At 36.2% G+C, this 72,089-nt stretch overlaps 1 long non-coding RNA gene across 1 annotated transcript; it reads right to left on the bottom strand.

Moving 5' to 3' along the window:
* Positions 1-28,082: 28,082 nt before the first annotated feature.
* LOC113625979 (uncharacterized) lies at positions 28,083-58,022 on the bottom strand. Its single transcript, XR_003434977.1, has 3 exons — positions 57,667-58,022; positions 41,490-41,654; positions 28,083-28,189 (listed from the first exon to the last, which is right to left on the bottom strand). It is a non-coding gene; the product is annotated as an uncharacterized LOC113625979 (long non-coding RNA).
* Positions 58,023-72,089: the final 14,067 nt, after the last annotated feature.

Consider the following 72,089-nt stretch of genomic DNA (forward strand, 5'->3'; position numbering starts at 1 on the left):
ATAAAGACGCAGATGTAGAGAATGGACTTGAGGACACGGGGAGGGGAAAGGGTAAGCTGGGACGAAGTGAGAGAGTGGCATGGACATATATACACTACCAAATGTAAAATAGATAGCTAGTGGGAAGCAGCTGCATAGCACAGGGAGATCAACTCAGTGCTTTGTGACCACCTAGAGGGGTGGGAGGGAAACACAAGAGGGAGGGGATATGGGGATATATGTATACGTGTAGCTGATTCACTTTGTTGTACAGCGGAAACTAGCACAACACTGTAAAGCAATTATACTCCAATAAAGATGTTAAAAAAATAAAAACAGAATAGTACAGGGAGATCAACTCGATGCTTTGTGACAACTTAGAGGGGTGGGATAGGGAGACTGAGAGGGAAACACAAGAGGGAAGGGATATGGGGATATATGTATACATATAGCTGATTCACTTTGTGGTACAGCAGAAACTAACACATTGCAATTATACTCTAATAAAGATGTTAAAAAAAAAAAACAGAATAGGATGCCAGATACCACCATTATCATTTAATACTGACCTGTAATTTCTGTTCAAGGCAGTAAAATAGCAAACCAAAGATAATGCTAAAAAAAGCCAAATGACCATTTTGATGATAAGATTATACATATAGAAGAGCTAAGAAAATTATTTGAAAATCTCTTAGAATTAAGAAAAAGCGTTTTGTAAGGAAACCAGTTATTAGATAACTATTTTAAATAAAATATTTTTTCTATGCCACTTATAGTTAGTTAGAAGTGTTGTTTTCACTTAAAAAAGTTTCATTTGTGCCAAGAAGTTACAACTCTTGTAAACAGCATTGTTACAAGTGTTTATAAACAATTCTCTGATAATATTACAAAAGAGCTACCACATCCATTCTCTAAAATAACACTCATCTCAAAGTTACAATCTCTAATAAGATAATAAAAAAAAAGATTTCTTCCACAACATCCCTGTCCTATATTAGCTGTGAGAACAATCTAAGCAGCCCAGAAACTGATCTTACTGAATATAGGAATTTAATACATGATAAATAAACATCACAAACCAAAAGATTATCCCAAATGGACTTTTGTTTGATTTATCCAGGAGCAGAGAGACTCTTTTTTCACTATACTTGAACAATAGACTGTGAGGCTCTTCAGTGCAATAGCCTCCTTGCCACTATTAGGAAAAATCCCGTCTATGAAAAAAACAAGTACAGAAGAGGTTCTCAGAAGTAAATGAGACAAATCAGGTCCTGGTGACATCACTGGAGCCTTAAACAGCGCCTGAGTCAGACCTACTCTAAAATGTACTGATAAATTCCTTTTCTATTTAAAACAGATTGAGTTCTCTTTACTGTCACCTGATATACCTACCAAGAAAAGTATATACCCTTAAGGAGTATGCAAAGTAAACAAATGCATACTTCAATAACTCCAACAATACAGATAGGTCAGAGACTCGCTCACCACCAATCTTTCATTTAAACAACACAGAGCTACTTTGCCTAAATAATTGCCCCAATATCTAGGCTATTTCTGCTACTTAATCACAAGGCAATAGAGTTTAAATACAGATGCACTAAGAAGACCACGATTAGTTATGACACTGACGTATACTATTACACTTTATATTTAAGCTTTATGTTTTTATAACTGCAACTTTATCAGAATGAGTAAATTTGCAAATATATGTATCCATGTTTTAGTTTGGATATCTATCTGCAGTTCAGTAAAGTACTGTATCATAGTGTGTTTCATAAGTAAAGAGAGGTTGGTATATCTTTCATTTTATTTAATGTTTTCTACTGGATTATGCTATGACTTAAATATAACTCAATGATTTGATGCCTCAGAGTCTTTAGCTACTGGGAAGCAAGTATGTATTTGAGTATATATATGTATATTGTATTTCATACATATATCAAAGCTGAAGGAAGTTTGTTTCATATACCAAAAATATATCATTAATAATATAATCAAATATATTACCTATCTTAATATTTAAATGAATTTAGTGACTAACAATTTTTTTAAATTACACATTTAGTGAAAAATGTGATCCAACCTGATTCTCACAAAAGGCAAATTGTGTATGGATATACAGTATGTTTTAATACAGAAGTTATTTGTCAAAATTTAAAGAGAAAGCCACACTTTAATATTTGTTCCATTTGGAAAAGTGCTTTTGTCACATTCATTTACCCAAATCTAGCAAGAAAATATATCTTCATCTGTAGGAATACTGATAAAAGACATCAGAAATGGCAGAAAATATATCCCCTTTCTACTAGACCAATTATGAACGTTACCATTCATGGGTCAGGAAGATGTTATCCATAAATCACCTTCACTATTAAGTGAGTAACACGTACTCAAATTGCCTAATTCAGTTTCTCCACCTGTAACTGTATAAGTGACTGCTTTATTTATTTACAAGCTTATTTTTCCTGACAATATCAGTTATGGTCCTTTTTATTAAATGTATAATATGTATTCAGAAACATGAAGAAATTTCATTCTTTTTTTGAGTGTAGCATTTACGGATGTCAAAAGGCTCAAAATTCAAACACGGACCCATAAATTACACCAAAACATTGAGGAAATGTTTCCTTCTCTCCTCTCTCCTTTTTAGGAATCTCAACAATCAATCTAGTTCACTGAGCCAAACATTCTCCTCATATAAAAACACTTATAAAATAGAAAATTAAAATTGCTTATTTGGTTATCACATAGAGAAAGGTGAGCTTTTTTCAGAAGGCAGTCTCGAACTGTGTCTCAGACAAGTGCTTTCTGAATTCCATAATAAAAACACTAAAAAAAAAGAAATCACTGTGACCTGAAATAAACTTTCCAATTTATATTACTGACATAACTCTCATAATATTCAGTTACAAAGAAAATTTCAATCCAATGAGCCAACATAGTAATTTAGCTGTTAAAAAATAAATAATTAAATGATTTAACCTTTTGAATCATACTGCTTATTATACACCTGGCAACCAGAGAGCCTGTAAGTCAATATTTTCATTGTCTTTCAGCCAAAAATATCAAAAAGATTCTGCTGCTTCAGGAAGTTTTTAGAGCAGGAAAGGAGAGCAACAGCAAGTTATAAAATACATTCAACATATTATTTTATCACTTCAAAGTACCCATATCCATATAATCTCTACCTGTACTACATTACTTAGGTATAAAGTTAAAAGAAATGAGGGATAGGGCTGATATATTTTTGAAAGCTTTTCAACAACGAGCTCTGAAACAAAAGGGGTTTCCTGATAAACCTATACCTTTCAACTTAGTTTTTGGGGTTGAAGCCTTGCTAATATTATGTTTTATTGGGGTTTTGGGGTTGAAGCCTTGCTAATATTATGCTTTTTGGGTATTATGAAAAAGAATCCTTCTGTTCCTAAGCCTATATTTTTTCTATCAACGTCCAAAATTCTATGTGCCATTTATTATTCAAGTTAGAAGAAAACAAAAATAGTTTTTAAATTTTTCACTTCTCTGGTATTTTCCTGATGTATTCTGTAAAACACCTAGGTCATCTCAACTTAATCTTAATTCCACAATAAGATGCTCATTTTACAAAGTATCAATAATTCGTAATCTTTTGTATATTTCCTTTTGTATATTTCCTTATATTTCCACAATAAGATGCTTATTTTACAAAGTATCAATAATTCGTAATCTTTTGTATATTTCCTTATGCGTATGTATAAGGAATATCCAGGCTGTGCTCCTTTAACATCCTCTGCCCCTTGCCACCACAGGGCCTTTGATATTCTCTCTGCCTAGAATGTATGTCCCTTACCTCTTCCTCTAACTTATGTTCCCCTTCAGATCTCACCTCAAACCTCACTTCTAAAGGTGAGCCTTCCTTTCCTGATCTCCATGACTAGGTCACATTCCTCTATTTAAACTCTCCAAATCCTGATTATCTCTCCTCCCTATGATGCTTTTTTTTTTTGGCTAAGCTGACTATAAAATCCCTGAGGAGAGACACTGTACATACTTTTGTTCACCATGGTATTTCCAGAGGTTAGTAGAGTACCTAGCATATACCTAGCATACAGCAGAAGCTTATTAAATATATGTTGAATAAACTATGAAATGAAGCACAAGTATTTGAAAATGGTCATTAATCTGAATGGCTCTTGATTTCATGGTAATATTGAAGTGATCTAAAGTCAAGAGAAGAACGTTATACATTTCTTCCCCTAAATATGTGTAAGGGTTTTTCTGGATCCAGACTCAAACAATGAGTTCCAAAAGTTGTGTGTGGGTGTATAAGAACAGTGACAACCTCTACATGCTATTGCATTTCTGAATGAGTAGAAACCAATCATTTTTAAAATATTAAAAATATATGTGCAAAGATATGAATGTTTGTTCATTCTACCACAATTGGTCATCTATGTAAGTATATCGATCACCATTTTTTTTGAAACATTTGCACTGAAATACTTTATTTTTCATCCAAGGAGAATTTAGTGTTCTACATAGATAAATTTCCAGATAATTGAAAAGTATTTTTAAATAATTGAACTTTTAAAATTTGAGTATTTTTAGCTATTGAGTAGTGAGTGTCTCAGAAGTAACTGATATATAACTCTTCTGACACAGTAAATAGTTCTAGGGAGGTATTACAATTTTTGTGTATGTTGTTTATAAAGTTTTGCCTTCTTCCTATATGTCATGATGACTTGCTATAGTCACTGTGCTCCTAATCAGTTCTTCTGATTTGCTGTGGGATAGGATATCAAAGCAAAAAGTTCATAGACAAATGCCAAAAGTAAGAGCAGTAAGTTCTAAGGGTCTCCCATCATGAAAAAAAACAAAAAACAAAAACAACACATGAAATTTAGTAGCTACAAAATATTTGCTGCTTATCAGAAAAGAGATGAAGTTCTAGCTGTTGGGACACAAGTCTCCATGAATCTATCTCATTTCCACACAACTAGACAATTAACAGTCAATTTATTCCAGGACTATCTTTTCAAGAAGACTGGTGTAAGCAGATGGCCCTGGAAAGATGAAAACAGTGACTTCCTGAGCAAAATTATTTATTTTCCCAGACAGCAAACATAGAGATCTCTCCCTCCCCTACAAGCATTCAAGAGTAATAAAGAAAAAAAATTCCCATTTCCTCCTTTCTGCAGTAAAATTGCTACACTCCACGTTAATGAAGATAATCTCTCCTTCTCTGAAGGTAAAGATGGGAAGGTTTGCCAACAGGCCTCATATAAGATCAGAGTTTACATGTCAGGGTTTCTGTCCTGACATCTGGGGGATAATGCACCCCCACTGTGTGTACAGGCAAGACCTGGCCTCATTCAAGTTGCTCTCTGGGGATAGGGAATCAGGGATGAGAGCCAAGATGTTAATATTGCTGTAAGTATTAACTGCCTAAATCCATTTATTTACTATCTCCTTTAGAGGCTGAATCTATGGAAGAGTAGCAAGTCAACCTAACAACTGTCACCACACTACTACTCAGAAACTTCTTGATCAACTTGACACTAGTTCCACCATTTACTAGTCCTATGATGTTGGACAAGCTATTTTCTCTCTTTATCTCAAGTGATCTCATTTGCAAAATTTCTATAACAATAACTTCCTCAAAAGACTGTTGTAGGAACTTAGCTAAATGGCAGAGTAGAAAGACCCTGAGGAAACGTACTCTCAGGGGCACACCAAAATTACAACTATTTATAGAACAATTATCAATGAAAAAGACCAGACCAGTAGGAGGGGTGGAGTCTTGATATAGTCAAGTCTCATGCCCCTGGTCATGGACCCATAAACTGGAGAATAATTACAATGAAAGAAGTTCTCCCCAAGAAGTTAAGGATCTGAGCCCGACATTAGGCTCCACAGCCTGGAATTCCTGCACTGGGAAGATGAGCCCCCAGAACATTTGGCTTTGAAGGCCAGTGGATGGCTGGGGGAAACAGAGACTCCACTCTTAAAGGGCACACACAAAATCTCACATGCTCCAGGACCCACGGAAAAAGCATTGAAAGGAGCCTGGCTTAGACCTACCAGCTAATCTTGGAGAGCCTCATAGAGAGGCTGGAGGCAACTGCAGCTCACCTTGGGGACACAGACACTGGTGGCAGCCATTGTGGGTAGCTCATTCTACCATGTGGACACTGGTACTGGCAAACGCCATTGTATAATCCTCCCTCTAGCTTATTAGCTTCAGGACCCAACCCCATTCCCGCCCAACAGTCTGTAAGCACCAGTACTGGGATGCCTCAGGCCAAGCAACTAACTGGGCAGTGAAAGCCCCACCAACCAGCAGACAGGCAGCCAGCCTTAAGACTCACTGAGCCCACAGCCAACCCTGGTCACAGCCCTGCCCACAAGAGGGCCCAGGACCTGGCACCACTCATCAGTGTACAAGCACTAGACCAAGGACCCCCAGGACCCCACAGGTAGAGACCCCAGGGACAAGTTATACCAATCAGTGGGCAAGCACCAGCCCCAGAATCCCTGGAACCACTCACCACTGAGCCTGCTCTAGCCTCGGAACCAGCCTTACCCACGAGTTGGAGGACACCAGCCCCAGGACAACCACAGCCCTGCTGCCTGCAGACCCAGCCCACCCACCAGCAGGCCAGATCCTGACCTGGGACTAGTTGGACCCAGCCCCACCCACCAGTGAGCCTGATCTAGCTCTGAGGCCACCTGGGGCTCCATAGCCAGCTGCCTCATGACCCAGCCCTGCCAACCAGCAGTTGGTAGGCTCTGCACAAGCACAGCCTGGCAACCAACTGGACCAGGGCCAGCCATGCATATCGTATCACCCACAGTAGTCAGCTCACCACAACAGAAGGACCCACACAGGCCACATAGGGGGCACCCATAGAGCATATAGCTCTGGTGACCAGAGGGAAGTATGCTGCTGGGACGCATAGGACATCCCCTACAAAAGGTCACTTTTCCAAAGTCAGGAAATATAACCAACCTACCAGATATGCAGAAGTAAAAAACAGCATGTTAGGCAAAATGAGGCACAGAGGAACATGTTCCAAACAAAGAAAGGAGATAAAACCCCAGAAGAAGAACTAAGTGAAGTGAAAATAGCAAATCTAACCAAGAAAGAGCTCAAGGTAGCCATCATAAAATTGGTCAAAGAACTCGGAAGAAGAATGGAGGCACAGTGCAAGACGCTAGAAGTTTTTAACAAAAAGTTAGAAAATATAAAGAACCAAACAGAGATGAAGAATATAGTAACTGAAATGAAAAATACAAGAAGGCATCAACAGTAGACTAAATGATACAGAGGGACATATCAGCGAGCTAGAAGACAGAGTGGTGGAAATCACTGATGTTAAGCAGAAAAAAGAATGAAAAGAAATGAGGGCAGTTTAAGAGACCTCTGGGACAACATCAAGTATACTAATATTCTCATATAGGGGTCCCAGAAGGAGAAGAGGTAGAAAAGGGGGCAGAGAATATATTGGAAGACATAATAGCTGAAACCTTCCCTAATGTGGTAAAGGAAATAGGCATCTAAGTCCAGGAAGCACAGAGTCTCAAACAGGATCAACCTGAAGAAGACCACACCAAGACTCACTGTAATTAAAATGGCAAAAATTAAAGATAAAGAGAGAATATTAAAAGTAGCCATGGAAAAGCAACAAGTTACATACAAGGGAACTCCCGTAAGGCTATAAGCTGACTTTTCAGCAGAAATTCTGCAGACCAGAAGGGAGTGGCATCATATATTTAAAGTGATAAAAGGGGAAATTCTACAAACAAAAATACTCTACCCAGTAAGGCTCTCATTCACATTTATTGGAGAGATCAAAAGTTTCACAGACAAGCAAAAGCTAAAAGAGTTCAGCACCACCAAACCAGCTTTACAAGAAATGCTAAAAAAGGGCACAACTAGAAACATGAAAAATACAAAATGAAAAAGCTCATCAGTAAAGGCAAATATACAGTAAAGGTAGTAAATCAACCACGTTCAAAGCAAGTAGGAAGTTTAAAAGACAAAAGTTGTAAAACCATCTATATCCACAACAAGCAGATATAGGATACACAAAAAATATAGATGTAAAATATGATTCAGAAACAGTAATCATGAGGGGAGGAGAGTACAAATGATGGAGTGTTACAATGTGTTTGAAGTTAATAGATCAGCAACTTAAAACAATCGGTAGATAGACAGATTCCTATATATAAACCTCTTGGCAGCCACAAACCAAAAATCTATAGTAGATACACACACAAAAAAGAAAAAGAATCCAAATATAACACTAAAGATGGTCATCATATCATAAGAAAATAGAGCAAAAGAAAGGAACAAAAAAGAACTATAAAAACAACCCAAAAACAATGAACAAAATGATAATAATAACATACACATCAATAATTTTTAAATGCAAATGGACTAAATGCTCTAACCAAAAGACACAGAGTAGCTGGATGAATACAAAAACAAGACCCATATATATTCTGCTCACAAGAGACACACTTCAGATCTAAAGATACATGCAGACTGAAAGGCAGCGAATAGAAAAAGGTATTCCATGCAAATGGAAATCAAAAGAAAGCCAGGAGAGCAATACTTTTATTACACAAAATAGACTTTAAAACAAAGACTGTTACAAGAGACAAAGAAGAACACTACATAATGATCAAGGGATCAATCCAAGAAGAAAATATAACAATTGTAAATATATATGCACCAAATATAGGAGACATAAAGGGAGCAAATATTAACAGACATAAAGGGAGAAATTGACAGTAACACAATAATAGCAGGGGACTTTAACAACCCACTTACATCAACAGACAGATCATTCAGACAGAAAATCAATAAGGAAACATTGGCCTTAAATGGCACATTAGACCAAATGGATTTAATTGACATTTATAGAGCGTTCCATTCGAAAGCTGCAGAATACACATTTTTTCAAGTGCACATGTAACATTTTCCAGGATAGATCACATGCTAGGCTAGTAAAACAAGTCTCTGTAAATTTAAGAAAACTGAAATCATATCAAGCATCTTTTCCAACCACAACCCTGTAAGACTAGAAATCAACTACAAGAAAAAAACTGCAAAAAACACAAACACATGGAGGCTAAACAATATGCTACTAAACAATCACTGGATCATTGAAGAAATCAAAGGGAAATAAAAAATACCTGGAGACAAACGAAAACAAAAAACCAATAATCCAAAATCCATGGGATGCAGCAAAAGCAGCTCTAAGAAGGAAGTTTATAGTGACACAAGCTTACCTAGGAAACAAGAAAAATCACAAATAGATAACTTAAACTTACACCTAAAGTAAGTAGAAAAAGAACAGAAAACAAAACCCAAAGTTAGTCGAAAGAAAAAAAAATCATAAAGATCAGAGCAGAAACAGAGACTTAAAAATACAAGAGAAAAGATCAATGAAACTAAGAACCAGCTCTTTGAAAAGTTAAAATTGACAAAACTTTGGCCAGACTCATATCAAGAAAAAAAGAGAGAGAACCCAAATCAATAAAATCAGAAATGAAAAAGGAGAAGTTACAATTGACATCACAGAAATACAAAGGATCATAAGAGGTTACTAAGAGCAACTATATGCCAATAAAATGGACAATTTATCTTTAATTTTTGCCATTTTAATTACAGTGTGTCTTGGTTTGGTCTTCCTCGGGTTAATTCTGTATGGGACCTTATGTGGACTGTTTGGATCCTTCTGTTGTAGCAGACTGACTACTGTGGGTGATCTGGTATGTATGGCTGACCCCCAGCACAGTTGGGTTGTCAGGCCATGCCTTGTGCAGAGGCTGCCAGCCACTGGTTGGCAGGGCCAGGTCATGAGGCAGCTGGCTGTGGAACCCCAGGTGGCCCCGGGGCTAGTGCTGGCTCACTGGTGGGCAGGGTCCAGGAGATCCCAAGACTGGTGCCCACCCACTGGTGGGAGAAACTCAGTCCTGGGGCTAGTTCCAGCCCAATGGCAGGCAGAGCTGGGCCATGGGATCTGGCTGCAGGGTCCAGGGGTCTCAGAGCTGGTGTCAGAACTGCTGGTGGGTGGGGCTGATTCCTGCCACAGCTGGCTACAGGGTCTGGGGATGTCTTAAAGGTTGTGTTGGCCGTCTGGTGGGCAGGGCCAGGGACCAGCTATTCCCAGAACTGGTATTGGCCTACTGGGGCGTGGGCTGGGCCTTGCCACAGCAAACTGTGGGACTGTGGTTGTCCTGGAGCCAGTGCCCACCCACTGATGGTAAGGCTAGTCCCAAGGCTAGAGCAGGTCACTGATGAGTGGGGCCCGGTCCTGGGCCATCTCGTGGGCAGGGCTGTGTCCAGGGGTGGCTGTAGGCTTAATGCGTCTCAAGGCAGCCTGTCTGCTGGTTGGTGGGGCTGTGTCCCTGTCCAGTTAGGTGCCTGGCCTGAAGCATCCCAGCACGGTGCCTATAGGCTGTTAGGCGGCAGTGGGGCTGGGTCCTGAGGCTAATAAGCTAGAGGGAGGATTATACAATGGTGACTGCCAGCACCAGTGTCGACGCAGTACAATGAGCTCCCCAAAATGGCTGCTGCCAGTGTCTATGTCTCCAAGGTAAGATGCAGTTGCCTCCGGCCAAATGCCATCACATTGGGGATTAGGTTTCAAAGTACGAATTTTGGGGAGACACGTTCAGTCTCTAGAAAATACTAAGATTTTATTTGCCTATTTGTCTACTTGGCTCTTGCTTTCTCATAAGCACATATATTCTTGTATTTTAAATGTTTCTCAGTTTCAATTTCTAATACAAGTGTCAGTAGATACAGCCCACATAAATAAAAGTTCTTTAGGGTCTTCAATCATTTTAAGAGTGTAAAGAGGTCCTGAGGCCAAAAAGTTTGAGAAGCAGTGACCTACAACCTAAATGATAAATTAAGAGAGAAAATGATCAAACAAAACGTGTTGCTACATCTATAGAACTACTTTTTAAAATATCACATAAGTGAAAATACAGCTGACCCTTGAACACCACAGGTTTGAACTGCAAGGGTCCACTTATACACAGACTTTTTTCAATAGTAAATACTACAGTATTACATGATCCGAGGTTGGCTGAATCCACAAATGCCAGCTGTGGATACAGAGGAACTATGTATACAGAGACCCAAGTAGAAGTTATACACAGATTTTCAACTGTAGGGAGGGTCAGCACCGCAACCCCTGGGTTGTTGAAGGGTCAAGTGTAGTAAAAAATTAATTTTACAAGTTGTATTGATAAATCCTAAATGTCTAAATGTACCAATAAAATATAATAAAAATAAAACACAAAGCAAAATTCACTCATATTAAATATTCCCACTCTCCCAGGATGATATGGACTGAATTGTGCACCCCCCAAATTCATATGGTGAAGCCCTAACCCCCTCCCCTGGTGTGACTATATTTACATAGGGCCTTTAAAGAGGCAACTAAGGTTAAATGAGGTCATTAAGGGTAAGGGTGGGGCCCTGATCCAATAGGACTCGTGTCCTTATAAGAAGAAGAGATACCAGGGATGCAGGTGCATAAAGAAAGACCATATAAATAAAGAGCAAGAAGGTAAACAATGTAAGCCAGGAATAGAGTTCTCAGAAGAAACTAAACATGCCAACACCTTAATCTTGGACTTCAGCCTCCAGAATTGTGAGAAAACAAGTTTCTGCTGTTTAAGCCACCAAGCCTATAGTATTTTGTTACAGCAGCCCTAGGAAACTAATACACAGGACTAAACTTTGTCATCTTATTCTAATGACCTTCTGTAACTTTTAACTATTTTAGTGAGAATCACAATGGCAGAAAAAAGACATTGTGTAAGTTGCCACAACATAGTCTTAATTCTTTTATTCTCTTTGCTCCTTTGAAAACTTAAAACTTAATATAAGGGTAGTTTTCCTGAAATAAAATAAATTTTATCTCAGACACAGAGCTTGAATGTCATCTCAAATGTGATCCTGAGAAATCTATGTTTTTCCTCTCCCTAATTGTAAAGCAAGTTGATCACTGCAAAAATGAACAAACTATCAAACATGAAGAAAACATTTACTTTTTAACAAAAAGTGGGGCATTGTGTTTGTAGTATACCCTTATTTGGCTTATTAGGCAAAGAATATCTTCTAAGAATATTATAAAGGGAAAGCTAGCCCACAATTACTACTATTATTATCATCATAATTATCATCATTTAGGAGCCCTCATAATATTTTTCTCTTAAAAACTTACATGAAAGTAACCAAATTCATCACTAGCCAGCCTATCAGATTTAAGGAAAAAAATAATTCCTAGAATTGCTAAGTCTTCCAATTCCCCAGGACCCCAGCCTCCAGATTCCTAAATTCAGAGCACTAAATTTAAAATATTACTTTACAGTGTTATGGGAAAAGTAACCATTTCATAAAATAGTTTTCCTAATTCAGTGTTTTAAGTTTATACTCACAGCCTGCATTTGTGGTGACCGTGAACATTAATGAACAAAGGCATCTCAGTAAATTAAAAAAAGAAGAAGTGCAAAGATAAATGTGCACAGTCAATATCTTCCCATCATTTACACCCAGGATATTACAACTAATGTAATTAATCTACCCTTACAAAAGTTTTTGCTGCCACTGAAAAAAATAGACAGTCTCAGATATAATTCAATACTAAATTTGCATACTTCAAGACTATAGACATGATTTTCCTTTTATTTAAACCAGTTAGATGGATCAAATATATGTCTCTAAGATTTTACTATCTTAAATTTGGAATTTAGTATCATATGTTATAAGGTATAATCTTATTTGAACTCTACTATATAAATGGAAGGAAATCTTGAAATACGTTGTATTTATGATGTAAAAGCATCATCAGTAATAACCACGTCTATTACATACTATGTTTCTACTGAAGTCTTTCAGTATACTATTAAATTCAAATAATCTGAATAAAAATTTATCAACTTATGTCTAAGTTACAATTCAATTGTATCCTAGCTTTCACAGAGGTTCAGAATAGTTATATTTTAAATATACATTTAAGGAATTTCCCTCTCCTCCAAAATAATATTTTTGCATAAACTGTTCACAAATATGAATCCACATGGGCAGGCTTTTGGTTAAAAGTATCTTAATATATCATCATTACTCAAAATATTTTGCTCACACCCTAGTAGGTAAATATAGATGTGTCCTATACAGGATGACTTTGCATGTCCTCCAGGTAGGCCCAGAGGGCAGTGTCGGCAATAATGACCCATCTGTTCACTACTGGCAACCAGAAAACTTCTAATGAAGACAGATGTGGGTCACCCTGTACAAGCAGGCTGCAGGGTGTTAATGAATCCACCTAATGGTCACTACCTGCCACTCTTAACTGATTGATGACCTAAAATGTTTATTTTGAAAAGCAGAGATGAGTATTTCACGTACTCATCAGTCTTACCAGGACACTGCTCTCACTTTCTCTTACAAACTCATTCTTTACTACTTGTCTTTATCAATTCTTAGGAAAATTACAATTATTTATTAGACTCAGTCTTTTAAAATAACCTTGCTGCTAGCACTTTTGAGAAATTAATTCCTCCTAAATTTCTCTACTGACTGACTCACAGATATCAGCTCTATATGGTGATACAGCAACACTATATATATGAAACACAAAAGGTGATATTTTCTTTTATCATAAAATTCTTTAGGTACATTTATATATGTTATCATTGATATCAATCTGTCTAAAATGTTATTTTAAGATATATTTTCAATACCTGCTTTGAAATAAAATTATGATTTCACTCTAGATTCCAAAAAGAATGTTCACTTATAGAGACAAATTCATGAAATATTTATATGCCCATAAAAAATGTATACAGATGGTCATTTTACTTTCCGAAAGATACTATGGGTAAGACTCAAGAAACGTAATTTATGTAGCTGTTTTTCAGAATAAATCTGTATTACATTGTACCTAAAATCTTAAAGAAAATCTAATGCAGCCATAAATTGGTTCTTAGAAAAATTGGTACATATAAAAGGTGAATATATACAATCAAAAAGTGAAAACATACAACTTTTAAAAATACACATTTTATGTATAAATAAAACTATAAGAAATATTATTTAAAGTAATTGTTTAAATTAAGTTTGAAGGAGTATCTATAGTTTACAAACTATATTGCTATAAATTTCATTTTCTGTATAGAGATTTAAAACAACCTGCCAGGGCTTCCCTGGTGGCGCAGTGGTTGAGAGTCCGCCTGCCGATGCAGGGGACACGGGTTCGTGACCCGGTCCGGAAGATCCTACGTGCCGCGGAGCGGCTAGGCCCGTGAGCCACGGCTGCTGAGCCTGCGCTCCGCAACGGGTGAGGCCACAGCAGTAAGAGGCCCACATACCGAAAAAAAAAAAAAAAAGAGAATAACAAGATTTAGCAAATAAAAAAACCTCTAAGTTCACAACAAAAATAATGTATTTCACTTCATTTTTTATTGTATTGTATTTTATCTTATTTTTTATTATTATTATTATTTTTTTGCGGTATGCGGGCCTCTCACTGTTGTGGTCTCTCCCGTTGCGGAGCACAGGCTCTGGACGCGCAGGCTCAGCGGCCATGGCCCACGGGCCCAGCCACTCCGCGGCATGCGGGATCCTCCCGGACACGGGCACGAACCCGCGTCCCCTGCATCGGCAGGCGGACTCTCAACCACTGCGCCACCAGGGAGGCCTCTCACTTCATTTTTTAAAGAACCTAATTAAATACAGGTCTATATCACTATCCAAACTCTCACTACCTGAATGCAAATATTTAAACAACGACTTGCCAAGCATCTTACCCAAAATTCAATACTTAAATAGAAACTTGTTATAATGAATCTGAAGATGCATGCCGGCAAAAAATGTGCCCTGCACAAATCTGGGCAGAACGTACAGAGTGGTCTGCAGTCTTGTCTCAGCTGTTATCCTGATGAGATCACTACTCTTTTTTTTTTTTTTTTTTTTAGAGTACTGTGTATTACTGCACTCATCATCTTCCCACTCCCCTCCACCCCTCCCCTGCTCCCCAGGCTTAGCACTTCATTGGTCCCAGATTTTGCTTCTGCCAGGTGGCTGAGGATAAAATCAAACCAGACAATTTAGAGACTTTTAGTATCTATAACAGCTATTTCACTGTTTATTTACATTACAGAATATGTTTTTTTCAAATTAAAAAGTAATATCTGACATAGAACAGTATTATTGTCTATTACATAAGAACATACTAATGAGCTCAATAAATGTTGTTTTTTTCTTAATTAGGGAACTGATGTTTTAAATACTCTGCTGACATCCTTGTGTGATTGTTATACAGCTGTTTAAGAGTGTTTTGGAAAATTGATGTAGGATTTTTGCATGGGCTGGTTGTATTATTTTTTGTCACTTGAAATAACAGAACACAGCTTCCTGCTACCCAAATATTTGCTATCCAACATGTTTTCAGGAATGGATTAGATTTGAACAAGGGAGTTCTGGAAAATAAACAACTATTAGAATAAACAACCTGAAAAACTTTTCCACATCATCATGTTTAAGAATGACTATTACAGTTTATGTGGAATCTGGATATTTCCAGCTTGCATTAAAAGTCCTCCATTATTTCCATCTTCAGCTTTCTCTCAGTACTCACTAAAACAACCTCACTTAGAGTAGTCACATTAGTCTGCCAGCTACACACACATTATGTCTTCTACTCAAAATGTCCTCATTCACTACTCTCCATCAATCTGTTCTCTAATATTTCCTTTAAAAGCTAGCTTAATATAATTTTATTCCTTCATTCAATAATTCTTTTAATCTGCCATGTGTTAGGGATTTAAATTCAGTAACACATAATCCCTCAAGAATGGCATGGTTTGGCAGACAATTATAGTATGATAAATGCCATGATTGAGGTATGCATAAATAACTAAGAGTTGAATCTCACAGAAGGAATGGGAGTCAGCCATATGAAGAGAAAGGGAGCAACCCAGGAGAAAGAACAGTTTATGCAGAGGGAGAGGGTAGGGGATGAGAGTGAAGAATGGTAAATTCAAGAATCTAAAGGTAGTTTGATACAACTAAAGTCCAGGATGCATATAGAAAAACTGTGATGTGTGCAGTTGGAGAAGTAGTTAAGGGTCAGATTATAACATCTTTGCATGTCATGATAAGAAATATTAAGACCCATATCACTCAGTATATCCCTGTATTTCACATACACTCTATTTTTAACCTTCACAGATTTATATCATTCATTCATTCATTCAGCAAATGTTAGAGGGAATACCATGTATTTTCTCTAATTGTTTCCTCTACGTGATTTGTGTCTCCAATTAGGAAGCAAATAAAACCCAGGCTTTTTTTTCCCCAACTTCTGAAGTCCTAAGGCAACTAGTGTAATGCTAAGCACATAATACTCACTTCAATAAATGCTTCTTGAATTAAAATATTAATAACCTAATTATCATCAGGTTATTTAAAATCGTTAACCTAGCTTTTATCTTGGCAATAATCCTAAATTAGCAAAAGGTAAATAACACATGCAGATAATTATAATGTCTCTCCTTTAAGAAAAAAAAAAAATCAGTAAAAGCTTAGCTCTCTGCCTTTCATTTTAGGCACACTCCCTGAAAGAGCAAACAGTCTATATTCACAGGATCCTGTTCTTTACCATCCATCCGTTCTTCAATCCACCACCACCTTGCTATCTTCAACCAGTCCAGTCCACCAGAAGCGATTTGCTAAAGTAACCACTGATCTCAAAATTCAGCAAAGTTCAGTGGACCATTTTCAGTTCTTACCATTATTAACCTACCCAAAATATATAACACAGGTGGCAACTACTTTCTTAAAATACAATCAACCTCTGGCTCCTGTGAGGTCACTCTTCCCTATTCTGTTCCTACCATTTTTAATCCTCCTTGTTCCTTTCTTAGATTCCCCCTTCCTCCATTTACCCATTAAATGCTGTCAATCTCCCTGGTTCAATCCTCACCCTTTGTGGGTTATAACCCAATGACTAATTCCTAAATCTCCAGTCCAGATTTTTCTCAACTTTCTGACTACCTTCAAAACATTTCTACCTATATAACAAATAAATGTGTAAATTAATGTGATTCCCACACTCGTGCATACACGTGTGCACGCATGCACACACATACACAGAGTGTGGTATGCTTTCTGTATTTTCTCTAACTCTCTACAACACCATTCACACAGTATTGTAAGTGAGAAATCTATAAGTCATCCTCAACTTCCTTGCCACTCATCCTCCCATATCAAATTAATCACTAGATAAAATCAATGCTAACATCCAGGTATATATTACCCCCTCATTTCACTGTCTTAATACAGCCATTCACTATGTGAATCACTATGCATCACCTCATGACTTCTCCCTCCCTCCCCTTCCCCATATCCCATCCATTTGACTCACAGCTTACTGTCCTATTTTTCTGAAATTACAAAACTATTCATGAATCATCTGTTTAAAATATTTACTAGCTCATCATCACCTATAGATAAAAATAAAAACTGCTTTTCTCAAAACTTCAAGGCTTTGCACATCCTCTTTGCCTATAATTTCTACTCCATTAGACAAATACCTACTCATCCCTCAAAACACAACTCAAACATATTTTGGGATTCTTTTCTGACTTGTGTCATCCCCCAAGCAGAATCAATGGCTTTCTCTTCTGAAGTCTCACTGTACCTAATTTGGATATCACTGTATAATTCTTTATATATTTGTATCTTCCGTCAATGTATGAATTCCTTGATTCAGAAAAGTTTGTACTATTCCTCATCTTTCTATTCACAGCACGGAGTAGGTGTTCAATCAATACTCATTAAATAAGTAATAGGGGACTTCCCTGGTGGCACAGTGGTTAAGAATCCACCTGCCAATGCAGGGGACACGGGTTCGATCCCTGGTCCAGAAAGATCCCACAGGCCACGGAGCAGCTAAGCCTGTGTGCCACAACTACTAAAGCCTGCATGCCCTAGAGCCCGCACACCACAACTACAGAAGCCTGCACACTCTAGGGCCCACGTGCTGCAACTACTGAAGCCCGCGCACCTAGAGCCCATGCTCCACAACAAGAGAAGCCACAGCAAATGAGAAGCCCATGCACTGCAACGAACAGTAGCCCCTGCTCGCCACAACTAGAGAAAGCCCGTGAATAGCAACGAAGACCCAACGCAGCCAAAAAAATAAAAATTAAAAAAAAGTAATAGTAATAACTATAACTTACTGAGTGTTAACAAATGTCAAACACTGTGTTAAGCAGTGTCTCTGTGTGTGTGTATAATCACATTTCATTGAATTCTCACAATGACATTTTTGTTATATTTTTATATATATTATTATTCATATTTTAGAGATTTAGAAGGAAAACTACATAGGCTTAGAATGGCAAAGTAACTTGCCCAAGGTCACACAACTAATATGTAATGGAGCAAAAAAATTGCAGTGTGGTTCCAAAGCGTGAATTCCTTACCACTAAACTACGAATAAATCTAAGAATGCTTTGTTTATTTTATAAAGTTCTTGAAATTTTACCATGAATGAGTGTGACTTCAATATATATAAAACTCACTAATAATAGTACAAACTATTATACAATTAGGCTTGAAGATATCAGATGCTCTTCCAAAGGATACTGAATCACTGTTTAAGCATTAAATAAATGTTTCCAACTCCAACCTCACAGCTTTTTTCACACAGTTTTGTCCATTTATATTTTAATGATTCAATCTTTTCCTCCAATCCTTCTTGACATCTATCTTTTTATTTTTGAAACCCATAATTTAAAAATTGGAAAAGTTGGGGTTCCCTGGTGGCACAGTGGATGAGAGTCTGCCTGCCGATGCAGGGGACACGGGTTCGTGCCCCGGTCTGGGAAGATCCCACATGCCGCGGAGTGGCTGGGTCCGTGAGCCATGGCCACTGAGCCTGCGCGTCCGGAGCCTGTGCTCCGCAACAGGAGAGGCCACAACAGTGAGAGGCCCACATACCGCAAAAAAAAAAAAAAAAAAATTGGAAAAGTTTTTCTAGAAAATAAGAAAAGTGATCACTCAGATTTCTGGATACAGTAACCATAATTCAAACAATTAATTTGTGTTTGGGGGAGAAAAACACATTTAATTGTGTGCAAGTCTTCCTAAATCTTTGTTTATCCTCAAATTTTAGCTCATTCAAGGTCACCACTACATATTTCTAGCTGCAGTAATTTCCAAGTGTCTGTTATAATGCCCACAAATCCGGTAGTTTAATAAATGTTAAAGACTAGCAATGAAAAGAGAAAAGGTGAAATTTTCGCATCAGAAATACTGGAACAATCCACCCATAAGAGAAAATCATTAATAATAACGTAATGGCAGGCCTCAAAAAAAAATCACAAAAGGCTATATATTATTTCTGCCTCTTATGTCCTTATTATTAATTTCTGTAGCATGTTTTTGAAACTACAACTTTCTACTAAAGATCTACTTAATATCTACTTAAGAAGAGTACATTATTTTTTGGTATATTCTAATCTAGAGGAAAACCAAGTTTATATATTACAACTTTAAAATATAACTTCTGAAATTCTAACAATTTTCATAAATTTATATAGACAAATGAACAGAAACGACAGCTCTATAACTTAGTTTGCAACCAGAATTTAAATAACATTTTGAAATATATAGTTCCAAGTTATTTCAAGGTGGCAGACCTATCAAAGAACTAAAACTTCTAATTTAGGTTTGCTCAGGATAACTACAAGGCGAATTTTCATACCACATGATTTTTAACCATTTGTTTTAATGAATATGGGAAATGAATGAATAAAGATTTTCTGTCAATAAAGAACCAAAGTACTGGCGCCACCTACTGACATTTTACTCAGTTTTTCTGACTGATCAGAAGCCACTCCAGCAACTTCCTGTTTTTTATTACCAAATCAAAGAACTTCAATAGAAATAAGTTAAATGTTTTTGTATATTAAAGACATCATTAATGTTAAGGAGGATACTAACAAGAATTTTCATTGCCAAAGGCAAGACATATTCCTGTGGAAAATATTCACTTTGAATAAAAGTTAATAGTTGTGTTTCTTAACATAAGTTATCGGTAGAGTAAAATGCCAAAATGCATTCAAAAGATATATTGAAACAATACTGTGTATAAAACAGAATTAAATAGATTTCAAGGATATGATAAGTAAAAAACACAATCATTCATATTATATTCATATTATTATATATCATATTTTGTTGTACCATCAGAAAATGCTTACATCCAAAGACATTAGAGCACTTACTTGCCTAATTATTTTATTACTTTAAAACTTATCCTTCGAAGGCACTATTATGAAAGGAAAAACCTAAGCATTCTCTAAATTAAAATTTTAAAATAAAATGGCTCATTTTTCAGATCTGTAATCATTCATTCAAAAAAGATTATTAAACATTATGTACCTCACTCTATTAACTATAGGAATACAAAAGGAAAAAAAAGTAGAATTAAAGATTCTTGTCCTCTAAGAATAATGGTTTAACTGGGGACATAAGATAAAAACATTTTTTTATAAAAAAGATTCCATATACAAGAAATAATGTTATTCAGCCCTGAACCAAGATGGCAGAGTAGAAGGACATGCTCTCGCTCCCTCTTGCGAGAACACTAGAATCACAACTAGCTGCTGGACAATCATCAATAGGAAGACACTGGAACTCACCAAAAAACACACCCCACATCCAAAGACAAAGGAGAAACCACAATGAGACGGTAGGAGGGGTGCAATCACAGTAAAATCAAATCCCATAAATGCTGGGTGGGTGACTCACAGACTGCAGTACACTTATACCACAGAAGTCCACCCACTGGAGTGAAGGTTCTGAGCCCCACATCAGGCTTCCCAACCTGGGGGTCTGGCAAGAGGAGGAGGAATTCCTAGAGAATCAGACTTTGAAGGCTAGTGGGATTTGACTGCAGGACTTCGACAGGACTGGGGGAAACAGAGACTCCACACTTGGAGGGCACACACGAAGCAGTGTACTCATCGGGACCCAGGGGAAAGAGCAGTGACCCCAGAGGAGACTGAAACAGACCTACCTGCTAGTGTTGGAGGGTCTCCTGCAGAGGCAGGGGGGTGGGAGGGCTGTGGCTCACCATGGGGACAAGGACACTGGCAGCAGAAGTTCTGGGAAGTACTCCCTGGCGTGAGCCCTCCCAGAGTCTGCCATTAGCCCCACCAAAGAGCCCAGGTAGGCTCCAGTGTTGGGTTGCCTCAGGCCAAACAACCAACAGGGAGGGTACCCAGCCCCACCCATCAGCAGTCAAACAGATTAAAGTTTTACTGAGCTCTGTCCACCAGAGAAACAGTCAGCTCTACCCACCACCAGTCGCTCCCATCAGGAAACTTGCACAAGCCTCTTAGATAGCCTCATCAACCAGAGGGCAGACAGCAGAAGCAAGAAGAACTACAATCCTGCAGCCTGTGGAACAAAAACCATATTCACAGAAAGATAGACAGGATGAAAAGGCAGAGGGCTATGTACCAGATGAAGGAACAAGTTAAACGCAAGAAAAACAACTAAATGAAGTGGAGATATGCAACCTTCCAGAAAAAGAATTCAGAATAACGATAGTGAAGATGATCCAGGACCTCAGAAAAAGAATGGAGGCAAAGATCGAGAAGATGCAAGAAATGTTTAACAAAGACCTAGAAGAATTAAAGGACAAACAAACAGAGATGAACAGTACAATAACTGAAATGAAAAATACACTAGAAGCAATCAATAGCAGAATAACTAAGGCAGAAGAACGGATAAGTGACCTGGAAGACAGAATGGTGAAATTCAGTGCTGAGGAACAGAATAAAGAAAAAAGAATGAAAAGAAATGAAGACAGCCTAAGAGACCTCTGGGACAACATTAAACGCAGCAACGTTTGCATTATATGGGCCCCAGAAGGAGGAGAGAGAGAGAAAGGACCCAAGAAAATATTTTAAGAGATTATAGTCAAACAATTCCCTAACATGGGAAACGAAATAGCCACCCAAGTCCAGGAAGCGCAAAGAGTCCAATACAGGATATACCCAAGGAGAAACACGCTGACACACATAGTAATCAAATTGACAAAAATTAAAGACAAAGAAAAATTATCAAAAACAGCAAGGGAAAAATGAAAAATAACATACAAGGGAACTCCCATCAGGTTAACAGCTGATTTCTCAGCAGAAACTCTACAAGCCAGAAGGGAGTGGCAGGACATATTTAAAGTGATGAAAGGGAAGAACCTACAACCAAGGTTACTCTAACCAGCAAAGATCTCATTCAGATTTGATGGAGAAATTAAAACCTTCACAGATAAGCAAAAGCTAAGAGAATTCAGCACCACCCAACCAGCTTTACAACAAATGCTAAAGGAACTTCTCTAGGCAGGAAACACAAGAAAAGGAAAAGACGTACAAAAACAAACCCAAAACAATTGAGAAAATGGTAATAGGAACATACCTATTGATAATTACCTTAAACGTGAATGGATTAAATGCTCCAACCAAAAGACAGAGGCTTGCTGAATGGATACAAAAACAATACCCATATATATACTGTCTACAAGAGACCCACTTCAGACCTAGGGACACATACAGACTGAAAGAGAGGGGATGGAAAAAGATATCTCATGCAAATGGAACTCAAAAGAAAGCTGGAGTACCAATACTCATATCAGATAGAAGAGACTTTAAAATAAAGAATGTTACAAGACACAAGGAACGACACTATATAACAATCATGAGATCAATCCAAGAAGAAGATATAACAATTAGAAATATATATGCAAACAACATATGAGCACCTCAGTACATAAGGCACCTGCTAACAGTTATAAAAGAGGAAATCGACAGTAACTCAATAATAGTGGGGGACGTTAAAACGTCACTTACAACAATGGACAGATCATCTGAACAGAAAATTAATAAGGAAACACACGCTTTAAATGAAACAATAGACTAGATAGATTTAACTGATATTTATAGAACATTCTAACCAAAAACAGCAAATTCCACTTTCTTCTCAAGTGTGCATGGAATATTTTCCAGGATAGATCACATCTTGGGTCACAAATCAAGCCTCAGTAAATTTAAGAAAATTGAAATCATATCAAGTATTTTTTCTGACCACAACACTATGAGATTAGAAATTACAGGGGAAAAAACGTAAAAAACACAAACACATGGAGGCTAAACAATACACTACTAAATAACCAAGAGATCACTGAAGAAATCAAAGAGGAAATCAAAAAATACCTAGAGACAAATGACAATGAAAACATGACAATCTAAAACCTATGGGATACAGCAAAAGCAGTTCTAAGAGGGAAGCTTATAGCAATACAAGCGTACTTCAAGAAAGAAGAAAAATCTCAAATAAACAATCTAACCTTACACCTAAAGGAACTAGAGAAAGAAGAACAAACAAAACCCAAAGTTAGCAGAAGGAAAGAAATCATAAAGATCAGAGCAGAAATAAATAAAATAGAAACAAAGAAAATAGCAAAGATCAATAAAACTAAAAGCTGGTTCTTTGAGAAGATAAACAAAATTGATAAACCATTAGCCAGACTCATCAAGAAAAAGAGGGAGAGGACTCAAATCAATAAAATTAGAATGAAAAAAAAGAAGTTACAACAGACACCGCAGAAATACTATGCATCCTAAGAGACTACTACAAGTAACTCTATGCCAATAAAATGGACAACCTGGAAGAAATGGACAAACTCTTATAAAGGTATAACCCTCCAAGACTGAACTAGGAAGAAATAGAAAATATGAACAGACCAATCACAAGTAATGAAATTGAAACTGTGATTAAAAATCTTCCAACCAACAGAAGTCCAGGACCAGATGGCCTCACAGATGAATTCTATCAAACATTTAGAGAAGAGCTAACATCCTTCTCAAACTCTTCCAAAAAATTGCAGAGGAAGGAACACTCCCAAACTCATTCTATAAGGCCACCATCACCCTTATACCAAAACCAGACAAAGATACTACAAAAAAAGAAAATTACAGACCAATATCACTGATGAATATTGATGCAAAAATCCTCAACAAAATACTAGCAAACAGAGTCCAACAACACATTAAAAGGGTCATACACCATGATCAAGTGCAATTTATTCCAGGGATGCAAGGATTCTACAATATACGCAAATCAATCAATGTGATACACCATATTAACAAACTGAAGAACAAAAACCATATGATCATCTCAATAGATGCAGAACAAGCTTTGGACAAAACTCAACACCCACTTATGATAAAAACTCTCCAGAAAGTATGCATAGAGGGAATCTACCTCAACATAATAAAGGCCATATATGACAAACCCACAGCAAACATCATTCAAAATGGTGAAAAACTGAAAGCATTTCCTCTAAGATCTGGAACAAGACAAGGATGTCCACTCTCACCACTATCATTCAACATAGTTTTGGAAGTCCTAGCCATGCCAATCAGAGAATAAAAAGAAATAAAAGGAATACAAATTGGAAAAGGAGAAGTAAAACTGTCACTGTCTGCAGATGACATGATAACATACATAGAGAATCCTAAAGATGCCACCAGAAAACTAATAGAGCTAATTAATGAATTTGGTAAAGTTGCAGGATACAAAATTAATGCACAGAAATCTCTTGCATTCCTATACACTAATGATGAACAATCTGAACAAGAAATTAAGGAAACACTCCCATTTGCCATTGCAAGAAAAAGAATAAAATACCTAGGAATAAACCTACCAAAGGAGACAAAAGACCTGTATGAAGAAAACTATAAGACACTGAAGAAAGAAATTAAAGATGATACCAACAGATGGAGAGATATACCATGTTCTTGGATTGGAAGAATATTGTGAAAATGACTATACTACCCGAAGCAATCTACAGATGCAATGCAATCCCTATCAAATTACCAATGGCATTTTTTACAGAACTAGAACAAAAAATCTTAAAATTTGTATGGAGGCACAAAAGACCCCGAATAGCCAAAGCAGTCTTGAGGGGAAAAAACGGAGCTGGAGGAATCAAACTTCCTGACTTCAAACTATATTACAAAGCTACAGTAATCTGGCACAAAAAGAGAAATATAGATCAATGGAACAGGATAGAAAGCTCAGAGATAAACCCACGCACCTATGGTCAGCTAATCTATGACAAAGGAGGCAAGGATATACAATGGAGAAAAGACAGTCTCTTCAATAAGTGGTGCTGGGAAAACTGGACAGCTACATGTAAAAGAATGAAATTAGAACACTCCCTAACACCATAAACAAAAATAAACTCAAAATGGATTAGAGACCTAAATGTAAGACCAGACATTATAAAACTCTTAGAGGAAAACATAGGCAAAACACACTTTGACATAAATCACAGCAAAATCTTTTTTGATCCACCTCCTAGAGTACTGGAAATAAAAGCAAAAATAAACAAATGGGACCTAATGAAACTCAAAAGCATTTGCAAAGCAACAGAAACTACAAACAAGACGAAAAGACAACCCTTAGAATGGGAGAAAATATTTGCAAGCAAATCAATGGACAAAGGATTAATCTCCAAAATATATATGCAGCTCAATGTTAAAAACAGAAACAACCCAGTCCAAAAATGGGCAGAAGACCTAAATAGACATTTCTCCATAGAAGACATACAGATGGCCAAGAAGCACATGAAAAGCTGCTCAACATCATTAATTATTATAGAAATGCAAATCAAAACTACAATGAGGTATAACCTCACACCACTTAAAATGGGCATCATCAGAAAGTCTACAAACAACAAGTGCTGGAGAAAGTGTGAAGAAAAGTTAACCCTCTTGCACTGTTGGTGGGAATGTAAATTGATACAGCCACTATGGAGAACAGTATGGAAGTTAGTTAAGAAACTAAAAATAGAATTACCATATGACCCAGCAATCCCACTGCTGGGCATATACCCAGAGAGAACAGTAATTCAAAAAGACACATGCACCCCAATGTTCATTGCAGCACTATTTACAATAGTCAGATCATGGATGCAACCTAAATGCCCATCAACAGATGAATAAAGAAAATGTGGCACCTATTTACAATGGAATATTACTCAGCCATAAAAAGGAACAAAACTGGTTCATTTGTAGAGACGTGGGTGAATCTAGAGACTGTCATACAGAGTGAAGTAAGTCAGAAAGAGAAAAACAAATATTGTATATTAACGCATATATGTGGAACCTAGAAAAATGGTACAGATGAACTGGTTTGCAGGGCAGAAATTGAGACACAGATGTAGACAACAAACATATGGACACCAATGGGGGAAAGCGGCGGCAGGGGGTGGGTGATTAACTGGGAGATTGGGATTGACATGTATACACAAATACGTGTAAAATGGATAACTAATAAGAACATGCTGCATAAAAAAATAAATTAAGTTCAAAAAAAAATTTATAAACCTCTAGCCAGGCAAACTAAGAAAGAAGAGAAAGGATACAAATTACTGATATCAGAAATGAAGGAGCAGGGGCTTCCCTGGTGGTGCAGTGGTTGAGAGTCCACCTGCCGGTGCAGGGGACACGGGTTCATGCCCCGGTCTGGGAAGATTCCACATGCCGCAGAGCGGCTGGGCCCGTGAGCCATGGCCGCTGAGCCTGTGCGTCCGGAGCCTGTGCTCTGCAACAGGAGAGGCCACAGCAGTCAGAGGCCCGCGTACCACAAAAAAAAAAAAAAAAAGAAATGAAGGAGGGGACATCACTACAGTTCCCATATGCATTAAAAGAATAAAGGAATACTATGAACAATTCTATGCCCATAAATTTGATAACCTAGATGAAAAGGACCAATTCCTTAAAAGACTCAATCTCCCAAATTCTCATGAGAAGAAATAGATGATCTGAATAGGCCTATGCCTATTAAAGATATCAAGTCAATAATTCATAACCTTCCAAAACAAAAAGCACCAGACCCAGATGGATTCACTGGTGAATTCTACCACACATTTAAGGGAAAAAATTATACCAATCTCTACAATCTCTTTCAGAAGACATAAGCAGAGGGAATACTTCCTAACTCATTTTATGAGGCCAGCATTACCTTAATACTAAAACCAGACAAACACATTACAAGAAAACCATAAACCAGTACCTCTCATGATTTAAATTAACACTTTTTATCTTGTTTGAGATTTATAATTGTTATTCTATGAAAACAATTGCATTATATTACTCTGTTATTGTATCTTTTTCTAATAGATCTATAAGCAATATTTTTCCTTGCTGATTAACATTCAGGGCAAGACAGAGAAAATTCTTATTGAAATACTCACTGATTTCTCAACTGAGAGTCATTTATCCTTACTCTAAATGATCCACTTTGAAATGTTTATCCTATAATCTTCAAGTTTTTAAGTTTAAATATACTAGAGGAAAAAAATCCCAGGTTTTTGTGCCTACAAGTTCCAAATGATTAAACTGAAACATAGCTACAAAAAATATTTAATGGCATTTAGATTTTTATATTAATAAATATACACTACCTAGAACAATGAAGATAAAAATATTACTATGTACTAACCAGACTTCACCAAGAATATTATTCTTAGTTCTCAAAATCATATTTTAAGGAGAGAAAGATTCAAAAACTAATGAAGATCCCTAGATAACGTCAAAGGAAAATAAGTTATCCCGAAGCTAAATACTGAGAATAGTCAAAGATATTTAGAACATTTATCCTTACTAGAAAAGATTTAAAGGGAGATTTAAAAGAAGTCATAGGAAAAAGGAGAATAAATAGACAACAAGCAGCTAAAGTTAGGTCAGTTTAAGAAGGAAATTGTAAGAAACAGAGTAGTCCACTACTGAAACAAGAAACCTCAGGGGTATTGAGTTCTTTATCACAAGAGGTGTTCAAGCAGAGACAGCGATCAACTTGAAGGAAATTTTAAACACAGTTCCTCAGTTCCTTCCACAAAATTCAGAGTGACAACTACCTACGAGGAACAGTAGAAGAGTACTCTGTGTGATAATAAGATTCAATGACCTTAAAATCTAGGAAGTAGATGAAACAGTTACTTTTCAACTTACCTTTTTTTCCTCCTGCAATATTATTACTTCATAAAGTCGTGGGAGATTTGAACAATGATTTTGCTGTTGATCTTTCTTGATGTTAATATTTTCATAATGTAGTGCCTTTTTCCTTTAGAAAATTCAGAAAAAAATTATTCTCAATTTCAAATATATAAATGTCTATGTAAGTTAAGAGAATATTTTTATACCATTTCCTGCTTAAAAAGTATTCAATAAGATATCTGGGTGTGTTAGGCCAATATATCCTAAACTCTGTCAGATCTATTCATTTATATTGGTTAGATCTGCGTTTTCCAATTCAGAGCATTAAAATATACATATTCTAATAATGATTCCAAAAAGAAAACAAAATGTGGGATTTATGTCATGAATTTAAATAAAAAGCTACCAAAAATAGTTTCCCGTGTAGTTTATTCACCATAAAAGGTCTTTAAATTTTCAAATCACTTGGTATTTCAACTATTAACTAAAATAAGGGGAAAATAGTCAATGCTATTTATATCATAAAACAATCAGGAAAAGGGCATAAAGAAAGATCTTTGAAAATGAAAGGGAAGCTTATTTTCATTGAAATTTACACAAGTAAGAATAATAAACCAAGTAAGCAGTGAATAACAGCCCAAGCTCTGGAGTCAGATAGCCTGATATGAATCCTAACATTGCCACCTACTAGCTATGTGACCTTACACAAATCACTCACCCTCTCTAAACTTCAGATTTGATTCTTCATCTATGATTGGAAATAGTATTAACCAATTCTCAAGGTTGTAATGATTAAAGTGGATAATATACGTGAAGTATTTACTGCCATACAAAACCTATAGTAAGTATACAATAACTGTTAGCTATTATATTCAAATAGGTTACTTTTTTCTAATTCTTAAAAAGAATTTGAAAAAAAAGTCATATTAAACACTTCCAGTGAACTATACGGAACATAAGAGGTTTAAAAAAAAGGTAATATAAAAACATAAAAACAAATGTTTAAGTTACATAATTGCCTTTTTGTTTGTTTAGACATTACTATGATTTAAACATGCATATAACATCTCAGTTCACTGTCAAATGCTGACTTCATTGATTTTTTTGCACAAAATTCAACAAATGAACATATTTTCAAAACCTAAAATAGTTTTATGGATAAAAAATTTATATTTGGGATATCAAAAGGGTCACATATCATTTAGGTCTGTGTTTTCCCAAAAAGAAACCTATGAGCTCATCTTTCCATTCGAAATACCCAAGTATTTCCATTTTTATACCATATCAAATCCACAATAATTATGACTCAATCAATAAACAAAAAGTAGGAAAAAAAAGGTAGAAAATATCAACTACCAGAAGGAACCAAGACAAGGCCAAATAAAAGATAGTGAAGGCAGCAAAAACAAAGAGCAAATTACGGAAATGATGAAATATCTGATGCAGTTAGGAATGCAATCTATATGCATACATTCCTACTAGCAAAAGTGAAAATACAAACAGAAGGAAAGAAGAAACAATGGAAATAACAAAGATCAAAGAGAAAGAAACATTTAAAAAAAAGGAGAAGAGGGAAATCCCTGGTGGGTCCAGTGGTTAGGACTCCATGCTTTCACTGGTGTGGGTCTGGGTTCAATCCCTGGTGGGGGAACTAAGATCCCACAAGCCGTGCGGTGTGACCAAAAAAATAAAAAATAAAGTCAGACAGACACTTATTTAAAAAAAAAAATAGGAGGAGAATGGGAGTGGGACAGGGCTGGAGAAGTAAAAAGGACTGTCAGGAAAAAACTATCAAGCAAAATCAGAGCAATAGAATTAGACAGAGTGCTGGTCATGCCTGAGGTACTTAGTTAGACGTGTAGTGGAATGGATGGAAAACAATCATCACAGAACCACATACCCTAAAAAGGGTTAATTTTGCTTAATGTTAATTAAACCTCAATAAAACTGACAGGCAAGCAGGCAGACAGATAGGAAAGCAAACCAGCCAAACTGGAAGAAAAAGATAACAGTAAAATACTAACAAAAGCATTATGTCAAGGGGATGAGTAGAGTTAGAGCATTTGACAGACTTTATTTGGAATGACAAAGATTAAATTTAGATCCCATTAAGCTGTATATACATGTTAAACTTCTAGTGTAACTACTAAAAAAATTAAAATACATGGCATATCACCCAAATTAGGAGAGTGAAAAAATGAAAAGGACAATAGAATAGGGTATAAATTCCCAAAAACAAGGGCCATGTTTTATTCTTTTTATTCTTAGTTACTAAGTTTAGTACTAAGACATAGCAAGAATTCAAACAATGTTTGTTCAATGAATAGTAGTAGGGGAGTTTAAGTAAGAGCCTAAGCTACGTCCACTGCTGGTATACAGATGTGTCTGAATCTGTCCAGCAAATTAATTGGATAGGTAATCACTGTGGGCCTTCCTGCTAGAAAACTCATCCTATAAGAGAGAAAGGATCAGGCAGATAAACGGGAACCTGTTAAAAATTAAATCATGAAAAGCAGCAATAGATTCTGAGAACAACATATCTGTCACTCAGTTTTGCTTTCCATGGACTCATGTCTAAGACCTTACTGTAAGAGTAGGAGAAAATAAAGACAGAAAGAATTATTTTACAAGAAATGTATTTCCTAGTTAGACTTCATAAATACTACCTTCAACCTAATGTTATGGCTCTGACTTATACTGAGAATGCCTTCTAAATCCAGCATGTAGTCAAAAGAATGGACACCAGAGCCAGGAGCAAGATGCAGAGTCCTGGGTCACCTTCTTTTATATTTTCTCTGATCTTTTCTCTATCTTGTAATTAAAGACAGTATATTTTAGTACTTAGATACATGGGCTGTAGAACCGAAAAGGCCTCAGTCAACGTCAAGCTCTGCCACTTAATAGCTACATAATATTAAATACATTATTTATTCTCTCTGACCCTTTCATTTTTCACTGATAAAATAGGCATAACAATAGTAACTACACAGAGACTTGTGAAGATAAATGAATTAATACATGTAAAACAGGTAGCACAGGATCTGGCAGACAGAAAAGCAATGGTTTTCATATAGGTTACTCTAAAATATCATATTTCTTGAAGTTTTTCATACTGATTTTTCCTTTCATAACAGCATAACCTAGTCTAAATTATTAGAATATTTATAGTCAAAAACTACAGTAAAGATATACTATTTTTTTACTTACTGGGTTATATCATACTGTCCAGGACCAGGCCCTGACTTTACAGGTAACTCTAGTCTTCCCAAAGAGTTGCCAAAATGCATCCCCTTGTATTTCAAAGTTACATTGGAAAAATCCTCACCAAAAAAAAAAAAAGTGAAGACGAGAGACAATTTAAATAAATTATGAAACAATGTTTAACTTTACTTAAGTCTAAAGCAAGGGTAGCCTTAGTCAAGGAGTTTCCACTGGTAAATGCTAGACTCTTCCTTGATACATCTCAAGAGTATCACTCTGTGCCCCATCCCACTCCTGAGTCATCCAGGATTCCCAGAGAAGGGCCTCTAGTTTAGTATATCCTCAACCAATATGAACAACTTTGCTCTTGGCAGTACACTCAACAGTCTAAAATCTTAAGGGCAATGAAAATTAGCTCCTCATCATTTAAAAAGGGGAGAAAGGGCAGAATTGCATGATTTAGGGAATGGGAAAGCCTAACAAAAATGACTTAATTAAGTAGAAATTAATTTTAAGAAATTAAAATTCAAACATTACCAACAGATGCTACATAACTTCTAATCACCTGGTAAGTGCAGAAGATATTCATGTAAAGTTTTCATAGAGTAACAAATATATAACAAAAATTAAACACTACCCCCAAATCATTTCATAGTTAATGTTTGAGGTCAGGATCAGTACTTTAATACCAAAGAAGTCATTTGTGACAAAAGAAATCAGGAATAATCTTCCTTCACAGGCATACAATAAGCATGACTCACTAAAGAGTTCACTTTAGAGAAGTTAAAACACATGCTTTCATTAGAAACTAATAAAAGAATAAAGTATGAAACACGAACAGTAGCATCTCATAGGAATTCTTGTGTTGACCTAATACATTCTAAATTGAGCAATCATTTAAGAAATTTATAAAATCTTACTTTTTTATCTGATGGTAACTCTAGTCTATTTCACTTACTTTTAATTCATATTTGTAAAAATATAGCTTTAAAATAGGCATGGATTATTAAACCAATTAATATATATATTGAATAAAATCCCAGTAACATAAACTGATAGTTTAACTGCATAAAACAGTATATCAGTTGTTCTAGGTGACCATTACTATTCTTGAATAGTGGAACCAATCTCTCTCAATTACCATTATAAACAATATTAATGAAATAAATAGCAATTAAATGATTAGAAAGCATAATTCCAGTTCAGATTGGTGAATCAAACCCACATCTGCCCCCCTCCCACCAGAATCTCAGAAGAAGCGTATAAAATAGATGTAAATTATTAGTTCTAGAAACTAAGAGAAGGTATCATTCACATTCCACTTCAAGGAATTTCTGGAAAATATAGTACAGCAGAGACTAGAACTGGAAAAAGATCTCACTGCACGTGAAAAGAACCTCAGCTGAACCCTATTAACATCCCCAGAAAGACAGAAACTAGAGGTAAGGATGGACTCATGGGTAGTGAGTAGGGAGCAATTCTCAAAACTACTAATAATCTTACAGATTTATTTGCACCAGTGCCATTACACGAAGTGATGAAAGAATGCAAAAACTCATTCCATTCTTGACATGGATGGCTGGAAAAAAACTGAAAGCACTGCCACTGTCTCCTAACAAGGACAGACTTCCTGGTTAGAGAGGCACCACTCTAGAAAGCTTTGGGATGGCACAACAAAATCCAAAAATAAGCTGGTACAGCACTAAAATTCCCTACTATGTGAAAACATCTTTTACTTCCTAGAGCTTAACATTAACAACTAGCCCTCAAATATTATAAAATACAAACACAATACAACTAAACTTTCCCTTTTACACCACCTGACCTGAAAGAATTAAACAGGGGCCAACACAATCTCTGACAGAACTTTGACGTTTGCATGAAGTGAAATGGGACCTTTGTTGATTCTTTTATCATAGATGGCAATCTCAAAGAGAAATTGAATTACAGTTTTTCTAAAGGTTTCTCCTGCTTCAATTTTAGTAAATCTCCTTGTTTGTTTCTTGCTTGGGTGATGGAGGATGTTGCAGCTGAGGGTACAGAAACAGGGAGTTACTAGCTATGTCCAAATAAGATTCAGACACACTTTGGAACGTCTAGTGAATAGAGCAAATCAACCAGAAGGTGAACACAAAAACTATTCCTATAGGAAGCAGCTAATCATGGTAACCCACACCCAGTTAGAAAATCTTACTGTCAAAAGAGCGGCAATGCTAACTACTGAGTATTTTCTGTTGACTGAATTTGCCTTCTAACAGATAATCCCCCACTGGATTTATGCCTGTGTTCTGTAGAGTGCAAAAGGGCTATGATAAAAATCTAAAAGACATTTCATTAAAACACTGGTAAAAATCAATACTACTTTTAGAGCATTCTATCTAATAGAGTATAAAACAAAGAGAGAAGAGCAGTATCCCTGCCAGCTTCACCTCAGCTCATCACGCAGCTTTCGCTCTGATGGAGTATATGGGTGGAAATGCCCAGCAGAGAGCACCATCTGGCAAGAGACTGAACTGCCTGGGGGAACAGAAGCTGTCTCAGTGGAAACAGACTTATTCAGAAGCATAGTTGAGACAGCCCTTCTAGAAGCCCGTGAAGGGGAACTTTGAGGAAGGCTGGAGGTCTACCACATCAACAAGAGGAGACAACATACATATATTTGAGTTACTGACATAATTGTGACTCTCTGTAGTACCCACAATCCAATAAAGCCTGGGAAAACTTGTTACATAAATAAAAAGCATTAATCCTTATTCCCACCAGGAATATTTCCAGCACTGTAAGTGGTCTTAATGCACTTAGCTTATCGATATGCAGAGTCCTTCTAATGAACTACAACACAAAGAGCAGAGAGGTATTTCCCCTCTTCACTGATCAGCTTTAACACACTATGAAGCTATAACACTATAAAGCACCAAATCAAAGTAAGACACTGATATTATTATTATTGTTGTTACTGTTATAAATAGGTTGTCTAGTTGATATATGATCCCCAAGCCCAGACCCCTGTCAGTCCTAGGAGGAACAGAGCTATGAATAAAAATTGAAAGGGCTATCCTACCAATCTCTCTAATGCATAGGGTATACACTGCCTTAGCACTTCTGAGTGTAACACAAAAGGAAATAAGGCAGTCAGATCATCCAAAGGCTTTGGGTCTGGGGTGCAGAGACAAACACCATAACAACTAGCAGAACAGCACAGAAAAATAGCACAGACTGACATGTCCAGCAGAGCAGCAGATGGTAGTAGAGGAGTCCTGGAAGAAACCATGGCAACCACTAGAGTAGCTGAAAAGCAGCCCATTCCTTTGGGTCAATGGCAGCTCTGAAGACTGCTGTACCCCACAGAGCTTCAGGAAAGGAAAGAATGATCAGCCATGCAACTGTTTTGCTAAAATAAGTGTTCTAGACCATCTTTCAAATGAAATTACTTAATAGAGGCATGGATTTTAAAAGTACATACACAGTTTTGATGGCAGAAAGCGAAAATTTTTTCACTCGTACTTTATTTTTACTTAGAAATGAAACAACGTTTCATAATTGTGAAGATTTTAGGCTTAGTAAGTAATGAAATAAATGTAGAACTCTCTTCTTATATAATAAATATAGCCATGTTAGATATGCCAGATATTTTCTATATTTCAGGCAGGAGCATATCTAATATATTGATTTACTATAGGCTATAGATTTGTAAAAATAAAATCAGTATTTTAAAACAGAGCATTTTGACAAATCATCTTTAACATATTTTTATACCCTAAAAAAGTATGTTACAATTTTATAGTAATTCTTCTATACAGCATTTCAGGAGAAATTATATCCAAGTAGAATTATGTCTAAGAAGCTTTCCTCAGGTTAATTATTGTGATTTTGCAGGTCAACTGTTTAACAATTCTTAAGGTAATCCAGCAGAAAGACTATGCACACACACATACATAAACACACACCATTCAAGACACCAGCAAAATCCTCTTCCTGTGTATACGCTGAAATTCATTTCATTTAGACCATGTGAACTACTTAACTCACTAACCTCTACAGTTCTCAGGTAAATGTTCAATTGGAAATTTAATTTAAAAGGCTTTTAAAAATACAGATAGAAAATAAGGAACAAATTGACGTACTCAACTCTAAATCACACTCTCCTTATGTCAAGAAGTGTTGACAACAGATGTAGAGAACAAACGTATGGACACCAAGGGGGGAAAGTGGGGGCAGCTGGGGTGGTGGTGGTGGGATGAATTGGGAGATTGGGATTGACATATATACACCAATATGTATAAAATAGATAACTAATAAGAACCTGCTGTGTAAAATTCAAAAATAAAGGGATGTGATATTAAAAACAAACAAACAAGAAGTGTTGACAATACCATCTACAAGGTCATCGTCAAGCTTGGAAAATCATTAGCAAATAAAATATGACTTAATTGAAGCAAACTCAGCACGGAGGTGCATTATTTTAAGTGAATGATGTAATATAACTTGAAGAATTGCTAACTGCTACTTTCACTGTCAGTGAAATCAATGAAGAAGGGGCTATGCAACTTTCTTCTCATGTCTTTTCCATAATTAAGTGTGGAAACAGAATTTGTGAAGAATTAAAAGTCCCAAAGCGTGGCAGTTCAAAACACTAATGGACTGCATTCCACTGTGGCAGCACACAGGTAGTTCCCAGCATGTTATCATTAGCAAATACGTCAGTGTCATAATTCCAACCACAAACTTTGCTTGTGAAATCCACCTCTGAAAAGCAGACTTCTAATGGTTACCTGAGCTCTTCTTTTGAAAAAGACAGAGAAGCTAAATTTTCTAATTCAAAATGTTATACAAAATAATTTATATAGAGGATTTCTCTTTACAGATTAAATACAGCTAAAAATTACCATTTGTTGGCTAGAGTCTTATACAACTTGTAATTTCAGAGTTGCTTCTATATTTAAGCTACATAAGATACCTTCAGCAGATGTTATTTCAACAGTTCAGGGAATAATCACAATAATTACCTATCTGTTGGATTATTTTCTCAATTTTCTATTAATGTTCACATCTGGAAACTGAGCCCACATATAGTATTATCTCAAAAAGCAGCTAAAGAGATACATAGAATTACCAGAAATTTGGATAATACTTGAATTAACATTATTACAGTATCAATTTCATAATAGTCTGTGAGGCACCTGTGTTTTTATTTTCCCCTGCAGGAAAAAATAAGAAAATTAAGCCTTCAGCTACTGATCTTTGCTACCCTACCTCTAGTCTTTCTCTCAAATTCAAGATGGAGGTTTCAGAAAATATCACAATTCAAATTAAGCTTTGTTGAATCTTCTTGAATATTAACCACTACGTCTTTAATTTATACGTAAAACTATGTTTTTACAAACATGTTCTCTTAAATTTGATCTAGATTTTTATTCTAATAAATACAAATTGGATCGAATCAGTAATTACTAAAATAGGCCATCAAATTGGACCTATTAAAATTGTAGAATAAATTTTCTTATTGTTATTTCTCTCTTCTATGAATAATAATGTAGCCAGAAAGAAATCAAATTTTATATGTTAAAGTAATGTTTATTCATACATGAAAAAAGTTTTGCACATCTAGCTTGGAGGCATTATTCTGGCCTTTTAAAGGATGATACATTATTCTGAAACAAAGAAATAGCATATACAAAAAATATAATTTTAAAGCAAGAATAACATTTTGGGATTTAAGTTAAGAATAACAGAGAGCTGTTTAAGCTGAAACCAAGGATCAATGACTACTGTGAAAAAGAAATACTAGTCCAATATATAAAACCAAAGTTTTTCCCAGGATATTTTAGATCAGAAAACTTAGCACAAAGACCTTAAGTAACTTGGCCAAAGACAAATAACTATTAAGTAGTGAAGCCAAGAAATAAACACAAGCAGTCCAGTTCCATTACACTACCTTTTGTAATTGTCCTTTACCTTGGACAGAATACACTGATATTAGACCACAGGACTTCCATTAACTTCAATGTAATTTTTACAGAGTTATCTCCATTGTTCTTCTGAGCATATCTTACTCAAATACCTAAGATACTGGCACTGTCTGTGGATGAAAACTAATTATTTTTATATTAACAGGATGATAGGATAGTCAAGGCCTGAAAAACCAGGCACGGCATTGACAGGGAGAGCAAAATACTCCTGGGATAAAAGACCCTATAGCCAGAAAGAAATGGGAATTCTAAGGGTGTGAACAGGAGACATATCTATAACTTACAATATCTTTACTCTCCATTTTATCAGAGGTAAGTTGGTTATTCGTAAGTTTTATAGTATGGAGCAGTCTATCAGGTCTTCAAATACCTGTATTTGAAGATAAAATGTATTATCTCTAGTGTGTTCTATAATCAATAGAAATTTAAAAGAGGAGTTACAAACTAAAAGTAAAATACCAGCCTGTCTATTTACCTTTACCTTTGTACTTTAATTCTTTAAACAGAATGTGAGTTATTCTCTAATGAACTTTTCATTTCATCCTAAGGAACTCCAGTATTTCTTTTAGAGGGTGTACTACAGACAAAATCTATCAGTTTCTGTTTATCTGGGAATGTCTTAATTTTGTCTTCATTTTCAAAGAATAGTTTTGCTGGTTATAGAATTCTCGATTAGCAATCTTTTTTATTTCAGTACTTTGAATATATCACCTCACTGCCTTCCAGCCTCCATGGTTTCTGATAAGTCAGCTGTTAATCTTCTTGGGGATTTCTTGTCACTTTTCTTGCTGCTTTCAAGACTTCTCAATGTCTTTGGCTTCAACAGTTTGATTGTGATATATCTAGGTGTGCATCTCTCTGAATTTATCCTGTTTGCAATCCAATGAGCTTCTTGTATGTGTAGACTGTTTTTCATCAAGTTTGGGATGTTTTCAAGTTATTATTTCTTCAACTATTCTCTCTGCCCCCTTTTTCTTCTCTCCTTCTTTGACCCTCATTATGCATACGTTGGTATGCTTGATGGTGTCCCCAAAGTCTCAGATGTTATGTTTATTTTTCTTCATACTTTTCTTTTCCTGTTCATCAGGTTGCATATCAATTGACTCGTCTTCAAGTTTGCTAATTCTTTCTTTTGCCAGTTTAATCCACTAGTGAATCCCTCTAGAGAATTTTTCATTTCCATGATTGTACTTCTCAACTCCAGAATTTCTACGTAGTTGTTTTTTTATAATTTCTATCTTTATTGATACTGTTCGGTGAGACATTGTTTTTATATTCCCCTTTAATTATTTAGACATACCTTCCTTTATTTACTTGAATATATTTAAAATAGTTGATCTAAAGACTTTGTCTAATAAGTCCAACATCCTGGCTTCCTCAAGAACAGTTTCTAATGATTGCTTCTTTTCCTATGTATGGGCCATATTTCTGTTGTTGTTGTTTTTGCATGTCTCATAATTTTTTGTTGAAAACCGGACATCTTAGGTAATATAATGTGGCAACTCTAAAAATCAGAATCTCCCTCCTGACCCAAAGGTTTATTGTGGGTTTTTCTGTTTAGTGATTTCTGGACTAATTCTCTAAATTCTGTATTCTCTGTCATGTGTGTCCACTAAAGTCTCAGTCTGGCTAGCTGACTGGTCAGGTAATCGTTGGACAGAGGTTTTCTTAATGCTTTGAACGAGTAGGTCTTCAACCTTTGCAGAGGTGCACTGTGCATGTGTTGAGACACACCTTCAACACTCAAGCAGGCAGTTTACAAGTCTGTCTTAGCTTTCACTTCCCGAAGGTCACATAGAGTTAAGAGCTTTGTACCTTCTCAAGTCTGGTTTTTGAAGTGATGGGTTAGCAATTCTGAAACTACGTTCAGTGTTTTACAAGATTAAGCAAGTAAGTAAATATACTGAGTATAGTGGGAACCAGGTTTCTCACTGTGGGAGAAGGGAGATCAAACACAGAAAAGGAAATACAAGAATAAACATGTGGCACTGAACTGGAATTAGAGATATCAATATAAGCTCAAAGTTTTTAATAGACAGATAAGAAAAAGTATAGATTTCTAACTTTGTCCATTGAGATGGCCTAGAAGGAATGATACCCCAAATGTACCTAGTGTACTGATCTTGTTTTGAAAAATCATTCTCCAGTAAATGAAAGTAGAGCTCCTTGAGGAAATGATTGATTCCAATGATTCTGGCAACGGAAAAAATAAGATGAACCTGCAACATTTTATTGTGCCATAAAATAAAGAAATGCTCAAAGAATGATGGAGATATGTCAAAAAGACACAACAAGCAGACTGAAAGGGCTCCCAAGGGTCAAATATTAGATCATTTTAACCTCAAAATAAATAGTGAGAGTAGTGAATTACAACCTTTTCAGTAAAACAGGAATTCATGAACCCATACTGATATAAATACATAAATGGAAAAGAATATAAAGCTGTTCTTTATAGTAAGTAAAGTGCCAACAAAAAATATGTTAAAGAAAATATAACATTAGAAAACCACCATTTGATAAACATCACAGTAAAATTGATTCAGGCATCATCAATGGATGTTAAACTAATAGGTGAGAGTTTGATAAGGAATAGGATATCTACTCATTCTTAAAGTAACCTCTCCAAAATATTTATAAATTTTTAAAACTAGTAACTTTACAGTAGATAAAACCAAAAGACACCCCCTCAAGTTAACATCACTAACTACGGGATAAGTAAACATCCTGCGCCTTTTTATGTGATACACTGAGTAGGATGCTTCACTTATGTAGCATTCCTGCTAAAATATATAAACTCATCCTAATCATGATAAAATATACACGAATCCAAAACTGAGACATATTCTACAAAATAAACAGCCTGTACTCTTCAAAAAGTCAAGGTTACAAAAGACAAAGCAAGACTGAAGAACTGTTCCCAATGACAGGACTCTGAAGAGACACGACAACTAAACGCAACTTGTAATACCAGATGGGACTCTTGGTCATTTTCTAAAGACTATCATTGAGATAATTAGTAATATTTTTTAAATATCTACAGATCAGATAATAGGATTATATGAATGAAATTTTTCTGATTTTGATAATTACATTGTGGTTATAAAAGAGAATTCTTGTTCTTAGAAATTTTACATTAAAAGTATTTAGGAGTAAAGGCATCATGTCTTAAATGTACTCTGAAATTGCTTAATTAAAATAAGAATATAAATATAGAGGGTAAATAATAAAGCAAATGTGATAAACTGTTAACTGCAGGATCTAAGTGAAAGGTATGTGGGAATTATTTGTATTATTCTTGTAACTTTTCTATCAATCTGAAATTATTTCAAAATTTAAAATTATTTTTTTTAAAAAGAAACTCACTAATTGGAAAAAATGAATGGATTAGATCTAGTATATTGATATAGCTAAATCTAGAAAATATAACATTAAGTGAAATAGCAAGCAACCTGCATGCCAGATGATAACATTTACTTAAATGTTTTAAATCATACAACAATACATATTGTTATTTATATGTAGTTAAGATTTACTGTTTACTTTGGCAAAGGGAAAAGAATGGAGGGAGGGAAATTGGGTAGGGTAATAATTGTAATAATATATTTATTTTAAAATATAGCTAATTCGAGTGTAATAAAATTTTAATATGTGTTATATGAGATGGTGGGTACATGATTATCTGTTTTTATGTTTGTTCAGGTCTATGTGCAATTATATTAATTATAATAAAAATATTTTAGGAATAAAAACAATTCAAAGTATCTAAGACTCCAAAATACCCCAGTATACCTATTGCCAAAAACCAAATGGTTTCATAAGGTGCTTAAGCCTAAGCTTAAACTATTAAACTATTTCCTCTTTTTCCTGGATACAGTTAGACTGTATTTCCCAGGCTCCTTGGCAGTTAAGTGTGTCCATGTGCCTGAAATTTAACTCCCAGGCCTAGCCTACAAAAAACCCCCACTACCAGTTCTCTGTCCTCTTTCTCCTTCTGCCAGCTGGATACAGAGGACACCAAGGCCTTTGGAGATGACAGTAACATGAATGGAATAAGCCTGTGTCCCTGAATCTCTACATGGAGGAACATCTCTTATCAACAAGAAATGTCCATATGAATGAGGAAAAAAAGAATTTCTGTTGCATTAAGCCACTGAGATTCGGGGGTCTATCTGTTACTGCAGTTAGTATTACATTAACTAGAACATGCATAATCATAAACAGTCTTCCAACTGTCAGTGTGAAATGTATCATACTTACAAATTGAGGTTTATAGTATGCTGGACCTAGTGTACTGTCAATAGCAGGTGGAAAATATTTTGTGATACTGCCATCCTCATTAATACGATAACCGTATGACCGTCCACAAGAAGGAATCAAAGGAACATCAACACTTCTGGAAACTGTAAGTGCCCTTGACATTTTCTGTAAAAAGAAAAAAAAAAATTATATTATTTACTCAAAGACAAGAAAAGGAATGAATAAACAAATATTAAAATTTACTAAAAGACAACTATTCAATATTGACTTTATGAGTTTTATAATATAAACCAAAAATGTTTGCCTGTAAAAGTAATTTAAAAGAGTGAATTCAAGTCTTACCTCATAATATAAACCAAGATTTAACCAAACTACTATTAAATAGTAACATAAACCATAATATAAACTACTGTTAAAGCCACTTTTAGAGATAAGGAATCTCTCACCTGGCTCAGTTATTTATCTTGCTTAGTATAGCAAGCATGAGTGATTCCAAAAACAGGCATTCATTCCTACAGTCACATCAGCAATCAGCAGTTCAAAGTGCTTATGTGTGCTATGCTATCATAGTATCTGCCAGGTAAAAACAAACTTTATATTTTCTGTAACATTTTCTGGCTTCATTCCTTTCCAGCTCCTGACTTACCTTCATCTTACTGGTGCCCTGCATAAATATCCTAACTTTGCAGACCATGTAGCAAGGAAAATGTCTGATATGATGCTAAATGGAAATTTAAAATATAAAATTGAATTTATTACTATAGCTATGTAAGTTATGTAAAATTATATGTAAGTGTATAAAATCATATACATATATGATTTGATACTGAAAAGAACTATGCAAAAATCAACAGAATTATCAATGTTAGAGTCAGAAGTTTTAAGGTGCTTATCCTTTTTTCAAAATTTCCTTTAATGGAAAACATTTTATAATTTAAGTAAAAACAGAAAGGAATAACATATATTAGAAATACCAGTATAGAATACATCAAATAAAATACTGGCATTTAAATAATGTAGTAATATGAAAAATTACTTATTAAGAATATATTTATAATAGATATATTTAAAATAGATAACCAACAAGGAAAAAATGAAGGGAAGCTCACATATTCATTAAAAAATAAAAATAAATAGAGTCTGCAACTTCTATCAAAAAAAAGAATATATTGATCCTCTGTAGGTTTTAAATAAATAAATAAATGCTAGAGTTGACTGCACACATGCCCAATATACAACTGTGTCATAAACATACTATCACCAGCAGAATTTCACTTTTTTTATCGTTAGAGACAACTATTAAGTAGTTTCAGTGATACTTAAGAGACTGGTTACCAAATTAAAACAGGAAAGTATTGAATGGCCTCCCCTCCATTCACTACTTTCAAAACTTATTTGCATGATGTCAAGACTTTCCAAAATGTAGCCCCAACCTTAGTGAATGCTTCTTCAACATCCAGTTTGTGATATCCCTAATTCCCTCCAACAACTATCTACTTGGGGCTACTAGTAAAAATTTTTATTAAATGTTTATTAAAATAGCATTTCATCAACTGTTTTGTGCTGAATTCCATTCATTACTTCCCTGTTAAAGTTATAGATCCCAGGGAGCAGTGATTTATCTTCTAAGTATTATCAGTGCCTAGCATTGTCTGGTTCACATAGTTACTCAAAAAATGTCTGACAAACACTTTCATGAGTAAATGAACATTTACTTTGTCCACACACATGAAAGAGCTGATATTTAAGTGTACTTATAAACCTTAACCTTATTGTCATTACACTGACATTATTCAACTGAGTACTTAGCCCTAAAATATATCCTCCTAAACAAAGAACTGATTAAAATTTAATTAATATGAGCTATGTGAAGTTGTTATGGAAAGAGGAGAGGTAACTATGCTAAATAAACTATGACCAAAATCTGCTAGATTTTATTAATTATTTCAAAGGGGTAGGCTTTTGGTGTAAAGATTATTCTTTATATAACACCAATGTACCTTTCCAAACATATCACCTGCTAATCTCCTACACAAATTCTTCACTCCAGTCAAAATAATCTCATTGTCCTCCATAAGATCCCACTTCTCTATCTGCACTCATGTAGTCCTCCATGCCTAGAATGCATATTCCAACCCTATTCTTCAAGGCCAACCTCCTCTATAAATCCCCTACAAATTAGACTCTCTCATAACATTGAGTTGGCCGAAAAGTTCGTTCAGGTTTTTCCATAAGCTGTTATGAAATACATCTTCTTCCTTTAAATTCCTATGACATTTAATCACATGATCATTCACTTAGCACCTGTCACATTTCATCTTGCATTAGTAATGATCTACATTATCTCTCTCATCTAAATTTTGAGCTTATTTATTTCAGGAGTCATGTTTCAAATTTCACGGTATTATTAACAGTACTTACACAGGAGTTTCCTCTATATAGAGAGGTAAACCACTCAGCCAGTTTTTTAAATCTCCCTTACTTTCTGTTCACCACAGACATTAGAAGAGATATTATAGATTTATCAAAAGCAGAAGTGAAGTCAAATATTAACATGGTTAAAAACTAAAGTTTATAAACATCAAATATCCATTTAATTATAAACTACAATATGGATACTAATAAACCTACTAATTTTTATGGTAAGTTTTTTAAATGTACTAATCACATAAAACAGTAAACCATTTCTACTTTATTTTAATTTTAAAAAAGGCCTTAGAAGCATAATTCAAAATAGCATGTACAGACTGAAGATGCTCTTTAGCCTCTAGTATTTTTCTGTTCATAGCTAACGTTCCAGGATAAGACTGATCATAGCTTGCTGGCCCTGGACCATCTGAAATAAACTTCTTAAAACATTTCTCCCAGTTTTGTAGACTTTGGCCTCCTTTTATATTATATTAAATTGTAGAGAAAAAATGAAATAATTAAAAGAAACACTTTAAAATTAATACCTATTTGATAAATATTACATATTAATATGAATATTAATAGTTTTAAAACTCAGCCTGAGAAAGTTAAGGCTCTTGACTGAAGACAACTGTCTAATGAGAGAGGGTAATAAGAAAGGATGACAATTAGAGCTGTCAGTTTTAATGCTGAACTCAAACTAAAATTTACTGTACTTTGAACACTCTAAGAGAATGCAACACTCAGTTTTAAAACAGGAATCAAACACAAAGGAATCTCCAAAGCTGTGAAGCAAGAATAAAGAGTGTATGCTTATGTTTACAGGCCCCTGGAGAATTTATACCTCAGAAATGAGCTAAAAATGCTCGTATTGGAGGGGAAAAGCAAATCTTCCAAGCTTGTTTAGGATTAATTATTTTCATGAATAACATTTTGGTCATTTCCAGAGATGTTTACACAGTTTTATTGGCAACAGCTTGGTTTTATGCTCAGATTAGTTTTAAACATTGTTTATTGCAGAGAAGAGTCCTGGGAGGAATTGTCCATGGCTCTCCATGTCACATATCTGGATTCTCTAGAATCTGAAATTTATCAACTGGATAATAGCCAGTTAATTCAAATAAAATTCCATCATACTAGTTTCACTAAACAGTCACAGTTCAATCATTGCAAAGATGATTCATATTAACATTGGGTTAGCCAAAAAGTTCATTCGGGATTTTGTACGCTATTATGGAAAAACCCAAACTTTTTGGCCAACCCAACAGTTGTTGGCATTTGATTGATCAGATAAGGTTTTTTTGTTATTGATTTACCAACAGGCCTTTTCACATGACGTGTACATGTCAGTTGTTCACATTCACTATTAACTGAGCCTATCTTTACTTTGCATCTTATTCAGCTTTATTCAGCTTTTAAGAAATACACAAAAGAGGTCTTTTTAAAAAAATGAGTCAAATTAGATAGTCAATTAGCTACTTGATTACTGTTTTAATAAGATCACAATTCTTATGTTTAAAGAGTTTGGATCTATAAGAGTAGACTAATGATTTTGTAAAAAAAATTAACAAGTTAGATTAAATAATAAAATCATGTGAAAAGAAAAGATCTCCTCAAATTTTCATTCTTTGCAAGCCATTACTATAGTCTCTACGATCTGACATTTCAAACTGCAATTTGAACTTATATTGAATACTTCAACCGAGGATAGTAAAATCAATTTGATTTTTTTAACTGTGTACAAATTAACCAGGATTTTTTCAGATTATTCATAATTACCAATTCTATTTTACAAATGGTTACAAAAGGAACTTTCATATGTCAGATAAATGACCCAAAATTAATTACTAAGTAATTATACATTTTATATAAAAACCTGTGAGACAATGGTCTTAGTACTTCTTGAGAACTGTGCTTTGTCTATATGCAATGGCTATTTGATGAATTTTTATATTGTCAGCAATCTCTCAGCTCTACAGGAAGCAGAGTCTCATATGAAGTGTGAGGCCATGCACTGTATCACCTATGATAGACTATCATTCAGCTCTAATGAGATGTATCTCTCCAATCAAAAATCAAACCTAATCTGGACATCTATTCCTAGGCCTAGCTAGTGAGAAATAAGAAATAAACTATTTATCTGGACCCAGGGAAGACATCCCCACATCTAGAGCCATTCTCATGTAACAAGGAACAAAACGGTATCTGCCATGCAGAAACAGGTCTGAAACTAGAAGACAACCAGAAAACATAAGTGACATTTATACTGAACTTCTGGAGTGGGAATCATCCTAGGAAACAGGATATGAACAAAACAAATTACGTGACTTAATAAGTTAATTATCAAAGGATCAGAAGCTTGTACTTTGCAAATTTGATTCTTCTGCTTCTTTTATTTTCTTAATTTCCTTTATGTTCTTTTCTACTAAGCAAATTTCCTTTATGCTCCTTTCTATTTTTCTTTTCCTTTTGAAAAAAATTAACATGCTTCAGATATGCTAAAGGAACAAAGGAAATTGTTTTGCCTATAACTGGGCAAGAGCTATAAAGGCAAAACTTATATCCCCAACCCCAACTTGTGAATAATGGCCACAACCATAGCCAAAGTGAAATAACCATAAGAGGAAGAGAGAAATAGAGGAGACCAAATAGGGGAAAAGAATTTCAACTCCCAAATATTCTGCTTTTATAAAAGCTTCAAGTATTCGGTATTTAGCAGTGGAGGTGGGCCCTCACAAATACAACCCACATTTTTGGTTTTTTAAACTTTCATGTGAAGTCTCCAAATAATATTTACTAACTAACTTCTGATAGAAAGCAACATGTCAACCTATGCTTCCAAAAGAAAAGTATAAAGATAAGTTGTTAAATACATGCATTAATTTCCAGTAAGATTATCCCTTTAATTATTATCTAATATATTAATTATTTACAGAATATGTAACCCATGTCACATTACAAATATGTTTCCTAATTCAGCTATTTAAAATGAAATGCCCTGGGCTTCCCTGGTGGCGCAGTGGTTGAGAGTCTGCCTGCCAATGCAGGGGACATGGGTTCGTGCCCCGGTCCGGGAAGATCCCACATGCCGCAGAGTGACTGGGCCCATGAGCCATGGCCGCGGAGCCTGTGCTCCGCGGCGGGAGAGGCCACAACAGTGAGAGGCCCGCGTACCGCAAAAATAAATAAATAAATAAAAATGAAATGCCCTTTATTTTTCAAATAGTATGATAAATTCACACTTCTTGAACTTCTAAAAGTTCTGCAAGAATTTAGCCTAAAACTACAAAAAAATCAACAGCAACTACGTAATAAGTCATTTTTTTAAACAAAGGAAATCAATCATCTCCTGGCACTTGTTTATAATTTTAAGTAGAAAAGTAGAGAATACCAGAACTCTTTTTCTTAGATCATCTATTATACAAAAAAGCACACTTCCTAATTTCTTATTCTTGAAATCCAAGAAATGTACCCAATTTGGAATAAAATAAAATTTGATCTAAATTGCACTTTATATTATTTTACAGGAACTGACTAAAATCAGTATTAATATAAAATAACACTCCAGGGCTTCCCTGGTGGCGCAGTGGTTGAGAATCTGCCTGCCAATGCAGGGGACACGGGTTCGAGCCCCGGTCTGGGAAGATCCCACATGCCGCAGAGCAATTAGGCCCGTGAGCCACAATACTGAGCCTGCGCGCCTGGAGCCTGCGCTCCGCAACAAGAGAGGCCGCGACAGTGAGAGGCCCGCGCACCGCGATGAGGAGTGTCCCCCGCTTGCCGCAACTAGAGAAAGCCCTCGCACGGAAACGAACACGCAACACAGCCAAAAATAAATAAATAAATAAATTTTAAAATAAAATAAAATAACACTCCAACATCTTGATACCTGTCACATTTAACAAATTTGAAATCTACCTGTTTTTTTATTACATTTTCCTCTTGGAATACTGGAGTTACAGATCAGGCTTAATGAGGGAAATACTGGTAGAACTAGCGAGCCCATATACCCATAATATGCTGGTCTGGTCTGTGAGCCATGGAGTGTAGGCAGGAGTGACACTTCTAACGATTAAGTCTAATGTCCCACTATTTACTGTTTTGCTTTTTGTGCTTTAGGCTCTAGTTTTCTGAAAGTTTTAAGATGCCACGGAGAAGCAAGACATGTTTCCCTGAATTGGAAGTTGAACCACCAACTGGCCATTCCAGGTTCTTTATGCTACCAAGCAGAAAACGAAATAAGGTTTGTGTACTGGCTGGGGTGATTAACCCTGACCCGGACAGAAAAACAGGACTAATGAGAGCCAAGAGGAGTGTGGTGGGATGGAACATAGGGAACACCCTGCAGAGCCTACTAAGTAAGCCAGTGAAAATGCTAAGAGCAAGTTTATTTAAAGGTTAAAAAGCAAGCCTAAGAACCAAGAGCTGAGACGCCTTAGATCTGAAGAGTCTGGTGATCCCACTAAGCTTAGAACTCTACTGGATAAAGTTCTTGCTGAAGACATGGGGAACATGGAATGAGTAACGGAAAAATCTTAAGCTACCTGTAGCCTCGTGATCAGTTACAGAAACAGAACAGGTCCCCACCTGTATTTCCTTGCTTCATACAACACTTTCATTTTCCCTCTATTTTTTTCCCCTTTCTATTATAAAATCGCAACACAAATAATGGTTAAAATTTATTGAGCGCCAACCATAATAAGGCACTATTCTAAATGCTTATTAATATATTTAATCCTTAGAAAAAGCCTACCAAGTTATTACCCCTACTTAATAGATGAGGAAACTAAGACCCAAAGAGATTAAGTGGTTAAGATTAAAACTCACAGCTAGTAAGCAGCAGAGATGGATTTTGAATCCAGGTAGTCTAGAGCTAGCTCCAGTCTAGCTCCACAATCCTAACCAGTTCTTTATAATAGCTCATGTTATATTTACCATCGAATCTATAAGTTGCAGAATAATGAAACAGGAATATTCAAGAACAAGAAATAGCCTAAATCTAGAGACCCAGGATTCATTTAGCAGTGACACTGTAATACCAGCTTTGAATGCAGTAGCTAGATACTAATTTGGCTCCTTCTGGGACGGAAAATTATACATAAAATAATTGCACTTTTAAAATTATATATATGGGAAGAAGTGTGTGTATGTTGTGTGCATGAGAGAGAACTAGGCAGTCAAGGGGTGAAAAATAATGGAAATCTATTGTTTTTATCTGTCCAGTATCCCTTCTATTATCTGCTCATAACAGCATATTTGCCACCCTTGGGCCAATCAAACCTCCCCTATATTTTGTGATTTTTAAAGGAGCTTCTAAACACAGGAACCCCTGGCCCAGGAATCATAGGTGTGGGTCCATAATAAAACTGGACCAATCAGATTTTCCCTACTGGGGATTTTAATCGTGAGTGTTGTCACACATAAAAAGTGGAAGAAGTTATAGAATTGTTATCTAATGGCAGTTTCCCATTGAATGATGCAGAAGTTCCTACTACCGAAATACCTGGGATTATCTTAGTCCCATCCTTCTTTGAGTCCTGACTGCTCAATTCTTCCTTCAAGTCTATGAGCCACCCAAGTACCTTACCTATAAATCTATGATAAACCTAGTATCTGTTTTAAAAATCCATTTTATTGCTTGCAACCAAAAACCCCTAACTGGTAGAATCATTGCCATTAATAACTGAGAAAATCTAATGTAAAAATTAAGGCATCAATGACTTGATCTGGGCCTCCAACAGGGGAGATAAAGGTCTGCTAGGGTCAAGTAGGAGTCATTATGAATGAGTACAAAATTTACATGAAAAGGGAAAACTTGATATTAACGGTTATAAAGACTGGAGTTACAACCACTGTTTCTGAAGAGTGAAGATATTCTGGTCACAGACTCTTGAGAAATAGAAGACAATGGCTATAGCTATAGCTTTAGAATATGGCACACAAACCAATTCCTTCACTCTGTTGCCATCCTTATTCTACATATTTTGACCATCTGCACAACTTTCATGGGCCTTAATCAATTCAGTAGTCCTATTCTCCCATTCAGGAATCTCAAGGTCTATGAGGCATGTAACAATGTTTTATGTCTTATAGAATATGTGGATTAATGACAAACACCCAACCAGACAACCGACAGTGAACACATCTGTTTTTCTCTTATTCTAATTGCAAAATATAGATTGAAAGGTAAAAGAAGATCATATGAAGGGAAAATAAAATATGACAAATGACATGTTAGTCTATTAGAGGACATGTTAGTCTATTAGAGGAAGAAAGTATGAATTTTATTAACTCAGACAATTACAGTAACTATTATAAATTTACCTGCACCTCTGAAACATTATAGTGACCTGGAACAGCTTTCTCAGTGTTAAAGGCAACAGTAAAAGTACTTTCTCTGGCAGCCAAAGAAAGGAATGGTGCATAGCCACCTATGAAAGACAATCATATCACCGGCAGATAAGACAGGATTCTGATAATTTCAGAGAAAAAGCACTCAAAATGTGTAAAATCATATGGTAACCTCAACTGCTGAGACTGTATTATTAGAACTAATGTCTAGCCACAGAAGTTTTTGCATTTCAAAAATTTTATGTAAGAGCATAATTTGTATTAATATACATTAAATATAAGAACCTACAGAACTGGACTTACTAAACACCAGAAAAAATATCTAAAGAAAATAAAACAAGTCTTTTTTCTTCTAAGCATATTTGGTTGAGATGAAAATTGAAGTTCTATTTAACTGATAAAATATTTTCATCCTCAGAAGATCATAGTTTTATATATTGGAAAAACATATTAATTATAGAGAATAGCATATATGAATTTATAGGCAGAGCCTAGATAGAAATAATTTAGAGTGAGCTTACGGCAAGTAATTAATATGTTTCCTCGCTTTGGTACATAGTTGGCACTCGGTAAATATTTCTTGACTGCCTGACCCCAAACAAAGGTTTATAAATCCAAGATACAAGCAGAGACATACTCAGTAAGAAAACTTAGTAGACAGATTTAGTCTGCTGAAAGATTGATAAAAATTTTCAAGAAATGTAACAAGAAAATGAGCATAGTTTAATCAGCATAGATACTAAAGAAAAAATGACAGAAAATAGAGCAGCTATATTCAACAGGTAATAAAAGAATGAAAGTGAGGACTCAAAACTTGTGAGAATCTTGTACAACTAAGGACAATGTACACTATGCAGATTTATGGTGATAATTAGTACAGTTTAAAAGCTTGCTAACCTGGACTAATAATATATTTTTAAAACCAGAAATAATGTTTCTTTTGAGGCCTTCATGTATTAAAATGCAACTGAAATCAAAAGTCATTTATTTGTGTTGGGTATTAAAGCACAGAAGAGGTGAGTCAAATGCAGACCTTACCCTTAAAAAGCAACAACCTACTGAAGCATTAAGAAAAGTACTAAAATAATTTTAAACATGGAAAAATATCTGAAGTGCTAAAAAATGCCCAGAGGGTCAAAAAGAGAAGTTCTCAACCACACTGAGGTGATTAGAAAAAGCTTCATGAATGATGTTAAAACTCTGGGTGTTAATTTAGTGACTGATGGTTTGAATTTGCTACCCCAAAGCAAAAACAAACAAACAAAGAAAACAACACAAGGACCATAACAGAAATCCTTAAAAGGAAGCCAAGTTTTGAGAAACCCAGGACAGCAGTTGAAATGTTCCAAATCAGGGTAAGCAACCAAAGAACAAGATACAGATTTCAATCAAAACACACATATAAGCACACAGAAACCAAGCCACAGATTATATACAGTGAATAGTGAAAACAACCAGAGAATGTTCTACCAAGCAGCAGGAAAATATGTCCTATAAACTGGAGAAAAGTCAATGAAAACAAACACATTTAGGAATGAGAAGATGGAATTAGCACAAAAAACATTAAATATCTATTATAAATATTCTTCGTATGTTCAATAAGGTAGAAGAAAGATGAACATGATGAGGAGATAAAGATATAAAAAAGACCCAAATCAAACTTCTGAAATGAAAAGTATACTGAATGGGATTAACAACTAATTTTATATGGGTTAATAAAAGACATTTTTTCTCAATTCTTAATCACTTTAAAAAAAATTGACTGTTTTAATCAAAAATAATTTCAATTCATTGTGGCATTACAGCATACGTAGAAATAAAATATATGGCCACAATAGCACAAAGAATGAGATGGGGAAAACAGAAGCACACTGTTGTATGGCTCATATACTACACATGAAGTGGTACAATATTATTTGAAGGTAGATTGTGATAAGTTAGAGATGTATATTGTAAACCCTAGAGCAACCACTAAGTAATAAAAGAAAGAGGTACAGCTAGTAAACCAATAGTGGAGATAAAAACAGAACCATTTTTGTAAAAACTCAAATCATTCAACTATGTTAGCGAAAGAAGAGAAAAACAAAGAACAGATCAGATAAATACATAACAAATAGCAAGAGATTAAATTTAAACACAACAATATTGATAGTGAAATTAAATGGAAAAGTTCTAAATGCCCCAACTAAAAGAGATTGTCAGATTAGATAAAAAAGCAAGACCCAACTTCATGGTGTCTATAGGAAACACTCTTAAAACATAAAGACACAGAGGTTAAAAATAAAAGGATGAAAGAAGATATACCACGCATCCACGTATCAAAGAAAGCCGGAGTGACTAAATTAAAATCAGACAAAGCAGATTTTAGAACAAAGAATACCAGGAATAAGAGAGACATTTCATTATGTTAAAGGGGTCATTTCATCAATATGGTTTAATAATCCATAAAGAAAAGCAAGGAATTAATTGCCATAAAAATTAGAATAGTCCTTACCTGTAGGGGAGAGGGAAAGGGTTATGGTTGGAAAAGACAATTTTGCAATGTTATATTTCTTTACTTGAGTATGCACTTTTTAAGTTATTTAAATTTTATGCAATTTTCTGCATCAGTATTTCATCTCACAATTAAAGGTATATTTTTTAAAATTTATGTTCATTTAGGTAATGTGAGACAGATATGAAAACTAAGAAAGCTAAGCTCAGGCTAGTTCTGAGGCAGCTGTCATCAGAACATGGCAGAGATTCTAACTGAATCTATTTAAAGAAACATAAAATGAATTGCAAAATACTGAAATTCATATAAAAATGGGGGGAAAAAACCCCTACACAATAGCCCCATGTGTTCAAGAAAGCCAGTACTCATAAAATCTTCATTGAAGTTCCCCAATATTAACCACAAAAGAATCTTTCATCAATAGGTTAAAAGTTTGTATGAAATATTGAGCTCAAGTAAAACCACAAGAAAATTTAAATGTTTATACTAATAAGCTCCATAAGAGAAGGGACTTTTCTGTTTTATTCATAACTATATGCCTACTGTGTACGGTTAGGGTGACAAACTGTCTTAGTTTGCCCAGGACACAGGACTTGTAGTGCTGAAGTCAGGACATTCCCAGATAAACCAGGATGGTTGGTCTCCCTGTCATACTGTCATGCATATTAAACAATAAATATAGAATTAATAGGTGATATTCTAAACTACACCTTTAGTCATTCATTCAGCAATACTGAATGCTTTATTACATGTCAGAAAGAGGCAGTTAGGGTACAATAATGAATAAGCTAAAACCCTTGCCTCAAATAGGGGGGAAGCCAAACAAGTAAACAAACAATTACATTACTAACAGTGCTGCTAATAATTAACATACAAAATATAGGAGAAGACGATTCTGGCACATTAGGGTTGGTGGAGTGAAAAATTTAAAGTTTGATTTGGGACATATGACTATACTGACATGTTAAGTTCCAACAATAAATGATAAATCAAACTGTCAGGTAGAAAGAAGAAATGAATATAGGAGAAGATAAGATTCGAGAAGAACGAAGTAAGTTCAATTTGAGATATATTAAGTTTGTGGCACCAACAGCAGAAATCAGACTGGCATGAAGCAATAAAAGTCAGTCTATTTTTTGAGAAAGAAGGCGGGAGGCGTGGGATAAAGGACAAGTTCTGCAGCCACAACAACTGTACAAAGCAAGCAGGGCATTCTTCACATAAAAGCAATAGCTAGATCTTTGAAACATACTCATCTTCAGGGACATCAACATTTTATAGCAATCACATACATATTTTATTTAAACTTAAATATAGAATTCCCTGAAATGGTCTCCCTAAATTCTGAATGGCTAATAAGATAAAACCATTATTGCCGGCATAAGCACATAGGCAGGAGTACAAGACCATGGACAGCTCATGCTTCTGTGGCAGATAAAACTAACTGCTTTCCCATCAAAGAAGAAATTTAGCAAAGAATATATTAAGAACCACTGTCACCCAGCCTAGATAACTAACATAGAACCAGGACAGATAACTAATATATGCTAACATGGGGTACCATTTGTTATGTAAATCAAGCTCAAAAAGCAATGAAATATTCCTTAGCACAATAATGCCAGGAGCAGTCACATTATTAAAAGGACTATGTTTTTATCATATCTTACTAGGCTGGTCATTTGTGGGAAAGCTTTGCTTTAATGAGATAAGATTTGCTTGCTTCTCAGATAATTTGCAAGAAAATCAGGAGCAGCTGTCACTAATCTGGAATCAGAATATCCATTATCTCTCCCACTCATGAAATCAGAGCAGCTGAGTTCTATTCCTTTCCCGCTGCAAATCCTGGGTAGAAATCCCTGATCAACTGGACAAAAGTCAAGGCAATGAAGTTTGAAAATTAATGTGGAAAGAATTTTCTGAGGAAAATATGAAGACAACACACTGGAGGACTGACCAAGCAGCCTACAGTAAGAGGAAAATGATAATTAGAAGAGAAAGGTTGAGAATAAAGAGTATCTGCACCTTTCTTTTGAAGTTCTAAGACTAAGATCTTCTCCTCTTGTGTAATTCAAGGTAACAAGTAAATTACATAAAGTCCCAACATCGCTTTTCCTACATCATACTCTACAAAATTTCCCTGACCCTTAAATAAGTGTGTATACTTCTGTATAGTCCAGTGTTACTGACCTCAAAGAGGTGTAAAGCAGAATGTACCTAGGAAAGAGGTAACAGCTACTTTTAAATTATCTTGCCAGGGAATCCTGTAGAGAAATGACTAAAGAAGCACCTATAACCTCTATTGATTATCATTATTACCATGTCAGTGCTGAGTATTACTAAAACAGGGTTCTATAGGATGCAGCTGCTCAAAGTTCCCAAATATGGAATTTCCTAGTTTCCTTCATAGGTCAACAAGGCACAATTCTATAAAACAGTAAAAGAAGGGCCTTGCAAACCCCAGTTACTGATCTCTAAGCAAAGTTCACACAAGTCAAATTATGAGTTTTTAATTCTGCTATATGTAACTCATTAGATTTTTTTAAACTTTCTTTCAAGAATTATTGTTTATTCCTTTTACATACGTGTTAAGGTACTGCGCTAAAAACTGAGACTAACACGGTCGAGATCTTGGTTATTGCCCTCAATCTCACATTTTAATGTGGCAGCCAGATAAGTTAACAGATAATTACAATATAGTATCAAGGTGCTTTGAGTCATTAGGAGTCAAAGAAGAAAGACCTGAGACAGAGTGGAGTCAAAGAACAACTTCACTTTACCCAAGGCTCAAAGAATAAGTAGGAATTAGCCAAGTAAGGAAAGAAAAGAGAGATTACTCAGCAAAGGTAGCAGCAGGTACAAAGGCACGGAGGTGAATGAACATGAATTTATAGACAATGCAAAGTTGGAATTGCTGATACGTAGGTTAAGTGCTGGTGGAGGTGTGGTGCCTGGAAAGATCAGGTTAAGTGAGAGACCAGGTTAGGGATCATGAAGAATCGCATGCAGCATGTTAAGGAGTTCAGATTTTAACCTTAGTGTTAAAAGGAATTTTTTAAACAAATAACATAATTATATCTTAGGAAGATTACATTAGCCATAAGACAGAAGTTGTTAGAAGCTGAAACAGAGAAACCAGTAATATTTTATTGGTTAATTTCAGAATAAAAATAAGAAATCCCAAACTAAGTCAAGGGCAGTTAAATGAAGAAAGGGAACCAGTTTGAGAGAGAATGAGAAGAGAAAATCAATAAGTTCTAATGATCAATGGGAGTGACCAGTCAGAGGGAAAAAAAGGAGTCTAAAATAATTCCAAAGCTAAAAGTTTATAAGCAACTGACAGGGCATTTTTTTTCAAAGGGGTCTGTGATGGTAGGGAAAATGATAAGTTCAGACACCTGGAATTTCAGATGCCAGAGACCACCCAGGCAGAGATGTCCAAAAGAAGTAATTGGCAATGCAAAGGCCTGATGATCAGGAGAAAGCTCATCTTAGAGATATGAATCACCTGTATCTCTAAAGGCTGTTAAGGAGTCATCAGAATCAGAATATAGATAGCAGTTGAAGCTATGGATTTGAATGAAAAAGTAAACATGAGAAAAGCAACAAGCAAAGGATGGGAAGTACAGTAGATAAACATTTAAAAGGTATTTAGAAAAATAAAAACCTTTAAAGAAGACTATGGAGGGCTGGTTGAAGAGCGGAAAAATGATACCAGATTCAGCATTTAACAAATGTTTACTAGGTCCCAACCATGTATCAGGCACTGTTCCAAGACAATAGTTGGAAAAAGAACCAGGAAAAAATGATGTTACAGACACCAAGAGAAGAAATATCTCTAAAAAGACAATGGTCAGTTGTGTCAAAATAAAATAATGATTGAAAAGTATCATAAGTGTTAGCATTTTCGGTGGTCGTTGGTGGCTAATAAATTGGTAGGGAGTTAATGCTTATAAGGACTCAGCTGCATTAAATAAAGACACATAATAAGCTCCAAGAACACTGATATCAATAGCAGAAGCTGAAAAGCAGTAAAATTCAAGATTAAAACAATGACAAATGACAAATTTGTACTCCAAAGAAACTTAAATCAACCTAATACCCTAATCTCCTCAAACATGTTAACAGAATAGTGGATCTTGGCATTTGTTTAAAAATACAGGAACAGTGTGACCATAGGGAAAATGCAGGCTAACAAGGGAAAAAGTGTAATTTGGATGGTATTAAGCCCCACAAAAATCATCAGATTAGAAAAAGCAGAAAGCAAATTAGAAGTATTTATTAAAAGTCACCCCCAGCCACTAAAATTGCTAACAAATGAGAGCAAATACTTACTTAAATTATCCATTCCCACCCCACCTCTCAAAGAGTACAGCTTTTCTTTACACAATGTGGGATAAACAGGCTCTCGTTAAGTATATTGAAAAAGATGGGTATGGTAAGATAGGAAGCATCTACCTGAAAAACTACATGAGACTATCTTTAAAAGGTATTCCAAAACAGAAATATAAAAGTTATATCTCAGTAAATTAACGTTTCTCTGGTTAGTTAGGAAAGGTGTGTGAGGCAGGCAGGATTACAAAGAAAAGAGACAGAAAGCGGTAAGAAGTACACAGGAGAGTTGGAGACTCACATAGTCAACGGGGCCAGGAAATAAAAATCCTAGATCTAATCTGTACCATTTAAAGTATGATGTGGACAGCCACTGTAAAATCAAGTCTTCGCCACACGCTTACTGGCCTTGTGAAATGCGACAAATTATTTTACCAGTTATCCTCTGTAAAATAAGGATAGTATTTTCCCTGCCTACTTCATGTGTTATACTTATGAAGTGGTACTACAGTGTTTTAACTCACGCGCACAGAAGCGGAGCAGGCTGAAAGTGAGGCGCCTGTTACAGAAGGCTTGCCTTTCTCTACACCTTACCTGTTGCCTGCTGCTTCAGGAAAGGTACCTGGTAGGATCCAGGACCCACATGATCCTCAGTGCTGCCAGCTTCAGCCAATCTAAGCACACGGGGAGCCCGAGCATACATAATGGAGTGGGGGGAAGGGTGGGCGGCTGCAAAGGGATTAAAAACAGGGAGGCTAGAAGAGATGTGGAGCAAAGAGAAGCCGTCAACAACTTCAGGAGGCGTGGGAAAAACTTCTGTAAATGGAGGTGCTAGCGCAGGGGCTATCGCCCCACCTGCTCATTGGTGTCAGAATACTCCCAGGTCGATTTCTAGCCGCGTAGAAAACTGAAAAGGAGCATGAGCACAGAGAGGTCTTCCCGCAGGTTCATCCCTTCACCAACCGAGAGCGGAAGCGCTCCTCCAAGGAAGGAGATTAAATAGTAGGCGCCCACCCCTCTGCTTCCGGAGCTGGCTCCGCCCGTTTCTTTCCACCCGGAAGTCTCTGTGAGAGAGGTTCAAGCGCTTTTCCCTGGCCGAGCCCTGGGAGCATGCGCACCGAGCTGCACGCCTTCCCCACTCGCTCCGCCCCGCGCTCTTGGCGTCCTCCAGCAGAGGGCGGGGCCGAGGCCAGCTGCTCCTTTTATCGCGTTGCATCGCGATTCAGAAAAGCTCTAGAAAACGCTTTGGAAGGCGTTAGGGGTAATTTGACCGTGGTCCATTTCCCCTTTAAGTCAGGGCAGCTGGGAAGAGACTAGCAGCTACTGTGAAAGAAAAGCCTTAGTGCAAAGGGAAATGCTTCCGCAGCCTCATCCCCAACTCCTACCACGACTATACTCGCACCCCAGGGGGAAAGCACTCTGACTTTATCCCATAGATAGTCCAAAGGGTGCTAAGAGAAACCCAGAAGGTGGTGGTGACAAGAAACAGAGAACCGGGGGAAGGAGACGAAAAACTCACCAACCGAAGCAATGCAAATTCAGGTAACTGAAAGCTGCTCCTGTTGTCAGATACCAGGCAACGGCAGCATTGATTTATTACATTGTGTATAAGTAGAGCAAAGACCTTGAAAAAGCCCAGTCCACCCCACTAAACCAAGGAGTCTCTTAACCTTAGGCGAAAGAAACCAGGCTTCTTCAAAGGCCTTAAGGAGTCTATGTCAGAATCCACCTAAAAGTTGTCTCAGGATTTTTTTGTTTTTTCCCAGCAAGGATTCCATCCAGATTCTAACCATTCTAAAGGCTTAAACAAATCCTAACCTATCTTGACCATGCCTTACCCCCAATGAGCTACAGTACTTTAATGTGTTCCTACTACAAATTTGTACTTATTTATACTCTGGAGGATACGATTCAGTACTCAATTCTGTGGGTCATTTATTGTGGCTTAATTGTTCCATATATGTTAGAATGCTCTCCATACAAGCCTTATCTGCCTCTCAAGAATGTATCTGTCGTACGTTTTTTCCTACCCAGTAGCTTCCTGAATAATCATTTAGTCACTTAAAAAACGCTTACTGGCATATGCCGTAGGTTCAGTATCCTGCTAAGTTATGGGGATACAAAGATATAAGAAAGTCTTCATCCTCAAGGGTTCTATATCTAATGGAAAAAGAGACGTGTGTAATTCATAACAAGAGATGACAAGAGAGATGAATAAAATGATAAGAAAAATATTACAGTACTTTGGATACCTCCTCTTCCTACTAAGAAACTAGATACTCAACTATATGGGGACCCCAAAAAGCAAATTCAGATGCCAGCCATTTTGCTGTAGGCACTGGTGAAGGCTCTCACATCCTCCTTCTGGCTTTTCACATCTGCAACAGTCTAGATTACTCTTTCCTGGGGTAGAGTTGGCTTTGAGACTGGAAATGGAAGTGGTAAAGCAGGCTTTATATGCTTTCTGTCTGATCTGATTTTTGTCCACTGGACCTAACCTAACTTAGACAAAAGGAGCTCTTCATAGGTGTATCCTAGTTTATTTACAGATCTCTAAAGGGGAGTTTGTAGCCTTAAGACCTAGGTACCACCTAGAAATGTAGAATTTCTTTATGTTGCCTGACTCCTCAGTCCATGTTCTTTCCTCAGCGACCTCACAGAGAGGGGTAGCTGATCAATGGCAGGACTCTAGCGTTTCTGGGCCTTGTGGCCAGATCCCATCTAAATATCACACCACTGAGGTACAGCCTCTACATTCTTTGATTTTGTAACACTTCGTCTCTAAGGATTCTGTGTTCCTTGCAAAAGGCTTTTCTTTGAAAAGTTTTTAGTGTGAAAATCCTTCCTCTATTTCCTTGAATTACTGTGGCTGTTCTTCTGTTTACCCTTCCCAGGTATTATTTCCCTCTTATGGTTCAGTAACCAGAATGGTACACAGTATTTAAGAATTGGAAAATATTTTTAAATGAGAACAGCAACCTTTTTAATTATCTCTCAGTGTGGTAAATATTTCTTAAATAGTTTAGAATGAGTGTACTGCTAAAAAAAATTAAAATGTTAACACAGTATTATAATTATTTATGAATACAAAATAAAGAATTTGGTTCAGCATTTCTCAGTTCCTGCAAAATAGTTTTAATGCTAATCAACCACACTATACAACCATTTCCATAGTATTAGTAAGAGATGGAAACTGTGTTTGAACTCAGGTTTATTTGACTGCAAAATTTGGGTTCTTTCCGTTTCTGTTTGCTGGCTCCCACAAGAATAAACTTTAAAAATAAAGCTTGAGGGGTGCGAATTTGCTTTAAGTAGAGTTAAATACCTTATAAATATTATAAAACTGAATTGTTTTTGAAACTAATTTCTACAACCCATTATGACTTACTGGTTTTCCATTGTTTTGCTTTTTGTAAAAAAAAAAAAATCAAGCAATGGTAATAAATCATTTGACATTTATCAAAATCAAATGAATATACTTTGTCAGTGTTATTAGAGGTCACGTTGTAAAGTGATATGCACTCAAGTTAAAATGGTAAAATTTTTCATTTATATGATTTGAAGCTTACAAAATATATTTTATGTTCATTACTTTGTTTAATATAAATTTATGTTTCTTTAAACTGCAGATTTGATATTCTGAAATCATGAAATGTGTTTTTGTAATTTATTTTTTATTGAAGTATACTTGATTTACAATGTTGTGTTAATTTCTGCTCTACAGCAAAGTGACTCAGTTACACATATATACATTCTTTTTTATATTTTTTCCATTATGGTTCATCTCAGGATATACGATAGGACCTTGTTGTTTATCCATTCTGTATGTAATAGTTTGCATCTACTAGCCCCAAACTCCCAGTCCATCCCTCCCCTTCTCTTGGCAACCACAGGTCTGTTCTCTATATCTGTGAGTCTGCTCCTGTTTCGTAGATAGGTTCCTTTGTGCCGTATTTTAGATTCCACATATAAGTGACATCATATGTCTTTCTCTTTCTGACTTACTTCACTTAGTATGGTAAGCTCTAGTTGCATTCATGTTGCTGCAAATGGCATAATTTTGTTATTTTTTATGGCTGAGTAGTAGTCCATTGTATATATGTACCACATCTTCTTTATCCATTCATCTCAATGGACATTTAGGTTGTTTCCATGTCTTGGCTACTGTGAATAGTGCTGCTGTGAACACTGGGGTGCATGTATCTTTTTGAATTATAGTTTTGTCCATATATATGCCCAGGAGTGAGATTGCTGGATCATATGATACTTCTATTTTTAGTTTTCTGAGGAACCTCCATACTGTTTTCCATAGTGGCTGCACCAACTTACATTTCCACCAACAGTGTAGGAAGGTTCCCTTTTCTCCATACCTTCTCCAGCATTTGTTATTTGTAGACATTTTAATGATAGCCATTCTGACTGGTGTGAGGTGGTACCTCATTGTAGTTTTGATTTTCATTTCATGAAATGTATTTTTAAAATTATACCATATTACCCAATGACCACCTGAGGTTTTATCACTGACATTCGTTGAGCACCTACTATGTGCTAGCACTGTGTGAAGCACTTTACATCAATAATCTAAATCATTTCTCACATAACCCGTGAGGTAGGCTCTATTAATATGTCTGCTCTATTAATATGTCTACTCTATTAATATGATGAGGCTTAGAGCCGTTAAATTTCTTATTCAATGTCACATAGTTAATGAATGATGGAGCTAAATTTAATGCTAGTCAGTTTGACTCTAGAACCTGTTTTCATAGCCATTATTTGGAAAATGCCCCCAACTGGGCTCTACTCCCACACCAAATAATCAATAGTTTTTTTTATCAATTCTTATTTGAGTGTGGCTGCATGTTTATTTATTTCTAAAAAAGAAAATCTAGAAGTAATCTTTCAGAGGTGACGTGGTGGCTCCTTGATGGCAGGAAACTAGGATGCTGTATTGTGCTGCTCCATATCTTGATGTGCAGTTCCCATTATTTTTTTTTTTTTTTTTTTTTTTTGCGGTACGCGGGTCTCTCACTGTTGTGGCCTCTCCCATTGCGGAGCACAGGCTCCAGACGCGCAGGCTCAGTCGCCATGGCTCACAGGCCCAGCCGCTCTGTGGCACGTGGGATCTTCCCGGACCGGGGCACGAACCCATGTCCCCTGCATCTGCAGGCGGACTCTCAACCACTGCGCCACCAGGGAAGCCCCCAGTTCCCATTCTTGAGATCTCTTCATGATCCAAAAATTATCTGCTGGAGCTCCAGCCATTATTAGGAGCAGGAAGGGAAAATAGAAGTATGCCCCCCCTCCTTTTCAAGGAGACTTCCTGGATGTAACACAGGAAATGTATGATTGCATTTCATTGGCCCAAACTATGTAAATAGGCACTTCTAGCTATAAAGGAGACTAGGCAATATAGCCCCTTTCTAGGTACCAGTTTCTGTTACTGAAGAGAAGGGAATCATTGTAAAGAAGAACACCTCTCAGTTTCATCCACAATCATCCTGTTGAAAAACTTTCCCCTCCTTTGGTGTCCAAGGTACCCTACCCTCCAGATTCTCATTATACTTTCTTTTGACAGCACCTACTGTCTTCTCTATTTTTGTCTCACATTTTTCTTTTTTCTCCCATCCTCTTCTCTCTTTCTCCCTTGGTAATTTTATTCATTCTCATAAATCCTATATCCTCTTTGAGCTTCATGCATTTCCAAGTGTCTGCTTCACACTTAAATATAAGTGAACCACCAACATTTCAAATTAAATATTCCCAAACCTTAATTCATTTTCTCTGGAAAGCCTGATCATCGTCCTAATCTCCTGTTTCTGTTCAGAAGAACAACATCCTCTCATACATTAGGCTTGAAACATCTTAGACTACTTCTACCTCTTGTGCTCCCACATCCAAGTTCTGTTGTTTCCACCTCTGGGATCTTTCTGCAATCCACCCTCTCACCCCATCTCACCCCTGTAATTTTGTTGATTTGGTCTATTGTAATATCTCAACTGGAATTCCTTTTCCAGTCTCTCTATTACAATTTATCCCACATAGTGCAGTTGGGTTAATCTTCTAAGTATGATTTTGAGAATGCCACTCTCCTGCTGAGGAGTCTCCTATTGCTTACTGAATAAGTTTGGCATTGGGTGTTTCAAACAAGCCAATATACCTTTCAATTCTTATGTCTTCCACTACTACCCATTCACACAAGTTACATATTGGTCACCTTGCCCTTTCCATCTCTGTGCTTTTGCTCAAGAATTTATCTCTGTCTGGAAATGCCCTCTCTTCAGTTGTTATCTATGAATGCTAAGCTCTTGAGAGCTTAATTCTTCACAGCATTTAGCATAGCACACTTTAAAGAGTACATTTTAAATGTTTGCTGAATTAATGTTTAAAAGGATAGTAAGATATAAAATGAAACACCAGCCAAACACTATTGCTTTTGATATGTATGTATCTCTATGTATAGTATCATGTCATCTGCAAACAATGACAGTTTTACTTCTTCTTTTGCAATTTGGATTCCTTTCATTTCTCTTTCTTCTCTGATTGCTGTGGCTAAGACTTCCAGTACTGTGTTGAAGAAAAGTGGCAAGATTGGGCATCCTTGTCTCTTTTTTTTTTTCTGTTGGTTTTCAGCACAATTTTATATCTTGTCAGAACAAAGAACATACATCAGATATGACAGGGGTACATTCCTTTAAGGTTTCAACAGAGATGTAGTTACAGTTTAGCAGGTACACAGTGAGCCAGCATGACCCTGTCATCTGGGAAGGGAACTTTATCTTCGAAAAAATACTAGCCTTGGCATGATAGAAAAGGAGGCATTACTCCTCTTCAAAGTGGACATTCCTTAATGGTTAAAGCTGAAAAATATTGTCTGTTTGACAGCCCATAAAGTTCAGGACAAAGCATGTATAAGCCAGAATGGCTTCCCCATACGTGAATATGAAAAAATGTTTTTTCCATTAATGTTAAAATAGTTCCTTTTCAATTCCTATTTTATTGAGTCATCATCAAAACGTACTGGATTTTGTCAAGAGGTTATTCTGCATTAGTTGAGATGATCATGTGGTTGTTCACCTTCACTCTGTTTATGTGTATATTATATTAATTTCCTTATGTTGACCCACCATTGCATTCCTGGAATTAATCTGACTTGTTCCTGCTAATATGCTGTCAGGTTAGGTTTCCCAGTATTTTACTGAGTAGTTTTATGGGTATAGTCAAATAAGATTTTTTTTTTAATTTATTTTGTCTGCCCCGGGTCTTAGTTGCGGCACCCAGGATCCTCATTGCAACATGCAGGATCTTTAGCTGTGGCATGTGGGATCTTTTAGTTGTGGCATGCAGTCTCATAGTTGCAGCATGTAGGATTCTTAGTTGCGTTATGTGGACTTCTTAGTTGCAGCATGCAGACTCTTAGTTGCAGCATGCGAACTCTTATTTTCAGCATGCATGTGGGATCTAGTTCCCTGACCAGGGATCACACCTGGGCCCCCTGCATTGGGAGCATGGAGTCTTACCCACTGGACCACCAGGAAAGTCCCTCAGATAATATATTGATTTGCAGTTTCCGTGTGGTATTTTTACCTGGCCTTGGTATCAGGATAATGCAGGTCACAAAGAATGACAAAGGATGCTGTGTTAGTTAATTTTATATGTCAGCATGGCTAAGCCATAGCACCTAGACATTTGGGCAAACACTAATCTAAATGTGAAGTGAAGGTATATTTTAGATTAGCATTTAACTAATCAAAGTACAGATTACTATCCATAATGTAAGTGGGTTTCATCCAGACAGTTGAAACCTTAACAAAAAACAGACAGAGGACTTCCCAAGGAAGAGAAGCTCTACCTCCACACTGCCTTACAACTCTAGCTGCAACATGAACTTTTTCATGGATTTCCATCATGGGCATCCTTGTCTTCTTACTGATCTTAGAGGAAATACTTTCAGCTTTTCACCATTGAGTATGTTGTTAGCTGTGGGTTTGTCGTATGATACCTTTACCATGTTGGGGTATGTTCCCCCTATGCCCACTTTCTGGAAAGTTTTTATTATAAACGGATGTTGGATTTTGTTGAAAGCTTTTCTGCAACTATTGAGATGATCATATATTTTATTCTTCAATTTCTTAATGTGGTATATCACATTGATTGATTGACTTGTGAATTTTGAAAAATCTGAGCATCCCTGGGATAAATCCCACTTGATTGTGGTGTGTGATCCTTATAATGTATTGTTGGATTCAGTTGGCTAATATTTTGTTGAGGATTTTTGCATCTATGTTCATCAGTGATATTGGCCTGTAATTTTCTTTATTTGTGATTGTCTGTTTTTGGTACCTAGGTGTTGCTGGCCTCATAGAATGAGTTTGGAAGTGTTCCTTCCTCTGCAATTTTTTGGAATAGTTTCAGAAGGATAGGTGTTAACTCTTCTCTAAATGTTTGATAAAATTCGCTTGTGAGGTCATCTGGTTCTGGAGTTTTGTTTGTTGTGAGTTTTTACATCACAGATTCAATTTCAGTACTTGTAATTTGTCTGTTCATATTTTCTATTTCTTCCTAGTTCAGCCTTGGGAGATGGCACATTTCTAAGAATTTTTCCATTTCTTCTAGTTTGTCCATTTTATTGACATATAGTTGTTCATGGTAGTCTCTTATGATCCTTTGTATTTCTGTAATTTCTTTTTCATTTCTGATTTTATTGATTTGGGCCCTATCTCTTTTATTCTTGATAAGTCTGGCTAAAGATTTATCAATTTTGTTTATCTTTTCAAAGAACCAACTCTTAGTTTCATTGATCTTTTCTATTGCTTTTCTGTTTCTATTTTATTTGTTTCTGCTCTGATCTTTATTTTTTCTTTCCTTGTACTAACTTTGGGTTTTGTTTGTTCTTCTTTCTCTAGTTGCTTTAAAATTAAGGTTAGGTTATTTATTTGTGATTTTTCTTGTTTCCTAGGGAAGCTTGTGTCACTATAAACTTCCTTCTTATAAATGCTTTTGCTGCATCCCATAGATTTGGGTTGTTGTGTTTTCATTTTCATTTGTCTCTAGGTTTTTTTTATTTCTTCTTTAATTTCTTCAGTGATCCATTGGTTGTTTTTTTAGCAGCATATCGTTTAGCCTCCACGGGTTTGTGGATTTTTGCAGTTTTTTCTTGTAGTTGATTTCTAGTCTCATAGTGTTGTGGTCAGAAAAGATGCTTGATATGATTTCGGTTTTCTTAAATTCAGAGACTTATTTTATGACCTAACGTGATCTATCCTGGAAAATGTTACATGTGCGCTTGAAGAAAGGTGTATTCTGCTGCTTTTGGATGGAATACTCTGTAAATATCAGTTAAGTCCATTTGGTCTAATATGTCATTTAAGACCAGTGTTTCCTTATTGGTTTTCGGTCTGGATGATCTGTCTGTTGATGTAAGTGGGGTGTTAAAGTCCCCTGCTATTATTGTGTTACTGTCAATTTCTCCCTTTATGTCTGTTAATATTTGCTTTATGTATTAGGTGCTCCTATATTGGGTACATATATATTTACAATTGTGATATTTTCTTCCTGGATTGATCCCTTGATCCTTATGTAATGTTCTTCTTTATCTCTTGTAACAGTCTTTGTTTCAAAGTCTATTTTGTCTGATAAAAGTATCGCTACCCTGGCTTTCTTTTCATTTCCATTTGTGTGGAGTACCTTTTTCTATTCCCTGCCTTTCAGTCTGTGTGTGTCTTTAGACCTGAAATGAGTCTTTTTGTGTGTGTGTGTGTGTGTGTGTGGTACGCGGGCCTCTCACTGTTATGGCCTCTTCCGTTGCAGAGCACAGGCTCCAGACGTGCAGGCTCAGTGGCCATTGCTCACGGGCCCAGCCGCTCCACCGCATGTGGGATCTTCCCAGACCAGGGCACGAACCCGCGTCCCCTGCATCGGCAGACGGACTCTCAACCACTGCGCCACCAGGGAAGCCCTGAAATGAGTCTCTTGAAGGCAGCATATATAAGGGTCTTGTTTTTGCATCCATTCACCCACTCTCTGTCTCTTGACTGAACCATTTAGTCAATTTACATTTATGATTATTATTGGTATGTATGTTCTTATTGGTATTTTGTTGTTTTGGGGTTGTTTTGTTAGTTTTTCCTTGTTGTTGTTCCTTTCTTCTTTTGTCCTCTTGTGATTTGATGACTGTCATTAGTATTATGTTTGGATTCCTTTTTCTTTTTTGTGTGTGTATCTATTTTAGATTTTTGGTTTGTAGTTACCATCAGATTTTTATATAGCAATCTGTATGTATACGTGATTGTTTTAAGTTGCTGATCTCTTACTTTCAAATGCATTTTAACAACACTGCATTTGTACTTTCCTCCCCTCATGATTACTGTTTTTGATATCATATTTTACATCTAATTGTTTTTTGTATCCCTTAACTGATAACTCTGAATATACATGATTTTACTGCTTTTGTCTGTTAACCTTCCTACTAGCTTGTGTATTGATAATTTCCTACCTTCACTGTATGTTTGTCTTTATTGAGGAGCTTTTTTCATTTCATAATTTTCATGTTTCTAGTTGTGGCCTTTTCTTTTTCACCTAGAGAATTTCCTTTAACATTTCTTATAAAGCTGATTTGATGGTGCTGAACTCTTTTAGCTTTTGCTTGTCTGTAAAGCTTTTGGTCTCTCCATCAAGTCTGAATGAGAACCTTACTGGGTAGAGTATTCTTGGTTGTAGGTTTTTCCCTTTCATCATTTGAAATATGTCATGCCACTCCCTTCTAGTCTACAGAGTTTCGGCAGAAAAGTCAGCTGATAACCTTATGGGAGTTCCCTTTTATGTTATTTGTTGCTTTTCCCTTGCTGCTTTTAATATTTTCACTTTATCTTTAATTTTTCCATTTTAATTACAGTGTGTCTTGCTGTGTTCCTCTTTGGGTTAATACCATATGGGACTCTCTATGCTTCCTGGACTTGGATGTCTGTTTCCTTTCCCAGATTAGGGAAGTTTTCAGCTGTTGTGTCTTCAAATATGTTCTCAGGCCCTTTCTCTCTCACTTCTCCTTCTGAGACCCCTATGTTGTGAACATTAGTACACTTGATATTATCCCAGAAGTCTCTTAAACTGTCCTCATTTCTTTTCATTCATTTTTTTTGTTTGTTTTTTCTGTTCAGTGGAAGTGATTTCCACTACTCTCTCTTCCAACTCGCTAATTTGTTCCTCTGTATCATTTAGCCTACTGTGATTCCTTCTAGTGTAGTTTTCATTTCAATTATTGTATTCTTCATCTCTGTTTGGCTGTTCTTTATATTTTCTAACTGTTTGTTTAAAACCTATAACTTCTCGCTCTGTGTATCCATTCTTCTCCCAAGTTCTTTAGTCATCTTTATGATCAGTACCCTGAACTCCTCCTTGGGTAGATTGCCTATCTGTACTTCACTTTGTTCTTCTTCTCCTAGTTTTATCTTGTTCCTTTGTCTGGAACATATTCCTCTGTTACCTCATTTTGCCTAAGTCACTATTTTTATTTTTATATATCTCGTAGGCTGCTTATATTTCCCAACCTTGGAGAAATGGCCTTTTGTAGGAGATGAGCTATGTATCCAGCAGCACACTGCCTTCCCATCACCCAAATTATATGTTCTAGGGGTTCCACTTATGAGGGCTGCATGGGTCCTTATTTTATGGCAAGTTGACTATGTAGATGATCTGGTAGGCTTGGTTGGCCCCCAGGTCTGGTTGGTCAGGCCATGCCTTGTGTGGAGGCTGCCAGCTGCTGGTTGGTAGAACCAGGTCATGAGGCAGCTGACTCTGCCACCCCAGGAGTCCTGGGATTTATGCTGGTTCACTCATGGGTGGAGTTAGAGTCCAGAAGACTCCAGGGCCATTTCCTGCCCACTGGTGGATAGAGCCAGTTGCTGTGGTTAGTGCCAGCCTACTGGCAGGCAGAGCTGGGTACTAGAGTCTAGTTGCAGGAGCCAGGGGTCGCGGAGCTGGTGTTGGATTGCTGGTGAGGTGGCGGGCCTGGTTCCTGACACAGTTAGGTACAGGGTCCTGGGTATCCTGAGGCTTTTGTTGGCCTGCTAAAAGGCAGGACCAAGGCCCAGCTGGTCCCAGGACAGGGTCTGGGCTGCTTTGGGCAGACTGGATTCACAGGCTGTGGTATTGTGATTTTCTTGCATTTGGTGTCTGCCTGCTATCTGATGAGGCTGGTCCAGAGACTAGTGGTGGCTTCCTGGAGTTCAAGGATTCAGGGACTGGTGCCTGCCCACTGGTGGGTGGCCCTGGGTCCTAGCCTCTCTGGTGGGCAGGGCCATGGCCAGAGGTAGCTGTGGGCTCAGGGGTCTTAAGGCATCCTGTCTCCTTTTTTTTTTTTTTCAAACATCTTTATTGGAGTATAATTGCTTTACAATGTTGTGTTAGTTTCTGCTTTATAACAAAGTGAATCAGCGCTATGCATACATGTATCCCCATATACCCTCCCTCTTGCATCTCCCTCCCACCCTCCCTATCCCACCCCTCTAGGTGGTCACAAAGCACTGAGCTGATCTCCCCATGCAATGTGGCTGCTTCCCACTAGCTGTTTGTTTTACATTTAGTAGTGTATATATGTCCATGCCACTCTCTTACTTCTTCCCAGCTCACCCTTCCCCCTCCCCATGTCCTCAAGTCCATTCTCTACATCTGCATCTTTATTCCTGTCCTGCCCCTAGGTTCATCAGAACCATTTTTTCTTTTTTTTTTTTTTAGATTCCATATATATGTGTTTGCATACAATATTTGTTTTTCTCTGTCTGACTTACTTCACTCTGTATGACAGACTCTAGGTCCATCCACCTCACTACAAATAACTCAATATCGGTTCTTTTTATGGCTGAGTAATATTCCATTGTATACATGCCACATCTTCTTTATCCATTCATCTGTCAATGGACATTTAGGTTGCTTCCATGTCCTGGCTATTGTAAATAGTGCTGCAATGAGCATTGTGGTACATGACTCTTTTTGAATGATGGTTTTCTCAGGGTATATGCCCAGTAGTGGGATTGCTGGATCATATGGTAATTCTATTTTTAGTTTTTTAAGGAACCTCCATACTGTTCTCCATAGTGGCTGTATCAATTTACATTCCCACCGACAGTGCCAGAGTTTTCCCTTTTCTCCATACACTCTCCAGCATTTATTGTTTGTAGATTTTTTGATGATAGCCTTTCTGACTGGTGTGAGGTGATACCTCATTGTGGTTTTCATTTGCATTTCTCTAATGATTAGTGATGTTGAGCATCCTTTCATGTGTTTGTTGGCCATCTGTATGTCTTCTTTGGAGAAATGTCTATTTAGGTCTTCCACCCATTTTTGGATTGGGTTGGGTTTTTTTGATATTCAGCTGCATGAGCTGCTTGTAAATTTTGGAGATTAATCCTTTGTCAGTTGCTTCATTTGCAAATATTTTCTCCCATTCTGAGGGTTGTCTTTCCGTGTTGTTTATGGTTTCCTTTGCTGTGCAAAAGCTTTTACATTTCATTAGGTCCCATTTGTTTATTTTTGTTTTTATTTCCATTTCTCTAGGAGATGGGTCAGAAAAGGATCTTGCTACGATTTATGTCATAGAATGTTCTTCCTATGTTTTCTGTAAGAGTTTTATAGTATCTGGACTTACATTTAGGTCTTTAATACATTTTGAGTTTATTTTTGTGTGCGGTGTTAGGAAGTGTTCTAATTTCATTCTTTTACATGGAGCTGTCCAGTTTTCCCCACACCACTTATTGAAGAGGCTGTCTTTTCGCCATTGTATATTCTTGCCTCCTTTATCAAAGATGAGGTGACCGTATGTGAGTGGGTTTATCTCTGGGCTTTCTATCCTGTTCCATTGATCTATACTTCTGTTTTTGTTAAGGCACCCTGTCTTCTGATGGGTGGGGCTTTATCCTTGCCCAGTTAGTTGCTTGGCCTGAGGTGTCCCAATGCTGTTGCCTACAGGCTGTTGGTTGGGGCCAGGTCTTGGCACTAGTGAGCTAGAGGGAGAATTCCACAATGGCACTGGCAAACACCAGTGTCCAAGTTGAGACAGAAAAGTTACATATACAGAGAAAGGATCAAAATTAAATCAGAGTGTTCATCTTTAACACTCTAAGGTAGCAGGCAAAGGAAAAACACATGCAGATCACCTTTTTAGAAAAAGTTCAAGGACACCAAAGAAGCCTATACCCAGCAATAATTTTCTCATCTGTCATAGGACATAAGGAAGACATGTGTGGCTATATGAGAATTTAGAAAGTACTGTTTTATTATTCACATATACCAACTGAAGAGACTCATGAAATAGCTCTAACCAAAAAAGAAATGATATATGTGCATAGCCTCAAGGTAGAACACAATAAAAAAGTGAGGAAATAGGGTTGGTCAATGAATGTTTTTTGTAAATATACCACTGATTGTGTTTGAATGTTAATATACAGTAACAGACTGAGCACATATATATAAAATATGTTCTAAGGAAGGACTCTAACAACTAAGAAGACATAGTAGATAAGAAACTAATAATAATCTGACAAATTATATAGAAAAAACTAGAAATTGGGGAAGGTAAAGTCTCAAAAATCATGGCTGATGGGGAAGAGAAGAAAAGATGAGAATAGAGAAAATGAAAATATTCTAAAAACTTCATCTTACCTTGGAGAGTGACTAAGAGGGAAATAGGATGTCTTAATAAGAAAAAATTATCTTACGTTCAAGAAATAGTAAAGAAATATGTGTCTGATTTGGAGCACAGGAAAGGAAAGGTAGCCAATAGTAAAATGAAACTCTTATAGTAAGTCTTCCACATTAACACAAGCAAACAAAATGGAATCATTAATCACTAGATCAAACATAAATGAGGAAAATAAAAATAAAGAACAGTGTAATATAAATAATAAAAATTAACTTAAATTTAAAAGATAAAATCAAGGATATGAATCACTGCACTAAATGTAAAGCATTAAATTCTCCCATTAAAGGTGGAGATTGTCAGATGAGTTCTTTTTAAATCTCAAATA

This window comes from Aethalodelphis obliquidens, unplaced genomic scaffold (assembly GCF_003676395.1).
Source record: "Aethalodelphis obliquidens isolate GAN/ISIS:26980383/991018 unplaced genomic scaffold, ASM367639v1 scaffold17, whole genome shotgun sequence".
NCBI lineage: Eukaryota > Metazoa > Chordata > Mammalia > Artiodactyla > Delphinidae > Aethalodelphis > Aethalodelphis obliquidens.